General features: G+C 57.5%; 3 protein-coding genes across 22 annotated transcripts; all 3 read right to left on the bottom strand.

The window, feature by feature from the left end:
* Positions 1 to 8,205: 8,205 nt before the first annotated feature.
* MAP4K2 (mitogen-activated protein kinase kinase kinase kinase 2) lies at positions 8,206 to 20,415 on the bottom strand. 5 transcript variants are annotated; one of them, XM_007174290.2, is made up of 32 exons: positions 20,281 to 20,415; positions 20,100 to 20,157; positions 19,784 to 19,874; positions 19,633 to 19,697; positions 19,273 to 19,328; positions 18,907 to 18,954; positions 18,778 to 18,820; positions 18,305 to 18,377; positions 18,095 to 18,226; positions 17,957 to 18,019; positions 17,508 to 17,589; positions 17,309 to 17,416; positions 16,797 to 16,875; positions 16,619 to 16,677; positions 15,935 to 15,978; positions 15,814 to 15,852; positions 15,686 to 15,719; positions 15,454 to 15,559; positions 15,275 to 15,363; positions 15,157 to 15,198; positions 14,958 to 15,042; positions 14,784 to 14,863; positions 14,637 to 14,697; positions 14,431 to 14,548; positions 10,768 to 10,826; positions 10,585 to 10,688; positions 10,321 to 10,498; positions 9,497 to 9,565; positions 9,292 to 9,378; positions 8,975 to 9,045; positions 8,820 to 8,875; positions 8,206 to 8,716 (listed from the first exon to the last, which is right to left on the bottom strand). In XM_007174290.2, exons 1-32 carry the CDS (start codon positions 20,374 to 20,376, stop codon positions 8,629 to 8,631), a joined length of 2,463 nt encoding a protein of 820 aa, XP_007174352.2. In that variant the 5' UTR covers positions 20,377 to 20,415; the 3' UTR covers positions 8,206 to 8,628. The 5 variants fall into 5 exon arrangements, with proteins under 5 accessions (XP_007174352.2, XP_057409686.1, XP_057409689.1 ...); XM_057553703.1 differs by lacking the exon at positions 19,273 to 19,328 and having other exon boundaries at positions 18,752 to 18,820; XM_057553706.1 differs by lacking the exon at positions 19,273 to 19,328 and having other exon boundaries at positions 20,281 to 20,362.
* A 343-nt stretch (positions 20,416 to 20,758) lies between these two features.
* MEN1 (menin 1) lies at positions 20,759 to 27,138 on the bottom strand. Of its 3 annotated transcripts, none has more exons than XM_007174289.2 (10): positions 27,021 to 27,138; positions 26,162 to 26,622; positions 24,974 to 25,182; positions 24,656 to 24,784; positions 24,329 to 24,369; positions 24,166 to 24,253; positions 23,467 to 23,603; positions 22,910 to 23,045; positions 22,294 to 22,458; positions 20,759 to 22,069 (listed from the first exon to the last, which is right to left on the bottom strand). In XM_007174289.2, coding segments are annotated over exons 1-10 (1,851 nt in total). In that variant the 5' UTR covers positions 27,023 to 27,138; the 3' UTR covers positions 20,759 to 21,586. The 3 variants fall into 3 exon arrangements, with proteins under 3 accessions (XP_007174351.2, XP_057409854.1, XP_057409855.1); XM_057553871.1 differs by having other exon boundaries at positions 27,009 to 27,092; XM_057553872.1 differs by lacking the exon at positions 27,021 to 27,138 and adding an exon at positions 26,918 to 27,017.
* A 9,285-nt stretch (positions 27,139 to 36,423) lies between these two features.
* Positions 36,424 to 55,625, bottom strand: CDC42BPG (CDC42 binding protein kinase gamma). Of its 14 annotated transcripts, none has more exons than XM_057552524.1 (38): positions 55,389 to 55,625; positions 52,748 to 52,839; positions 52,582 to 52,665; positions 51,781 to 51,876; positions 51,320 to 51,468; positions 50,700 to 50,793; positions 50,247 to 50,447; positions 49,873 to 50,121; positions 49,337 to 49,416; positions 48,388 to 48,485; positions 48,212 to 48,292; positions 47,851 to 47,942; positions 47,570 to 47,749; positions 47,064 to 47,156; positions 46,802 to 46,926; positions 46,652 to 46,724; positions 46,354 to 46,460; positions 46,153 to 46,267; positions 45,791 to 45,939; positions 45,622 to 45,710; positions 45,257 to 45,309; positions 45,080 to 45,172; positions 44,927 to 44,986; positions 44,505 to 44,610; positions 44,058 to 44,191; positions 43,836 to 43,975; positions 43,658 to 43,739; positions 42,773 to 42,989; positions 41,738 to 41,800; positions 41,016 to 41,615; positions 39,897 to 39,994; positions 39,731 to 39,815; positions 39,506 to 39,626; positions 39,231 to 39,348; positions 38,953 to 39,076; positions 38,746 to 38,834; positions 37,625 to 37,749; positions 36,424 to 37,215 (listed from the first exon to the last, which is right to left on the bottom strand). In XM_057552524.1, exons 1-38 carry the CDS (start codon positions 55,546 to 55,548, stop codon positions 36,912 to 36,914), a joined length of 5,019 nt encoding a protein of 1,672 aa, XP_057408507.1. In that variant the 5' UTR covers positions 55,549 to 55,625; the 3' UTR covers positions 36,424 to 36,911. The 14 variants fall into 14 exon arrangements, with proteins under 14 accessions (XP_057408507.1, XP_057408509.1, XP_057408511.1 ...); XM_057552526.1 differs by having other exon boundaries at positions 38,746 to 38,831; XM_057552528.1 differs by having other exon boundaries at positions 41,121 to 41,615.
* Between the last annotated feature and the right edge of the window lie 5,207 nt (positions 55,626 to 60,832).

Genomic DNA, 60,832 nt, shown 5'->3' with positions numbered 1-60,832 from the left:
GCCTCAGCACTTGGCTTCACCTTCGACCCTCGGGTCCGACGCGGAAGCCCTTGGTGACGTCAATCCTCGATTCCCTTGGTAACCCGGAACCGAGGGACGGGGGAGGGGCTGGCGCGGTTGGGTAAACCAGATCCGTTGACAACTCAGGTAAAAGGGGACTTACTGTTTTTGAAAAAAATAAAAGTGGAAAAATCAAAAGCTATGAAATAGTCTTGTTGACGGATTAAGAACGATATCTGAGCCGATGGAGGTACACATACCTTACGTGGAAAGCAATATGAAGTTGTCAATTCCAAAATTAGTTAATTTTGGTTAGAATCCCAACGAGGTTGGGGTTGATTAAATCATCTTTAAGTCATATAAAATAACTGAAAATAGTGGGGAAACTTGTAAACGAGATTAAGGCGGAGCTTGCCTTTCTAGATAATACACAGTATAAAAGACAATAATGAAACAATGTGTTATTGTTGTAGGAAAAACAGATTAGTGCAACAGAATAGAGTCTGGAAATAGATTCCCTACAATACCTACCAAAAAGGTGGTATTTCAATTCAGTAAGGAAAAGATTTAGCTAGTAAATGGTATAGAGTCCTAAATCTAAACAATAAAACAGACACGATACAATTTAGGAGATTATCAGGGTCATCTAGGGGTAGAGACTTTATGAAGACAGGAAACTCAAAATATAAAGAAAAAATATACTTGATTACCAAAGAAAGTAAACCTATGATAGAAGTCAACAGACAATAATACATTAGGAAAATATACTTACCATACATATGATACAGAGCTAATATCTATAATATGCAAAGAAGTCTTGAAAACTAATTAGAAAAAAGACAAAAACAATAGAAAATGAGCAAACACTGAATAGGCAAGTCTCAGAAGAGCAAATCCGAACAGCCAAAAGAACATGAAAGGTACTAACAGCCCAAGAAGGGGAATGCAAATTAAGGTGATAATGAGAAATCTTTAAATAACAATCAAATAGAAAAAAAAAAAAAGTGCTAACACCTACTATGAATTCTTTTTTGGAAAGCATTCTGTTATCTGTTAAAATTGTACCCCTTGCAGGAAAAATTAAACCTTTCAATGTAGCAGTCCAAGTCCTGGGAATCTGCCCCAAAGCAAGGCATGTGATTATATAATGTAATGAGTTCAAAGTCTTCTACTGCATTTACTGCAGCCTTGTTTGTAATGGCAAGAACCTGGAAACGAAGTAGATTACCATCAATATGTGAATGGCTGAATAAACGAGATCACCCATAACTGGGATTAGTAGGCAGCCTTGGAAAGCAGTTAATCCACCAGGTTGGTGAACATATTAATGTAACAGGAGGGTGATGCATCCTGACTCCACGGGTCAGGGTGAAGCTCCTGGGCTCAGGACTCTTCCAGACCTTGCCACCCAACGCATGTCTTCATCTAGCTGTTCATTTAAAAGTAGCCTTTAAAATAAATTGGTAATCATAAATATTGCACTTTCCTGAGTTCTGTGTGTCATTCTAGCAAATCATTGAACCTGAAGGGGGGCTGTGGGAACCCCTGAATTTGTAGCCAAGTTAGACAGAAATGTGGGTAGCCTGGTGACCCGGGAATTGTGATTGAACTCCTTAACTTGTGGGGTCTTCCCCAACTCAGGTAATTCATGTCAGAAGTGAATTGCGGGGGACTTCCCTGGTGGTCCAGTGGTTAAGAATCCGCCTTCCACTGCAGGGGACATGGGTTCGATCCCTGGTCGGGGAACTAAGATCCCACATGCAGCAGGACAACTAAGCCCATGCACCGCAACTACTGAGCCCCCAGCCACAACTAAGACCTGACACAGCCAAAAATAAATAAATTAATTTTTTTTAAAAAAAGAATTGAATTGTAGGACATCCAGTTGGTATCAGAGAATTGGTGTCAGAACATAAAGAGTAAGAAGTTTCAGGATTTCCCTGGTGGTCCAGTGGTTAAGACTCTGCCCTTCCACCGCTGGGGACACTGGTTTGATCCCTGGTTGGGGAAGTAAGATCCTGCATGCTGCGGAGTGCAGCCAAAAAAAAAAAAAAAGGTTTTGACCCCTACCTACTAATCCCTGGCGTTTTCTATCTTTTAACTCTAATCTGATAGTTCAGAAACCCCAGGCCCCTGGCAAGATCGGGAGGTAGTATCATGCAGCTAGCTGAGCCTAGAGGGAGCAAATCCATGGCTGTTCACCACAACCAACCGCCCCCTCCACCCCGCGTCCAGCCTTTGGAGAGCCCCGTACATGATTCCATTGCCTGAATTAGGAATAATAATATCTACAATGGAGTGAGCACACATGATGCACCAAGTACTTTTAATAACTTTTTTCCTCTGGAAAACCATGTTTATTTACAACTCCCAATTAAAGGTAATTTGAACAAGGTGGGGGGGATGGGTATTGGAATTTGTGAGTTAGCTACAAATCAGAAATAATAGCAAAGTGTATATGTACAAATCACATATCTGGTAAAGGACTTTTATCCAGGGTCCCAAAACTCAACAATAAGAAACAACTCGTGGGCTTCCCTGGTGGCGCAGTGGTTAAGAATCCGCCTGCCAATGCAGGGGACACAGGCTTGAGCCCTGGTCTAGGAAGATCCCATATGCCACAGAGCAGCTAAGCCCGTGCGCCACAGCTACTGAACCTGTGCGCTAGAGCCTCCGAGCCACAACTACTGAGCCTGGGTGCCATAACTACTGAAACCCGCACGCCTGGAGCCCGTGCTCTGCAACAAGAGAAGCCACCGCAATGAGAAGCCCGCGCACCACAACAAAGAGTAGCCCCCGCACGCTGCAACTAGAGAAAGCCCGCGCACAGCAACGAAGACCCAACACAGCCAAAAATAAATAAATAAAATAATTTTTTAAAAAAGAAAAGAAACAACTTGTGTGGTGATGGAGGTGTCAACTAGTTGTAATCATTTCACAGTATATATGTGTATCAAATCATCACACTGTATACCTTAAACTTCCATGTTGTATGTCAATTATATCTCAATAAAGCTGGAAAAAAAATACCCTATTTTTTAAAAGCAAAAAATTTGAATCGACACTTTACCAAAGAACTCACTTTATTGTGCTTTGCTTTACTGCACTTTGCAGATTGTGTTTACAAATTGGAGGTTTGTAGCAACAGTGTCAAGCCAGTCTGTTGGTGCCATTTTTCCAACAGCGTTCGCTCCCTTTGTGTCTATCTGTCATATTTCGGTAGTTCTCACAATATTTCAAACACTCAACCAGCAAAAAGATACAACTCGCTGAAGGATCAGATGATGGTTAGCAATTTTTTTAACAATAAAGTATTTTTTAGTTAAGGTGTGTATACTTATTAAAGACATAATGCTATCGCACACTTAATAGACTATGGTATAGTGTAAACGTAACTTTCACATGCACTGGAAAACCAAAAAATTCACGGGACTCCCTTTATTGTGGTGGCCTGGAACAGAACCCGCAGTACCTCTGAGGTGTACCTGTAGATGGTAAATAAGCAAAGGAAAAGATGCTCCACATCATTAGTCATGAAGGAAATACAAATTAAAACCACTATGAAATACCACTACGTATGTGTTTGAGTGGCTAAAATTAAACAAGACTGACAATACCAAGTGTTCGCAAGGACTTGGAGGAGCTAGAACTCAACTACCCTGCCGGTGGGAATGCAAACTGGTACAACCACTTTGGAACACAGCTTGGTAGTTTCTTAAAAAGTGAAACAAGATTTAAAATAATATTTTTTTTTAATTAGAATTAAACAAAAAAGAAAAAAAGAGAAAAAAAAATGAAACAACACCTACCATATGACCCAGCCCTTCCACTAGAAAGCATTTACTCAAGAGAAATGAAAGTATATATCCACACAAAGACATGTACGTGAATGTTCATAGCAACTTTATTTGTAATAAATAGTCCAAAACTGGAAACAGCCCAAATGTGTATCAACAGGCAACTAGCTAAACAAACGGTGGTATATCCATATGATGGAATACTACTTGGCAATAAAAGGAATGACCATTAATACATGCAACAACATGGATGAACCTCAAAATAATGATGCTTAGTGAAAGAAGCCAAATAAAAAAAGGCATACATACAATATGATTCTATTTATATAAATTCTGAAAAATGCAAATTCATCTATAGTGACAGAAACAGATCAGTGGTTACTTTGGGATGGGGAGGCAAGGAGGAGCAGGAGGCCCTGATTAGAAAGAGGCAGAAGCTTTGGGGGTGATGGAAATGTTTATCTTGATTGCAATAATGGTTTCACTGGTGTATATGTGTGAAAGTCATCAAATAGTACATTTTTTTTTTTTACATTTTTAATATATGCAGTTCATTGTGTGCCAATTATACCTCAGTAAAGCTGTTTTAAAAGAAGCAACAGAAGAAAGCAGCTACAGAGGGACCTGCCCATAGTTTGTCACTGGAACATTGATTTCATTATCTCCACTTGATTTTATCATCTGGGAAAGGATTATGTTGCCTTTTTGGCTTTGTTTTTTAAGCCATTAGAGTTTTTTTGTTTTGTTTTTTAAATTTTTATTGATTTATTTATTTATTTCTGGCTGTGTTGGGTCTTCGTTTCTGTGCGAGGGCTTTCTCTAGTTGCGGCAAGTGGGGGCCACTCTTCATCGCGGTGCGCGGGCCTCTCACTATCACAGCCTCTCTTGTTGCGGAGCACAGGCTCCAGACGCGCAGGCTCAGTAGTTGTGGCTCACGGGCCTAGCTGCTCCGTGGCATGTGGGATCTTCCCAGACCAGGGCTCGAACCCATGTCCCCTGCATTGGCAGGCAGATTCTCAACCACTGCGCCACCAGGGAAGCCCGATTACAGTTTTTTTAAGTGCTTACTTTAAAATATCTAAACTTACGTTTTCTTACTTTTTTTTTTTTGGCTTTGCAGCGTGGCATGGGGGATCTTAGTTCCCAGATCAGGAAGTGAACCGGTGCCCCCTGCAGTGGAGGCACGGAGTCCTAACCACTGGACCACCAGGGAATTCCCTCACATAGTATTTGATACATACAAAAGGCTGTGTGAAACCTTATGTGCATTAGGAACTGAGCTATAAATCGAATGCTCGTGAACCCACCACCCAGCCTGAGAACCAAGGTATTACCAACACCTTTGCAAATTCCTGGGATCCTTCCTTACGCCATTCCCACTCCCCTCACAGGGGCCATCATGTGAATTTTGTGCTTTTTCTTCCCTTGATCTCCTAAGAGTTTTATCACATGTGCTTAAATCACCAAACAATAGATGGTTTAGTTTTGCTTATTTTTGCTATCACACTGTGTGTCATTTTATGCAATTTGCTGTTTTCACTCAGCATTACATCTCTATGATTCATCTGTGTCATTGCATTATGTGTACTACAATACTTCCAATCCTCCCTATACCCTGCAGATAGACAGGACATGGTCTACCTGGGGAAAACACAGCTCAGCAAGCTCACCCAGTCCAGGGGCCCAACTCTAGGGCCTCCTCTTCACAATATCATGCTCATTCCTTCACTCAGAAAGCATGATTGAGGGCCTTCTGTGCACCAGGCAGTGACCAGGCACTGGACATACTGCTGTGAGCACTGCCGATGCCCTGCTGTCTTGAAGCACACATTCTGGTTGTCACCTCTCACCTTGACCCTCACTTGACTCGGCTATGGGCCAGCTACCCGAACATCCTGGGGTGCCCTAGCCTCTTCCTCTTACCCACGGAATGGCTAACGGAGGCTGATCTGACCCATCCCAGAGGCTTCTGCCCAGGGACGGCAGTGTGACAGTAGCTGTCACAAGGACAAAGACAGCCAGCTCTGACCCAGCAAGGCCATTTCCAGGAATTTATCCTACGGGACACTTGAATACGTACACAGTGGCACTGGCATAAGAGTATTTATTGCTGCATCATTTGTAATAGCAAACTAGTAGAAACAACTGAAATTTCCATCAATAGGGACCTAACTACAGTTAATTCACATTAGTTATGGGAAACCCATACAGTGGAATACCACTAGCTATAAAAGAACAAAGTGGGAGGCACTGATCATGGAAAGCTCTCAAGGACAGATTTTTTTTTTGTTTTTTTTTTGGCCACTCACTCAGCTTGCGGGATCTTAGTATCCCAAGTAGGGATCGAACCCAGGCCCTGGGCAGTGAAAGCGTGGAGTCCTAACCACTGGACCGCCAGGGGATTCCCTCCAGGACAGATTTTAAAGGGCAAGATTAGAACAGTGTGTGGAATATATTACCGTGTATGTAAGAAACAGGGAAGACTAAAGCATACCATTGCTGCTTAAATATGCATAAGTACTTCCAGAAGGTTTATAAGAAACTGGGACCTGAATAGGAGACTTCTCATTGTATTTACTTTGTATTTTTTAAAAAATTGTGTACCTATGGCCAAGGACTACCTATTTAAAAACACACAGATAAAATAACAATTTTGGTCTTTCAGTGCATATTCCCTGGCTTCTTGGCCTTTCTTCAGCTGGTGGCCAGACTTTGCTGGCAGCAAATATTTTATCAGGGGCCCCTGCTTCTCCCAGGCACCCCTGCTTTGGCACATTACATTCTGACACCCCCCAACCCTCCTTTAGAGTGTTGGGGCAACCTGCCACAAGGTGGCACTGTCTGCCGCCTGCTGCTCCATGGGCTGAAAGTCCTCTCCCGGTACCTGGGGTCAAGGGTCAGGGGTCTCCGTCCAAGGAGCAGGAGCTCACCTCCCCACCCCCGGCACTCCTTAATCCTGCACCTCTGCTAAGAAATCTGGAAAAACGAAGTTAGGAATCATATCCCAGTCACCCCCTCCATCTGGCCCATCAAATGCGCCCCCCCTCCCCAGGCTGGTGCAGACAAACCTTCAGAACTTGGAAGGTGCCTCTTTCCCTCCTTTGGGTCTCAGGGAGAACACAGGCGTGCACGCCTGGTTCACAGGAGCTGTGTCTCTGCCCCCGATCTGACTCCCCATTTCAAAACCCTCCCTTGTCTCTAAGAGAGCAGTCAGAGCTCTGCTGAAGGGTGGAAAAGGGGACAATATGACAACCATGAGATCGCCCGGGGTCCCCTGCCAGGAGCACTGGGGACTGGCATGCCATCTACCCAGCACACACCCACTTATCATTTCATTCATTTATCAAGTATTTACCAACAGCCCACCAGGTGTAGAGTTCTTATTCAAACACTTGCCTTGAACATCAGAAGGGAGATGATCGGGCCAAACTGACCCTGGACCTTTGCTCAAGCTCCTCCCCCAGACTCAGGCCTTCCCACCCTCCGCAGCTCTGGTCCTGCCTGTGCAACTGACCCCTCCTTTAAGGCCAGCTGCCATCCTGCCTCCTTGGCCTCACCTGCCCAAAGGCTCTGGTCAAGAGCAGCCTGGTCGGTGCCTGGGGCCACAGGGGGCTCCCAGGCCTGGGGGTGTGGAGCCCGCTAAGAGGGAAATGTGGGAGAATGACGATGCAAAGCACAAGGCCAGCAACGGGTGGACGAATGTGCCCTCGAGATGCAGGCTCCAGCAAGGACAGCTCCCCTCACTGGGGGCTGGTCCACATCTTGGTAGGGACCCCTCTGGGAGCCCAGGGATGGGCACTGAAGAGACCCTCTGGGAATTCTTGTTCAATGGACACAGGCTAATCTTCCCAGAGTCTAGCGTGGTGAGCACACCCACGTTCAGGAATCCTGGCCTGACAGAGCAACTGATATCCAGGCAGCAGGTGGGAGGCCGGGAGGCAGCCCCAGGCCTGGGTGGGGGATGCAGGTCAGGGCAGGCTGTCTCCGAAGGCTGCAGCCTCTCCGGGGCTGGGTGGAGCAGCCCTTGGCGGGCCTCTCCACAGGCTACCTGGTGAGATCTCGTGTGGGACAGGGGTGCTCGGATGAGTCCCTCGTTTAGTGCCTCCCCCGGCCCCATCTGCATGACTCCTTGGCCACAAAAGAGACTTCACACTGCAAGGCTGAGGGCTCATCCTGAGCAAGGGAGCCCAGGAAGACACAGCGACCCTGAGATGCCACGGGGGGCCATGGCCTCCCCCTCACCTCTGCCTGGCTCCCCATGAGAGAGCCACCAGAACACTGGTGGCCTCCCTTCCATGTTATATCCACAGCACCTGGTGCTACAGAAAGAAAGGTGTGCTGGAGGGAGAGGTAGAGGGAGATGAGGCAGGTGGGCTCAGCTCCCCCCAAACCAGAGGAACCAGTGGAATAAAATCAAACCGGCTTTAATACCAATATAGTCTCTCTTTTAAATACCATGTTCCCCAGGACAGAGCACAGGGGCAGGCTCTTGGCAGGAAGAGTGGAAAGGATATGTGGAACCAAATGGAATGGATAGCCCCGGGCCCACCCCCAACCAGCCCAGGGCCCCTGCCAGGGGGCACTGGGGACTGGCTGCCCGCCGGGGAGGGGGAGGTGACAGCAGCTTCCTCTGGTCCAGTTATTGCAGAGGTGTGGGGTAGGCACCCCTACCCTCCCCAGCCCCCAAACTCTTCTCAGGATTTCTGCCCTTCAGACCAGCAGAGCCGGGGCCTGGGCTCCTCTGATCTGGGAGGGGCCCCTCTGCCTAAAAGAACTGCCGCTAAGGCCTGGGGCGGGCGGGGGATGCCCCTGGCCAGGCCGGCCCGCTGGCTCAGTAACTGTTCTGATGGCCCGTGAGAATGTAGAGGTTGCTGTGAGCCCCCGGCTTGCCGGTGGGAATGCTCTCAAGGATGATGTCTCTGGAGGGGAGAGAACCGGAGGTGAGCAAGGTGGGAAGACACTTGGGCACCTCCACCTGGCCTGGAGAGCGTCTGAAGGGGAGGCCGGGGCACCGTGTCCTACCTGTGGGCCCCAAGCACTCGGAAGATCCTTGTCTCGTCTGTGATCTCCTGGGTCACCTGGGAAGAAAAGGGGCACTGAGGCCACCCCAGCGGGTCCTCTCCTAAAAGGTGGGGACAACTGGGCGGGGAGCCACCAGGTTCCTGAGTCTCACTCACCTCATTAGTGTCCAGGCTGCGGCCTTGCATCCCGTGGCTCCAGAAGGCCAGCACACTGTCCTGCAGACACACTAGGAGGGGCCAGGCGGCCATCAGCCCTGCACCTGCCCTGGGGACACCGGCTCCCCCAGCTATGGCCTGGGCCCAGGTCTGGGCCACAGAGGTCCTCACAGACTGGGCCGCAGGTGAGCAGGACAGCTCTCCAGAGGGGCTGGGGGACCTGCCTCCTTGTCCCGCTGCCAGTCCCGGGCCCCTGGGCCACATCATGTGCCCCAGGCCAGGGATACTCCCGCCCCCGCCTCTGTCTGCTCACTCACCCACAGTCTCAATGGGGAAGTCAAAGGTCAGCACAGGCGCCAGCGTCGCCGTGGGCTCGCCCAGCAGGTTGACGATCCTCACGCAGCCTGCACAGGGGGCGGGCTGGTAGGCGGGGCGGGGTGGCTCCCTTCTGGGGAGACAGACCCACCTGGCCTCCCTCACCACCCGCTTCCAGCTCCCAGCCCTGATACCAGGGACACTCACGGTCAAAGCAGACTAGGACTGTGTCCCTGTCCACCTGGATCACCTGCTGGGCTGAGCCCGGAAGCCCCTCTGCAGGCAGAGAAGGGAGACACGGCCTGGCTGAGCCACCAGCCCCACTCTGGCCCCAAGAGGAAAAGCTGGAGGTGTGCATCAGCCAGCTTTCACCACAAGTGCATTGCACAACAGCCGGGTGGGGTCACGATGGCCAGTCTCACTGCACAGCAGGGGAACTGATGTTTGGCAGCAAAGTGACCCATCGCAAGGGGCAGGGCTGAGGCCCAGGGAGGCTTGGGAGGGCAGGGGCTCTGCAGTCAGGAGAGCCAGGCTTCATGACTCGGTCACTGTGTGACCTCGAATCTCTGGGCCTCAGTTTCTTCATCTGTAACCCAGGCACGACGATGCCTACCTTGCAGGGCCATTGTGAGGATCAAGAGTAAAATCCCATGAGACCCCTGGCTGGGGGTCTGGGCCACCGCAAGGACTTGGTCCAGGGCACCTTCCCCTTTCTTTACCCACTGCCACTCACTCCGCTCCCCTGAGCTGTCCCAACGCCCAGTGTCCTGCTTCCTTGCTCAGAATGGAGGCCTCTGGCACCCGCCTTCCCCAGCTTGGCTCTGTCCCTGCAGCCCCTGCAGGGTTGGTCAGGTTTTCTTAGCTGCTGAGCTGAAGAGAGGCTGGGAGCTTCGGGTCCCCAAGGCCTCCATGGCGCCGTAAGCTGTGAGGAACTTCTCCCTCTTCCTCTCCCTCTCTCTCTCTATATATCACATGCACATGCACACACTCACACACACACTCACATACAGCAGCCTGGCCCTCCAGCTCACCGGGTGGGAGGAGGACGTCCGGCGTCAGGCCAGCCTCCAGCGGCAGGACATGGAACAGGACGCGGCAGCCGGGCCCCTCAGGGCCCTCGGCCCCCACGCACACCTGCGGTAGCTCCTTCCCATCCAGCACCAGCGGCTCCAGCATCCTTGCTGGGCTGGGCAAGGGGCTGGAGAAGTTCTGGGGGCAGCAGGGGCGCTCAGGTCTCCATTTCTCCTCCCAGAAACCCTGCCACCCGCCTGGGGGTCCCCCCACCGGCCCCGCACCTTCAGCAGCAGGAACTTCTGCAGCGGCTCATACCACTGCAGCAGAAGCAGACTGGTGGGCAGCGCGGCCAGCAGGAAGGTGCTGCCTGTGTGGGGATTCCGCACTGCGAGAGAGGGGGTGGTGGGCCCGGGGCTGTGCCCACCCGCGCCCACCCGGCCCCGCCCACCTCGCCCAGCTCTTACCCACGCGACACTGCAGGCAGCCTTTGGTGTCAGGAATCTTGGTGGACAGGGCAAAGCGCCTGTGGGGTGGCAACCAGGGCAGGCGTCACGGGTGCCACCCTGGGCAAGGCCCCCTGCAGAGCCCTAAGGGGCGGGTACTAACACCTTCCCCGCCTCACAGGTGGCAGACCGAGGCTCAGAGAGGTCAAGCCCCTGGCCCGAGTATCCGAGGAGCCATGAAGCTGTGAATTGCGCAGGATGTGACGCGGTGCTCGCGGCTCCAGCACCCCCTATACAGCCTGGAGCGGGTACATCCCGTCCAGGGGTTTGGATCACAGAGCTACCTCTCACCGTGCGACTTGGGGCAGGGCACTGAACCTCTCCGGGCCTCGACTGCTTCACCTGCTTCACCTGCAGCTTCACCTGCAGTACCCTCGGGACTTAACCTCTCCGGGCCTCAGCTGCTTCACCTGCAGCCTGGGGATAACCGTGGTACCCCCCTCACAGGGTCGCAGTGAGGCCTAAATGAGTTAACTCAGGGGAGGAGCTTGCAGCAGAGCCTGCCACATCAGGTGCCCTCACAAAAGGCTAACTTTTCTCATCCCGTTATTATTACTTTCCCACCTATTTCCAGTCATCGAAAATACTTTTTAGGCAAAGGCAGGGTGTAAGTAAAGAAATAACTGAGAAAACGAGGGTGTGGGAGGGCGGCAAGCTAATGCAGCCTCCAGCTCCTCCGGCGGCCAGAGCACTCAGGGCCAGTCCCCACCCGACACGCTGCAAGTCACAGATGAGCAAGCCGGGCGGAGGAGATGAAGACTCACAAAACGGCAAACGCCCTGCCCTCTCGTGCTTCAGCTCAGGCTATTCCATGGGGTGGCCAGTGGGTGGCTCACCTTGGTGCCGAGGGAGAAGTGGGGTCCCTCATTTGGTTACTGGCTGTCCCCCAAACCCTCAGGGGACCTTCCAAACCTGTTTCCTCCCCTTGGGAACAGGGCTACATGTCAGCAGCCCTGCCACCTCCTCCCAGTGACCCAACCCTGTCTGCACCCTCTGCTGGGATGTGGGCCCCGCCAAGGAAGCCAGCACCTCTCTCTCCACCTCTGTCCTCACTCTTCTCTCTCTCCTTGTTCCTTCCACTCTCTTTCCCAGCTGGCCTTCAGATGGGACAGAGGCGGATATTTTTTGTTTTTTTTCCCAACAATTCGAGATCTCTGCTGTGATACTGTGATTTCCCAAACACACGCCCAAAGCTGCCTGTGACTTGGGCCTGTAATGGGCCTGTTTCCTGCAGGTCCTGGGCCAAAGCAGAGGTTGGCTTGGGACTGAGGTCAGGAAGTCCCAAGGCCACGGGGCTCCCGATGTGGTCCTCAAGCGAGCCCGCTGAATAATGGCCCTGGGCCCCTCATCTCCCCACGGCCCGGCCTCCCCCGCCCTCCCCACCGGCTTCCACCACCCACCTGGTCATGACGATGTCTAAGCCCACAGTCCACCTTCCCCCTCAGAACTCAGCGCCACCCCCCACCCCCCAGCCCCCGCCAAGGGCTGAGGTCCCACTTGCACATTTCAAACTCCATGTGACAACACTGAATTCTGCTCCACCCACAGCTGATGACAGCGCCATCCTTCCCATTGTCTAGGCCAAAACCTTGGAGTCATCCTTGACTCCTCTTTCTCTTCCATCCACCAACTGTCCGGAAATCCTGTTGGTTCAGCTTTCAAAATAAAACTGGACTCTGACCGCTTTTCCCCTCCTTCACGGCCTCCCTGGCCCAAGCTGCCATCACGTCCCACCTGACAGTGCCACAGCCTCCTGACGGGTCTCCGCGTCCGCCCGCGTCCCCTCCAGTCTCCTCCCAGCGCAGCAGCCAGAGTGACCCGTGAAAACCTCAGTCACGCCACTCCTCTGCAGTGGCCCTGAGGCTGCTCTGAGTCAGGAGCAAAGCCCTCACTGTGGCTACAGAGCCCTCGGAGGCCAGCTCCCTCTCACTCCATCCACCTGGACTCACGGGCCTCCCTGCTGTTCCTCATACAGGCAGGCCGGCTCCAGCCCCCCAGATACCCTCAGGACTTGCTCTATCAACCCCTCCGAGTCTTTGCTCAAAAAGCACCTTCTCAGCGAGGTCCTTCCTGACCACCCTGCTCTTCTCCACGGGGCACTTTCCTCTCTGTGTCACCACCGTATAGACTCCTTCTCATGTCCACTGTCGTCTGTCTCAACGGGAGAGTCTGGGGAATATGAGGGTCTCCAGTTCCCAGGTGTATCTCACGCCAAGGACACTGCCTGGCGCATGCTAGGTGCTGAATGGCTGAATGAGGGACTCTATTGCCCCATAAACGCACCACACAGTCTGCTCTCTGGGGGTCTCCCAGTCCCTCCCTTTCCCTCCAGCTCACTCTGATTAGTCCCCAAATCCTGTCAATCCCACTTCCTAAATATTGCTGGAGTCCGTCTAGTTCTCACACTGCCTGGGGTCACTACACCGGCCTCCTTTCCAGGCCCTCTCGTCAGCCTCCCCCTCCATTCATCCTTCCCACTGTCACCAGAGTGGCCAGCAGATGCTCCTGGTTCCATCTGCCCAGATAAGCCCCCCTCTCCTTCCCCCAGCTCCAGGAGAGGGCACGGGACGCAGGCCTGGGCCCTGGCTCCTCATCCCCTTCCACAGTGACTACCCCGGGGGTAGGCATGGACCTAAGCTAGGCCCTGGACTTTTGTGGGGATTACTTGGAAAACAGAGGTTCCAGTTCCACTGGGTTGTTAGCTAGTGGAACACTGGCCTGGACCTGCAGGTAGCCATCACTGGACAAGAAAGCCTGCGTGAGAATGAAGGTGACAAGAGGAAAATAGAGCCAGGAGATGCAGGAAGATGCCTGAAGATGCCATTTAAGCCTGGATCCAGCTGGGCATGCAGCTGACCCTACTCCTACACGAGCCGTTAAATTCCCTTTTGTCCTTAAGCCAGCGAGTTGAATCACCTGCAACAGGAAGAATCCTGACTGATGTACAGAGGGACCCTTCTAAGATGCTCCAGGTCCGCCGCCAGGCAGACAAAGCCCAGATCCTGGGCCTGGCGTCAACGGCAGGGCTCTGCCACCTGTGCAGCTTCCTCTTGGGCTGCTCCCCCTCCTAGCTCGGGCCAAACACCTTTTAACTCCCCCGATCGCCTATGAGAATTCACACTTGTTCCTCCCACTGCTAGAAGGCTGTTCCCTAACTCATCTGCCTGGAAGACCCCCAACACTCTGTCAAACTCCGCGAGCTCGCCTGGCCTCTCTGAGGCCTCCCCACCCCTTCCAGCTCTCCCTCTGGCGCACCTCAGTCCCAGGAGCTGACTGTCAAGAACTCATTTGATTTGTCATCCCTAAGCCCAGCCTAAGACCTGGCGCATAGTAGGTTCTCAGGAAACATTTGCCCCACAGCCTACCCACCGCAGCTCCCAGAGCTTGCCAGGCACGTTCACATGCCCTGTCTCCTTCCCTCCCAACAGGCCTGGGTGCAGGGGGAGGGGAGGCTACCAACTGTATTGACCTATGAGGAAACCAGGCCTCAGAGAGACCAAGTGACATGTCTCAGATCCCAACAGTCTCAGTACCAGGAAAGGCTGCATTCCAGCCCTGGCTCTGTCCCTTTGCCTCTCCCTCCTCCCTCCTCCCCGCAGGGCCAGGCTCCCCAGGGTCCCTGACCTGGGGATGATGCGTTGAGTGAGGCGATTGGTGGGGATGGAGAGGGGGACCTGTTGCTGTAGCCGCCGCTGCTCAAACAAGCCTGGGAGGTCGTGGGCCCAGATGTGCGTGGATTTCCCTGCGGAGGGATGGGACGGAGGGGAGAGGGGCTCAGAGAGTGTTGGTGGGTGGGGCGCTGGCCCTGCCCCCGCCTGCCCCAACTGTACCTGAGAGTGACAGCAGCACGTTGTTCACGCAGTAGAGCCAGGCGCAGCGGTGCGAAATCAGCTGGAGGCCACAGAGCCACAGATGGACAGGGGTCAGCACCCCAGACGCCCAAGGCCCTCGGCCCTCCCCCGCCAGCCGGGCCTCACCTTCTCCAGCGTATCCTCATGCAGTTCATGCAGGTTGAGGGTGTAGATGCCTTCCTCGGCCCCCACCACCAGGAACTGGTCTGCAGGTTTGGGTATGGGGTCAGAGGTCAGCCACGTCCCCTGGCCCAAGCTGGGGATTCCCAGGCTCCTGCTTCCTCCCTGCCCCTGGCCTACCCCGGGTGACAGGGTGAACCCAGGTGACAGCAGCGTGGATCCGCAGGGGGCAGCCATTGAAGACCTTGGAGAAGCAGGCACCCATCTGGAGAGGAGGCAAGAGGCTGATGAAGCACTAGGTGGGGGGGACGGGGCGGGGGAAGCCACAGGCGGTGGGGCAGCAGGCGGTGCGGAGGTGGAGCCATGCGCAAACACTTACGTGCACCTTGGGGGTCGGGGGGAGCCCATGGCAGGATGACCTCTGGGAAGGAAGAAAGGAGTCAGGGCCACAGCCCCAGCCTCCCATCTCCCCGACCCCCGCTACTGCACCGCCTCACCTCATGATCTTCCCGGTGCTTCATGGTGGCCCAGGCAGTGGAGAGCAGTGGGGGGCTGTCAGGGCCTGGGAGAGGTGGAGGTGCGGTTCCTGCAGGCACAGACTTGCCATGAATTCCGGTCCTGGACCACCCCCTACCTCCCAGGGCCCGCCTCCTGGTCCCCCGAGCCTGGGGCTCACCTGGGAGGCTGGATTGAAGGTCCTCAGCTGGAGGCTCAGTGGGGGACGGCTCCAAGAACGGGGCCCTCTTGATGGTTCCTATGGTGTCATCTGGGGAGTCCAGCTCCTGGCAGGAGGATCAGGGGACCCAGCCCAGCTGTTAGCAGGGGACCCTGTAACTTACCCCCACTCCAACTGCACCCGCTATCGCACTGCCCCCCATCCCCATCCCCCGCTCCCCTCCTCTCCGTACCTTGAGTTCCAAGGCTGGCCGGATGGTCAGGCTCCTGTCGGGGACAAATCAGAGGGAGACGAGGTGTGAGATGTGACTGGGTCCTGAGCCCAGCTGCCCCCCACCTGCTCCGGGCCCTGGCCCCTCACCTTTCCTCCAGGGCCTCCTGGACTGACTGCAGCAGGCTCCTGGGTAGGAGGGGAAGGGATCAGAGGTCAGCCTTTTCTCCTGCCGCCCCCCACCCCCGCAGCTTCCCTCCCCGTCACTCACGCGCTCAGCTCCTCCTTTCCCAGCAGCGTCCACTCCTCTTCCCACTGTGGGGAAACCAAGTCAGAAAGACCGGGAGGGAGGCAGAGAGACAGACAGGCAACATGAGAGAGTGCTGGAGAGATTGTGGGAGAGAGAGATGGCAGACAGACAGAGATGGAAAGTGAGATCGGTAACAAGCAAGAAGACTGTGAGAGAGACAACAAGAGGCAGAGAAAGTGTGAAAAAGGGCCAAACAGACAAACAACGAGAGAGATGGAGACAGAGAGACAGTGAGAGAGAAGGGCAGGCAGGGACTGAGATCGTGGGGGTGAAGAGAGATGCCGATAAGGAGAGACAGCGAGAGAGCAGAGATGGTGAGTCAGCCCACCCAGCAGTCACAGCGACCGAGGCAGAGAAGAACGTGCCGAAGGGGGCGGGGGCGTCCTCAGACGAGTGACAGGCCCACGTTTTAGAAAGGCGTGGTCACCCTGCCACCCCCAGCTGACTGTCCAAAACAACCTGCGCCAGGAAGGAGCCCCCAGGCTTCCGGGTCCCTGGGCGGACAGGCCTGCTTGGACAGCTCTCCCGGGGTCCGAGGGCCAGGCTGCTGCTGCTGCAAGGCTCCTGAGTTTGCGGTGCTCGGTCACCCGCACAGCTCCCCAGCCCAGCCCTGCGCCCCACCCTGCCACACCGCCAGCTCCTCACCGGCTCGTTCAGTGGGTCTGTTTCCTTCCTTCGTGGGGCGCCAAATTTCACCTGGTGAACTGGAGGGCCCAGATCCAGGGGTTAGGGGGCCAGAGCCTCAGGACTGACCCCGAAACTCACACCAAATCCACACGCACAGCCCCCCAATCCACACAGCCCCCCGCCAAAGCAGACTCACACTGGATCTCCGAGGGGGTTCTCTCGGCTGGGCCATGCTGCCCCCGGGAGTGAATGGTGTCGGGAAACATGTCGTAAGTCTACGAGAGAACACAGACAGTGGACACGTGTCCACGCCCACCTCACACCAGGTACTCCTTGAGCTGCTTTACACACACTGATGTGTTTGTTTTCACGAAAACGCCCTGAGATTATTGCGAGATTAAATGGCACCCTCGTTTCACAGATGAGAAAACCAGCACAGAGAGGCAAGTAACTCGCCAAAGATCACAGAGAAAGCAGAAGATGGCTTAACTAGGGTCACGGTCATGCTGGGCCAAGGGCAAGAACCTATCGCAGGGGGGCGACAAGGAGGCAAACCGGCTCAGGGAAGATTCCTAACGGGTGGGCTCGATCAGACTGAAGCTCCATGTGCTGGAAACATACAAGCTGAAGGGACCTTGACTTCTGTCATCTCTGCATGCCTTATGACCAGACCAGGCCAAGACCCAGTCCCCAGCTGCTCTCACTTACCTCCAGGTCACAGTCTTCTGGGGAGGGGGTTCCCAGGTGGGGGTCATTGGCCTTGTCCAACAGCTGTGTGAGGAGAGCCCGAGGCAACTGCTGGGTCGTAAAGGGGTGCTGGAGGATGGAGGGGGTGCAGGTTGGTCCCTGGCCTCCGGGCCCCTGCTTCTGAGCATCGAGCCCCCTGCCCCACCCCTCTACCTCCCACCTGCAGGAGCTTCTCTGCTGTTGGCCTCTTCTTGGGGTTCTTGGTCAAGGCAAGCTTGAGGAAGTGATGGAAATACTGGGTCCTAGTGGGTACAAGAGACCCCACCCGCAGGCCCAGGTTAGCCCTCAGGCAGGCCATCCTGCCACTGCTCCAGAGGAGTCTGCTGGGCCTGCCCAGGAAGGAGCCAGCCTGAGGCCGAGGGCAGCTGGCCTGAGCAACACTGCTATTGCGACCCGGCAGCGCCTCCGTCATCAACCATCTGCCCTTCTTCTTTGTCCACACTGGTCCCCAGCCCAGAAGCAGGGCCCAGGCCCCTCCTGCGGATGGTCTGTGGAGGCCCAGAGAGGGCAGGGCCCTTGAGGCTGCACCCCGGGGGGTGGCAGAAGGCTCCTCCGCCCCCATGGGGCTGGGCTGAAAAGGGGGCCCCAGCAAGGGATGTGGGCCCTCACCAGCGAGTCTTGTCTCTCAGCTTCGGCGGCTGGAAGCTGCTCTTTGACATCAGCATCAAGGCCCTATGGAGACCACAGGTCAGGGGTCGAGGGTCACAGGGCTCTTGGGGTCAGGCAAGGGGCAAGTATTCAACTGACCTCATGGGGTGCAGGTGGAAGAGAGGGGGCTGCAGCTCGCCCAGCTCGATGGCGGTGATGCCCAGGGCCCAGATGTCACACAGCTCATTGTAGCCACCTTTGCGCTCCACGGCGGCCACCTCCGGGGCCATCCTAGAGGCGGGGTCACAGATGAGACGGCCGGGTGCCCCACTGTGGCCCCCACCCCCTCAGCCAGAGGTGCAGCCTCACCAGTATGGAGTCCCAATGAAAGACCTCCTCTTCGCCACAGATGCCGTCAGCTCGCCTGACACCCCAAAGTCAGCTGCAGGGAGAAAGAGCTGCTCTCATCCAACCTCTGGCTGCCACTCCCCACCCACGTCCAGGGCTCAGGCTCAGGATGCACCTGGCAGGGCTCATAAAATAGGCAGCCCAGGTTCAGCCACAACTGCCACAGGCATAAGGCAAGGCCAGGTCCCCTCCTGGGAGGGGTCAAGCACCTTCCCTCCATGACCACGTGCCCAGTCCCATGTTAGACTCCCTACGGACCCAACCACATCCAACTTCTAACAGGAAGGGAGAACTGTTCCACTTTCTAAATGGGGAAACTGAGGCTCAAGTGGTAAAATGACTTGCTCAAGGACAAGCTGCACTTGAAAGTAGGCTCTAAGACTCCAGGAGCTCCCATAGAACCCTCACCCTGATTGTGTCCCCAGGGTACTGACCCAGCTTGACATCTCCCTGGAGGGTGAGGAGAAGGTTGGCTCCCTGTGGGAATGGAGGAGAGAGAATCCCGTCTGGTGCCCCCGAGAGCCTCCTCCTCCCTCCCACGATGCCCTTGGCCAGACCCCTACCTTGATGTCTCTGTGGATCTTCCCCTGAGAATGCAAGTGGTGCAGCCCCTGGGGACGAAGAGGAGCCCCTGAGAGCAGCTACCCAGTATATCCCACCTCTCCTGAACCCCCTCTCAGGACGGGGGCCCCCCACCCAAGCTGCTTCCTCCTCCCCTCTCCTCAAACAGGAAATGACTGAGCCAAAAGGGAAATGGGCTGCTTCCGGCAACACGGCTGGGGCCCCTTCCCCCCAGGACCCACAGCCCCTCAGGCACCTTTGCCTGAGCACTCCACCCACCCCACCCCCCAACACACACACTGGCCAGCTGGGCTCCCTGCCCTGCTCCAGGGGACTGGGGGTGTAAGTAGCCCTATGGGCCCAGCTACCTTCAGTGCCTCTCGGCAGACATAGGCAATCTGCCGTTCCTCCAGGGGCCCGGTGGCTGAAATGGGAGGGGTAAGGGCTGGCAGGGGGGTCTGGGGGGATATGTTGACCCTCCCAGGCTCCACTCTGTGTGGGGTAAGCAGCAGGAATTGCTGGTGAAAGGGGAGTTGGCCACATCCCCTCCCGACATAGGCTGGGATATACAGCCCAGAAAAGGATAGCATTTCTCTCAAGGTCACACAGCTAGTGAGAAGTGGAGAGGGGCCCAAATCCAGGGCCCCAGCTCTCCCCTCTTGCCCTGTGTTGCGGTGGGGATGGGAAGAAGGCTGTGACCCTCTGTGGCCTGGAGTCCTGGCCCTCACCGTGGTAAATCTCCTGCAGGGATCCCCCTCCGCAGAACTCCATGCAGATCCACAAGCGGTCATTCCTGGGGTGACACAGAGCTGGGGTGGGCACATGGCAGGGCCATATGGGGGCTGCCTGGGGGCAGGCAAGGGGATAAAGCAGCCTCACCTGAGGTAGCTGCCAATATAGGCCACCACATTGGGGTGGCGGCACTCACGCAGGATGGTGATTTCCTGCTGAAGGGAGCTGATGTCGTCCCCTGGGAAACACAGGGCATCATGAAGGGGGCCGCCTTAACTCAATGCCCCCATCTGCAAAATGGGCACAGAGTGCCTCCCCTCTCCAGGGCAGACAGGTGCCAGCGGACAGTACCTCCCGGGGCCTGCCTCTCAGGGGGTCTCGGAAATGTCAACTCTCACACCGCGCCCGCTCTGAGGCCCTCTGCCCTCCCTCCAGCGCTGAGGCCCTGGCTCCGGGTCCTCACCTGGGTCTAGCTTGACTATCTTGACCGCGGCCAGTTCGGACGTGACCGTGTCGCGGGCCTGCAGGGGCGGAGGGGGTGAAGCGAGATGAGGAGGGGCGGGGCTGGGGGCCGGATCCCGCAGCAGGGCGCGGAGCGCGTACCCTCCTCTCCTCTCTCCCGCCCGTCCCGCCGCCCGGCGCACCTTGTAGACGTCGCCATAGGTCCCGGCCCCCACGCGCTGCAGCAGCTCGAAGCGGTCCCGCGGATCCTGCAGCGACACATTCTGCAGCAGCGCCATGGCCCGGCGCCGGGCTGGCGCGAGCTGCGGAGCCGCGGAGCCGGCGCGGGGCGGCGCGGGGCGGGGCGGGGCGGGGTGGGACCGCCGAGGCGGGCGCCGGTGGCTCCGAGGCCGCGGGGGCGGGGCCGGGGCCCGGGGCGGGGCCAGGCCGGGGATGCCCCGCCGCCCGGCCGGGAGGAGGCGCCCGCGGGACCGGCCCTCGGCGGCTAGGGAAAGTCCCGAGCCCGGGACGAGCTGATGGTGCCGAGGCTCTTCTGCCAGCCACCGGTTCCTCGCGCTCTACAGGTGGGGAGCCCGAAGCCCGGAGGGCCGGAAGGCAGAGGAAAGAGGGGGAGCTCCACTCCCAAATTCCCAGATGAAACACGGACAAGTACTTTTTTTTTTTTTTTTTACAAAATGTATTCATCTTCCTTGGAACTGAAAAATAAATCTATGTACAAAACAGGAAGCGATCAGGCTCCCCTCACCCACTCGCAAACCCCTGCAGATTTCCTCCAGAGTCCCCCGAGACGGGATGGACCCCGGGGAGGTTCCCAGAGGTTCGGAAGAGAGGTCTGCTCTGATCTGGGGCCAGTTTGGTCAGGAAGCGGGTGGGGCTCAGGATTCGCACACGCCGGGAGCGGAGTTTCGTGTCCCGGACTCGCGACAGGGAAGGGAGGAAGCTAGGATTTCCAAGTTCTGAAAGCGTTACTTAGGTTCTTTGCGGTAGGGGGCTTGGATTCCCAAGGAATGGAATTTTGAAGTGCGGAAACGTACTCCTAGGGGCTGAGCGGGGTCCTTGGTTCCCGGGCTGTGGGTGGGACCTGCGCTCCTAGAGTTTAGGGTGAAACAGCCGTATGGGCTGGAAGCAACCCTGAGCCAACACTGGTTAGGCCGAAGGTTGGAGCCTCGGTTCTGAGATGGAGCCTGAGCTTCCCGTAGTTGGACCTTTAAAGATGGGTGAAGGACTCAGGGTAAGGTTTCAATTGGCCGGCTGGGATCCTGGGGGATGGGCTCTATATTCCAGTGACTGGGCAGAGCCCTCGATTCGGGCGCTGGGTAGTCTACTCTGGGAACCTGCAGCCTGAGTTCCGGGTAGGGGTGGGGCCTGGAGGCGGGGCCTAGGCCCCTAGGCCAGGGGCGGAGCCTGGGCTCGCTAGGGGGGCTGGGGTGGAGCCTCATCCTGATTGAGGGCGGGCTCCGAGTGGGCCGATACTGAGACCCGGGTACTTCAGAGGCCCTTGCGCTGCCGCTTGAGGAATGAAAGAGTGTAGTCACTAGGTGTAGACACCTTCTGCTTCTTCATCTGCACTTGTGACTGCGCCGTGAGCTGCAGCTTGATGGCGCTCGAATTGATCTTGGTGGCCACAAGCAGCTCCTTCATGCCCTTCATCTTCTCGCTCTGAAAAGTGAGCACCGGACCCTCCGGTGGCGGCGAGGCGGCGGGCGCCAGCGCCGGAGCCGCGCTGCCGCCTTCAGCGCCGCGGGCAGTGCTCGCGACGGTGCCTGGGGGCTTCCGGGGGGGTCCTGGCACCGCACCCTGGCCCGCGCCTGGGCCCTTGTCCAGCGCCGGCTTCTTAGGCGGCGGAGGCTCCTCAGGCTTGGATTCCCGCCGCGGGCCCCGCCGCCGGCCTTCTCGGGCTTCCTCGCCCCACGGCTCTTCTGCCTCGGCCGCCTCTGCCTCTCGGCTCACTATGCGTACCTTCTGCCGCACCTGGGCCGGATTTGTTGGGGGGGGGGGGCAAGCGGAGGAAGAGGTTGCAGGCCAGTGGGTGGAACCCCAAGACCCGGCCAAGACCATCCTGTCGTGGAGCCTCGGTCTCACCCGCACCCAAAGGGGATGGGCAGATCCCCTTCAGGGCTACAAAGGTTCTGACTCCACTGTAGCTGCTGTCACCACCTATCCTCCCCAGCCACCCTTGCACAGCTGTCCCTCACCTGTCCCTCAAAACGGCCTAGGGACTGCACAAGGAAGGTGGCCCAGCCCACGTGCAGCACGGGCGTGGGACTGCCCTCTTCCCATTTGCAGATGCCATCGTAGAATCGCAGCAGATGGGCGAAGCACTCTGGGTCCTGGAGGGCAGAACCCTGGCTCTGGGTGCCCTGGGAAAAGGGGAAAGGAGGGCACAGTTCAGACCCCATTACTCACCCCTCATCAGAGGGCACAGGCCAGACCTCTCGCCTGGACAAAGAGCCCTGGCTCTGGCAGATGTGAGCATAGATGGAGAGAATTCTTAGAACCGCCTTCCTTTTATAAAACCAGTCCTTAGCCAGGACTTGGGAGGAGGGAGGAACCATCCCTTACCTCCATTTCACCCCCTCAGCTGAATGAGTGACCCTGACAGAGAAAGAGAGGGGCTTCCACCCCATTTACCTCAACTCCTCAAACCCAAACCCAGGCCCTCAGCTACTGCATAAGAGAACACAGCTATCTGCCTGAGCTGGGCCACCTGTCTCGTGCCATCCCCAGTCCCATGCAGCAGTCCCACGTCCTGTGACTGGGAGCCCTGCTCAGGTGGGAAGGTGTACACAGGCTGGAGGTCCAGCCCTTCACCTGGGTCTGCTCCCCTGGCCGCTCCTCGCCGGCCTCCAACAGGCTGGCAGCCTCCTTCAGCAGGTTGGGGATGACATCATTGGCTACTTCAAAGAACTCCTTGTAGATCTCCTCGTCTTCACGGCAGTAGTTGTAGCTGTGAGAGCAGCAGGGCACTGTGGGGTCTCAGACATGGTGGGTACCCCCAGGGACCTGGCAGGGGATGGAGCCCCGGTTTCTTTTCCGGGGTCATCCAGGGACTGAGTGAACGGTTGAGGTCCTCACTCCAAAATGGTGGTGTCTGTCAGCCCAGAGCAAGAGTGAGGAGGGGGGTGGGGAATGCAGGTTCCACAGCTGGATGACAGTGGTTAGAAATTAGGAGGAGGGGAGGGAAGGAAAGGCGTGAAGCTCTCATCAGGGGTCCCTACCTCTTGGGTGACGGTGGCCTTGGCTGCCTGCTGACTGGATGGAGAGGGGATAGGGCTTGGGACCCAGGCCTCCCTCCTGGACGAGGGTGTTTGGAAATTGGGTGGAAGGGGAAGAAAGGCCAGGCTGGGGCCCCGTGGGGGGATCCTCACTCCTGGATGACAGTAGCCGTGTCGGCCCAGGCCTGCAGGGCTTCACGCACATTGCGGTTGCGACAATGGTAGCCAGCCAGGTACATGTATGGGTAGATGTGCTCATCCCGGTAGTAGGTCTTGGCTGAGGCAATGCCCTGGGGATAGAGCAGAGGGGCCTCAGGGAGACAGCGCCCAGCTGCCCCAGGTGGCACAAATGTCCCATTGGATCACACCCAGGAGGGGCAATAGGAAGATCCCAGAGAGTCTCATCTCCCACGTGACCTCACCCCGGGCCATCCTCTCTACCAGGTGTTCCTCCCTGGGTCTGTAGGTCTGCATTGGGCTGGCCTTCCAAGCCCAGCCCAATGTCCCTCCTACCCGCAGCCCCACCAAGTTAACACCCCCGCCTCAGTGCTCTCACAGTGTCTGACCTCCATTATACTCCAAGAAGGACAATGATAGGCAGTAGAAAAGGTAGGGCCGAGGGGACAAATCCGGGACCTACCACTCCCAGGCAGGGAACCCAGAACACTCCTCAGACAGCCCTGACTGCCCTGAATATGCAAACGGTAAATACAAAATGGGGACTGGATGGGCGGTACCCCCCAATACACACAAAGTTCTTCTCGCCTCACCTGCCCCCTCCCAGTCCCCAGATAGAAGGGAACCCCAGCCATCGTTGCACCTCCCTTCTGTACCCTCCTGAGATGTCCCCACCTTGTGGTAGAGGGTGAGTGGGTCCGGCCGGCCAGGGGTAGGCTCCAGCTCCTCCAGATCTGCCAGGTTCCCCAGCGCCATAGGGTACCTGGGAAAGGCTCATGAGTCCAAGCTGCCCCCCAGCCCACCCCGAAGCCCAGCCTGGCCACTTCCCTCTACTGACCTTTCCAGATGTCCCAGGTCATAGAGTAGCCAGAGCAGCTTCTAGGAGCCAAAGGAGAGAAGTGTGAGCTGGCGGGAGAGAGGGGGGTCCTCAGTCTACCAGGCAGATGGAGGTCCAGCACCAGTAGGGACCTCCCACCAGGTGGGAAAAGCCAGAATTCAGAACTAGCCCCTTATTGAAGTCAAAGCACTTTCATGTCTCAATTCTCCCCTCCCAAGAGCCCCAGGAAAGTCCAGGCCAGGAATGATTCACCCACATTACAGAAGGGGGAGCTGAAGCTCAGGAAGGGAAAGCGCCCAGGCCCAGGGTCCCACAGGCACCTCTCACCTGCTGCAGCTGCAGCAGCTCCAGGGAGTCAGTGTGCAGGTCAATGGAAGGGTTGATGGCGCACACCATAAATGCCACCTCCATCTTGCGGTCACAGCGCATGTATGATCCTTTCAGGTACAGCCAGCTCTTGGGAGAGGACAAGACCAGATGTCTCACGATGGCCTACCTGTGCCTGCTCTAGGGAATGACAGCCAGGAAGGGGACCCTCCCCTTCCTGACATATGTAGGTGGTGATAGGAAGAGGGGAGCATGGCCCAAGAAAGCAGAGCTCCTTGGGTGGCTTGGGCTAGGAGAGTATGGGGAGGGACGCAGTACCCGCTCAGCCACACCCGCGTTGACTGTCTGGCCTCTGCGGTCCTCGTTGCCCTTGCCATGCCAGGTGACCTCAGCTGTTTGTTCTCCATTGGGCCCAAACACTACCCAGGCATGGTCCTCAGACAAGGCCAGGTGGACATCCCGGAGACCCAGAGCCTGGCAGGCCCCCACCACGGCAAAGGCCACACCAGAGCTGTCCAGTTTGGTGCCTGTGGAAGGGAAAGTAATGAAAGAGGGTCCTCTGAGCTCTGGCCTGGGGGAAGGGACCAGGTAGTGGTGGGCCATGCACCCTCCCACACTCACCTCCAAGCCTGTGCTCAAACCTCAGGCACTCCTGCCCGTCTTCCCTCTATCCCTTTCCTCCTACGTGTCCAGAGACTCTCCCTCCCCCTTTACGTTCCCCATCCTCAACAGGAGACCTTGGATCTTTTGTAGTTCCACCCAGCTTTTGACCCTGTCTCTTCTTTTTCTCTGCAACTGTATTATATATTTCTGCTAATTAAAGAATTTCCTCGTTTTATTGTACCTATTAGGTTATAACCGGGGACGGCAAAAACAGGACACTAGCCAACACTCTTTTTACACACCCACTGGCAGACACTCCCAATTTCTCTCTGTATTCTTTTCCTGCTAAGCTCAGAAGCAGCCTCAGATTCCTTCTCAATATGGCACTCCAGGACCTGACTGCCAGTCAGCTGGGCTTGGATCAAAGTGGAAAGCTCTTTGCGAGCCCTGAGCCTTCAGTTTCTTGAGGTGAAGCCCTGGTCTGTTCACTTTCAAAACATGTTCATAGATATTTCATGGAATTGGCTCAAATGTAGCCCAATTTTGGCTCCTCACTCCCTAAATCTGCTGCTGCCCTCTGTGCCTCAGGCTGGGCTGCAGGACTCCTGTAGCTGCTCAATGGCAGGGAGGGAGGTGCTGAGGGGGCAGAGGGTGGGCTAATGGATTTGGAGTCAAGTGACTGGGGTCCAGTCCCAGCCTTGCCATTCTGTGTGACTTTAGAAGATCACTTTCCCTCTCTGGGCTTCAGTTTCCCTAGCTGCAAAGGGGGACATAACACTTGCCCCACCTCACAAGGCTTACAGGTCTCAAAAGGGCTCTGTAAACCACACAGTGTTGTGAAAAAGTGGGCCAAGGTTCACACGTGAGACGATTCTCGCCCCTTGCCACCTGTCGGGCTCCAACCTGTGATGAAGCTGAAGAGGGACTGGATGTGGGCCCGATCCTTGAAGTAGGAGCGGCTGAGGCTGTTCCAGATGACATCGGAGACCTTCTTTACCAGCTCGCGGCTGGAGACGCCCCCCTCTCGCGGGTAGAGAGACAGGTCGACGGCGCCGCGGATCTGGGCGGTGAAGCGGGCATAGAGCGCGGCGATGATGGACAGGTCGGCCACGGGGAAGTAGGTGAGGCCGCCAGGAGGGTCGGGCGCAGGGCTGGGCTGAAAAGTGAGCTCGGGCACGTTGGTGGGGATGACGCGGTTGACAGCTAGGAAGTGCTCCACGAAGCCCAGTACCAAGGATAGGAGCACCAGGTCCGGCTCCTCTCGGCCCAGCTCGGCAGCGAACAGGCGCACCACGTCGTCGATGGAGCGCAGCGGGAACAGCGTCTTCTGGGCGGCCTTCAGCCCCATGGCGGCGGGCCTCGGCCTGCGGGCAAGCGTGGGGAGGGAGGGTCGGGTGGGCACGGCCCAGGAGTCCCCCTCCCAGGCTCGACTAGCTTTCCACACCCCCCTACACACTCACAGACACAATCCCTTGTTTCCCCGCCCCTTCACGCTCCGCTCATCTGCTCCCCCTCTTTCGTCGAAGAGACCCCTCAGCCGAGGCTGCGGGGCCTTCTTGTCCCCCACAACCCCAGGAGCCCCGGCCCCGATGGGGGTGCGCCCCTACGACCCCACTGAGGACTCCCAATGGCCGCCCCGCCCCCTCTCTGCGCCCATACCCCCAGGGCCCTAGAGTCCGCCCGGAAGGCGCCCCTAGGCCAGGCCCCCCAAGTCCCAAGGAGAGTCCTGGCCTCGGTCCCCCGCGCCCACCTCCGCGCTTACATCCCACACAAGGCACAGCGGCGACCGCCGCCTGGAGCCTGCTGGGAAATGGAGTTCCGCCCCCTCGGACCGCACTGCCTGCCGGGAAGTGGAGTCCGGGGCCCGCCCTTGTCCCTGCCAAGTCTTGAAATGGTGGCTGGGCCGGCCAGTCCGCGGTGGCTTATGGGAGTGGTAGTTCCGCTGCTCTGGGTGCTGCAGAACCCAGAGGTAGATGAGGAGCGGAGGCAGCGCCACCTCCCTGAGGTCCTCAGGGATTGGTCATTCCATTTCACGCAGACCCAGGTAGGCAGAGGAACCGCAGTGCATTCTGGGAGTTGTAGTCCGGAGAGTGAGCAGGCATCCTCAGCACTTGCTGAGCTTCTGTAGGTTATCACGTGTCGGCAAGATGTGATGAAAACGGGTACTTTCAAACACTGCTGGAGTACTGTAAACGTATTCAGCCATTGTAGTTGGATATTTATCGGTATCCATTAACACGTAAATGTGCCTACTCTATGTCTAGTTTTCTGTCCATGAGAAAATCTAACACGTGTGCAAAGAGGAACATCTAAAGAACCATTGTAGTTATTTGTATACAAGAAGAGTAAAGTAGCTCTATGCATCCTAAAATGGATCTTCAGGGCAAATTGTAGAGGGGAAAAAGCTACAGAGCGATATGTATGATAGGGTAGTATTTATATTATCATTTTAAAACTTCAAAACAATACTAAATTTCTACAGAATCATTCATTCACTTATTCATTTAACAAACAGATTTTTGGTGCCCATAATGGGCCAAGCACTCAATCCCAGGCACTGGCTATGTAGCAGTGAATAAAAGAGATAAAATTCCTGCCCTACTTCACCTCTGTGGGTTTTTTCCAGAAAAACCCATAAGTCTAGCCTATTCATGAGAAAACATCCAGCGAACCCAAACTGAGGGACTTTCAGACTGCTCATACCTGACAGTTTCCCTCAAAAGTGTCAAGGTCATGAAAGACAAGGAAAGACTGAGAAACTGTTGCAGATTAGAAGACACTAAGGAGGCAGGACCACTAAATGCAACGTGGTGTTCTGGGTTGAATCCTGGACCAGAAAAAAAGGATATTAGTGGAAAAACTGGTGAATAGGGTGGCTGACTGTCCCAGCTTGCCCAAGTCTGAGGGGACTTCAGGGGAACGGGACTTTCAGTTTTAAAACTAAACCAGTCAAGTCTTGGGCAACTGTGAGCCCTACTTATGAAATTCAAATAAAACCTGTAGCTTCGTTTATAGTTTTCATCAGTAAGTTTTAATAAATGTACCATGTTGTGTAAGATGTTAACATTAGGGGAAATTGAGTGAGGGGTATATGGAAATGAGATCACCAAGGACTGAGTTCTAGGATACCCCTTCATGTAGAGGTTGGGAGACCAGGAGGAACCAGAAAAGGCTTCTGAGAGGGATCAGCCAGAGAGATAGGAGGAAAACCAGATGGACATCTGGTTTAGAAGACCAAGGCAGAGGGGTGATCAACAGTGCCGGGTGCTGCCCACAGGTCAGCAAGCTGAGCACCAAGGACTGACTGCATTTAGCTCTGTGAGAACCCCTGGTGACCACCTTAGGAGCAGTTTGAGACCAAAAGCCCAGAGTTCTTGGGCTCAAGAAAAATGAGAGGAAAGAAATTGGAGACAGTGATAATACACAACTCTTTCAGTGAGCTTTGCAGCAAAGGGAAGGAAAAAAATCAAGATGGCAGCTAGAGGGGGAAGAGGGTCAAAGGAAGTCATGGTGTTGTGGCTGTTGTTTAATAGGAGAGAATGCAGGACTGATGATCTTGAACGAGTAGAGAGGATGGGAGTTCCTGAGTGACAGGCTTGTACTTTGCTAGGAGCGTGAACACAGTCTAGCCATAATAATTGGAGAGAAGGGGACTTCCCTGGTGGTGCAGGGGTTAAGAATCCGCCTGCCAATACAGGGGACACAGGTTTGATCCCTAGTCCGGGAAGATCCCACATGCCGCGGAGCAACTAAGCCCGTGCACCACAACTACTGAGCCTGTGCTCTAGAGTCCACGAGCCACAACTACTGAGCCTGTGTGCCACAACTACTGAAGCCTGCGCGCGTAGAGCCTGTGCTCCACAACAAGAGAAGCCACTGCAATGAGGAGCCCGCGCCCCACGACGAAGAGTAGCCCCCGCTCGCAACAACTAGAGAAAGCCCGCGCGCAGCAACGAAGACATAACGCAGCCAAAAAAAAAAAAGTTTAAAAATAATAATAATAATTGGAGAGAAGGCAGAATACATGGGTACTTTTATTTTCTCAATGAAATACGAAGCCCAGTTGGTCTCCTTCCCAAATGCCACCTTCTCAATGAGGCTGACCCAGACCTGACCAGCCTACTTAAAATCACACTCTCCAACCCAAATTCCTCTTTCAGTCCCTCCACCCCACTCTACTTTTTTTTTTTTCTTTCTTTCTAAAGCATTAACACCTTCTAGAACAGGGATTCTCAACCTAGGCACTACTGACATTTGGGGCTGGATAATTCTTTGTAGTTGGGGGCTGTTTTGTGCCCTGTAGGATGCTTGGCAGCAACCCTGGCTTCCACCCCTTCTAGATGCCCCTCCCCCTGTTGTGACAATAGAAATGTCTCCGGACATTGCCAAATGTCCCTGGGGGGCAAAATTGCTCCCGGTTGAGAACCACTATTCCAGCATCTAATATAATTTACTTATTTGTCTATTATTTCTCTCCTACCATCAAAATATAAGCTCCACGAGGACAGGGAATGTGTCTGTTTTGTTCACTGACGTGTTCCGTGTGCCTAGAATAGTGTCCCGCACATAACTGATGTTCAACAATTATGTGCTGAATAAATGAACAAATACATTCATACAAAGGAGGGATTATAACAATTGACTGGAATTTAGGCTGTTTGAGGGAGGAACGTAAGGACATACGAGGGATGAGGGGCTGCAAAAGCGTGGCAAAATCAATGGATTGTAGGTTCCAATGGGGTCAAAAGTTTATTGGAGTTGGGGTGCTAAAGAGAGCTGAAAAGATAGGGGTGTTGGATAGAGAGTAGGATGCTTGGGATTGAGATTATAGGGAGACGGTTGCTGTCATTATTGGCAGGGAAAAGATTTAGGGGACTTCTGTGGCAGTCCAGTGGTTAGGATTCCACGCTTTCACTACCGAGGGCCAGGGTTCAATCCCTGGTTGGGGAACTAAAATCCCACAAGCCAGGCAGCTCGGCCAAAAATAAAGATTTAGATCAGTGCTTCCGGTAGAAACCTAACATGAGCTGCATATGTAATTTAAAAATTTCTAGTAGCTACATTAAAAAAAGTAAAAGATACAAGTGAGATTAATTTTAATAATATACATCCAAAACGTTATTTCAACTTGTAATCAATATAAAAATTATTAATGATAACATTTTTTCCCACACTAAGTCTTTGAAATCTGGTATGTATTTTTTTTTTTTTGGCTGTGTTGGGTCTTCGTTACTGCCCCAGGGCTTTCTCTAGTTGCAGGGGCTACTCTTCATTGCATTGCACAGGCTTCTTATTGAGGTGGCTTCTCTTGTTGGGGAGCATGGGCTCTAGGCGCGTGGGCTTCAGTAGTTGTGGCTTGCGGCCTCTAGAGTGCAGGCTCAGTAGTTGTGACGCATGGGCTTAGTTGCTCCTCGGCATGTGGGATCTTCCCAGACCAGGGATCGAACCCGTGTCCCCTGCATTGGCAGGCAGATTCTTAACCACTGCGCCACGAGGGAAGTCCCTGGTATGTGTTTTATACTCACAGTACATGCCAATTCAGACTAGTCACATTTCTTTTTTTTTTTTTTAGTTCCCTGACCGGTGATCGAACCTGTGCCCCCTGCAATGGAAGCGCAGAGTCTTAACCACTGGACCACCAAGGAAGTCCCCAGACTAGTCTCATTTCAAGTGCTCAGTGGCCACATGTGACCAGTGGCTCCCATATAGGACAGTGCAGCTCTCCAGTATAGCTATGGGAGTGAGTGACTGGGATGAGATGGAAGGCAAGATCATGGGAGAAGATGGGTTCAAGGAACTGAGAGGCCTGGCAGCTGGATCATCCACATGTATATCAAAGTCTCTAAGAATTAAAATAGGAATAGGATGGAGAGAGTGACAGCAAGCCAGGAGCCAGAATTATCAAGAAATGAGCCATGCATGGGTTAGGAGATATCTGAAGCAAAGTGGGTGGTATAAGCTAATAACTTGAGCTTAAACCCAAGTATTTGAAAGGAGGAGGGAGGAGGATGTCTATCAGTGGCCATGGGGGAGGACCCCTACCCCATCTCCAGGCCCAATGGTGGGAGGGGTGTAGAAAGCCTGTGGGACATGGGGCAGCGAGCAACAGTGATCCCAGGGAGGGCAAAGTTTCTGACAGAGCAGGAGGGTTAAGGACCATTTGCAGAAGGGGGCGAGGACACGGGAAATTTTGCTGAAGATGGACCATCAGCTCTAGAGCGCATGGTGAACAGCTACCAGGAGCTGAAGGTGGACATGGGATCAGCTAAAGGGATGGCCAGAGCCATGGAGAACCTAGAGGCTTCAGTCCCTGCGGTGAAACTGAGCAACAGGGACAAAGAGTAGGACCGGTTCTGATGGTCTTGAGGCAGGGGTAGGGTGGTGGGCCGGCTGTGAGTGTGAGAGCACGGAGAGCAGGGCTTCCTGCCAAGGGTAGGAAGGGTTCTGAGGCTCCAACTTGATTCCCATTGATGGAGGCAAGGAGGCTGGAGGAGGGTGGTCCCTCTTGATGCCTGCCAGTAACATGTATGGGCATATATGGAACACTGACATAACTTTATGAGAGGAGGGCAGGGATTCAAAATGGGAATTCAGCCTCTAATTTACCAAAAAAAAAAAAGTGTATTATTGTAATTAAAATTAATTTAAAATAGCATCTGCTATGTAATATCTTGACAAAAATATTAAATCTGACTTTAATGAGGAAACAATCAGGACAAATGCAAATTGCGGGTTATTCTACACTCTGCGCTTCCACTGCAGGAGAAGAGGGTTCGATCGCTGGTCAGGGCAGTAGGATCCCATGTGCTGTGTGGTACGGCCGAAAAAAAAAAAAAAGTTAATATCATGAAAGATGGCCCAAAAAGGTGGGAGGAGAAAGTTGTTGTAGATTAAAGGAGATTCAAGAGACACAAGAACCAAATGCAACATGTGATCTAGAATTGGATGCTCAATTTTTTTTTTTTAATGCTACAGAGAACATTTTTGACACAATTATATCAGAAACTGGGTGGCTTAAACAGAAATGTATCATTTCACAGTTCTGGAGGCTGGAAGTCCAAGATCAAAATGTCAGCAGGATTTGTTACTCCTGAGAGCTGTGAGAGAATCTATTCCAGGCTTCTCTCCTAGCTGCTAGTGGTTTGTTGGCAAATCTATGGCATTCCTTGGCTTGTAGAAGCATCACCCTGATCTCTGCCTTCATCCTCACAGGGTGTTCTCCGTGTGTGTGTGTGTGTGTGTGTGTCTCTGTGTCCAAATTTCCCCTTCTTTTTTTTTTTTTTCTCTTTTTTTCCCATAAATTTATTTATTTATTATTTATTTATTTATGGCTGCGTTGGGTCTTCGTTGCTGCACGCAGGCTCTAGTTGCGGCGAGTGGGGGCTGCTCTTCATTGCGGTGCGCGGGCTTCTCATTGCAGTGGCTCCTCTTGTTGCAGAGCACGGGCTCTAGGCACACAGGCTTGAGTAGTTGCAACATGTGGGCTCAGTAGTTGTGGCTCGCGGGCTCTAGAGCACAGGCTCAGTGGTTGTGGCGCACGGGCTTAGTTGCTCCGCGGCATGTGGGATCTTCCTGGACCAGGGCTCGAACCCGTGTCCCCTGCACTGGCAGGCGGATTCTTAACCACTGCGCCACCAGGGAAGCCCCAAATTTCCCCTTTTTTAAAGGACACCAGTCATATTGGACTAGGGCCCACCCTAATGACCTCATCTTAACTACTTACATCTGCAATGACTCTAGTTCCAAATAAGGTCACATATTGAGGTATTTGGGAATAGGACTTCATTTTTTAGGGGTCAAAATTCAACCCATAACAGATTGATACAGAGTATCAATATTAAATCTCTTGAGGGCTTCCCTGGTGGCGCAGTGGTTAAGAATCCGCCTGCCAATGCAGGGGACACGGGTTCGAGCCCTGGTCAGGGAAAATCCCACGTGCCGTGGAGCAACTAAACCCGTGCACCACAGCTACTGAGCCGGTGCTCTAGAGCCCGCGAGCCACAACTACTGAGCCCGTGCACCGCAACTGCTGAAGCCTGCGTGCCTAGAGCCTGGCTCCGCAACAAGAGAAGCCACCGCAGTGAGAAGCACATGCACCGCAATGAAGAGTAGCCCCCACTCGCCTCAACTAGAGAAAGCCCGAGAGCAGCAACGAAGACCCAACACAGCCAAAAATAAATAAATAAAATAAATAAATTTAAAAAAATATTAAATTGCTTGAGATAATAATAGTGACTTCTGGTGATTCCTTATTCTTTTTTTTCTTTTCTTTTTTTTCTTTTCTTTTTTTTTTGGGGCCGCGCCACACAGCTTGCAGGATCTTAGTTCCCCGGCCAGGGATTGAACCTGAGCCCTCGGCAGTGAAAGCACAGAGTCCTAACCACTGGACCTGCCAGGTCAAAAAAAAAAAAAAAAAAATGACATGGACTGCCAGGGAATTCTTGGTGGTTCCTTATACTTTTTTTTTTTTTTAATAAATTTATTTATTTATTTATTTTTGAAGGTGAGAGGGCCCCGAAATATGGGGTGGTTAGTTTTTGTTTGTTTGTTTTAATTTATTTATTACTTATTTTTGGCTGTGTTGGGTCTTCATTGCTGCACGTGGGCTTTCTCTAGTTGTGGTGAGCGGGGCTACTCTTCATTGTGGTGGCTTCTCTTGTTGAGGATCATGGGCTCTAGGCATGTGGGCTTCAGCAGTTGCAGCACATGGGCTCAGTAGTTGCGGCTCACAGGCTCTAGACTGCAGGCTCAGTAGTTACGGTGCACGGGCTTAGTTGCTCCACGGCATGATGGTTCCTTATTCTTAAGAGACGCCTGCAAAGTATTTAGGTGCAAAGTTCATGTTGTCTGCAACTTACTTTCAAATGTTAGCAAAATACATGCTATGTATACACGTTTTCATGGGTAAAGAAGTAGAGCAAAAGCAGCAAAATGTTAACAATGGTGAATCTAAGTGAAGAGTGTAGGGAGTTCATATTCTTTTTTTTTTTTAATATTTATTTATTTGGCTGTACCAGGTCTTAGTTGCGGCACGCAGGGTCTTTTAGTTGCGGCATGCAGGCTCTTAGTTGCGGCATGTGGGATCTAGTTCCCTGACCAGGGATTGAACCCGGGCCCCCTGCATTGGGAGCGCAGAGTCTTAACCACTGGACCACTAGGGAATTCCCAGGGCGTTCATATTCTTTCAATCTTTCTGTAGGTTTGAAATTTGTCAACATAAAACTTCGGGAGAAAAAAAATTTTTTTAAGGTAAAACTGTGAAAATCTTTTGGCTAAATTATTGAGGGGTGCCAGGGAAACAGCCATTTCTCCAATTTGGTGAGGATGGCTGGAGTCCCTAGCTTGTAAGAGGCCTCAGTGTCCCTGCCCTGGGCCCTCTCTTTGGGCTTCTGCATCTCCATAGGCAAACATTTCCTGAGTGAGCTGAAGGCATTTTACACTCATTGTCTCGCCAAAGTCTCACCAGAACCTCCCATGAGATGGATGTTATGATCCCCACTTACAGATGGGGAAACTGAGGCTTAGAGAGGTCAGGTAACTTGCCCATGACAGCAGAACTAGACTGGAATCAAGGCTGCACTCCTAACCAGGCCCTGGAATTTCACAGGCACCCTCCAATCCCCATCTCTAACCAGGCTCCTTTCCCTACCTTTAGGGCCCTCCACGAGTCTTAGGGCACAGCCTGCCCTGATCCCAGCACGCAGCCCTTATCCTCCTGCCTCACCCAGCCCAGCCTCAACGCCTGGGTCCTGCCCAGTCATGGACACCCCAGATTAGAACAAGTGAGACCCCTCCCAGACCTCCCCTCCCCCTACTCCTCTCAGCAGTCTCACCTGGGTGGGGCAGCAGGATGTGCTCTTCAAATCCACTTCCTCCCGTCTCCACCCTGCTCTGGACCCCAAAGGCTGCCCTCTAGACCTGCAGAAACTCAGCTCTAGGGGGCCTCTGGCTGCTGCTTGGGTTTGGACAAAAGGAAGCAGGAGATGGGAGGGAGGGAGTAGAGTGAGGTGGAGGAATTAATTTCCTGGGCTGCCTTCCTGCTTGGCCATGGCCAAGTGCTTCTACTGAGAGCCATAGCTCCCGCAGGGTAACACCTGCCTTTTCCTGCCTGGCTCCCGCAGAGTAACACCTGCCTTCTCCTGCCCGGCTGACCCGGGGGTGATACCAGCTCCTCACTGCTGTTGGGGCTCAGGGCGCCGCCACTCCTTGGTGGGTTCCCCTGATGCTGCCCACACTTCTGTAAACCGTCCCTTCGCTTTTTTTTTTTAAATTAATTAATTAATTAATTTTTTGGCTGAGTTTGGTCTTCGTTGCTGCATACAGGCTTTCTCTAGTTGTGGCGAGCGGGGGCTACTCTTTGTTGCAGTGTGCGGGCTTCTCATTGCGGTGGCTTCTCTTGTTGTGGAGCATGGGCTCTAGGCGTGCAGGCTTCAGTAGTTGTGGCTCGCGGGCTCTAGAGCGCAGGCTCAGTAGTTGTGGCGCAGGAGCTTAGTTGCTCCGCGGCATGTGGTATCTTCCTGGACCAGGGCTCGAACCTGTGTCCCCTGCATTGGCAGGCGGATTCTTAACCACGGTGCCACCAGGGAAGTCCCGTCCCTTCGCTTGTAAACTCTCCTCACTTACCCCCATGTGAACATCATCCGATTTGTGAAAATACAGGAAGACAACCTGGTCTTTAGCTGTCTCTGATGCCCCCACTCCTCCCTCCATTTTCTAAACCCCAGGAAGACAGATCCAGGCGGGGAGGCCAGCAGCTTACAAAGTTGTCTTTATTGGTTTCTTACTGCCTCACAGAGTGTCAGGGTCTATCCCTCCCGGGAATATGGCATTTGAGGAGATAAATACTTATTTTGCTCCCTACTCATCAGTAGGGGGAGGTTTAATAAAAATAGTAATATAATAACAATAATAATGACTGTGATCAATAATAAAATGCCCCTATGATCCCCTAATACACAGGTGGTTGAAGCTTTGAGAAAAAGGACCCCCCGCCTTTCTGCGAAGGGCCAGAGTGTGCCTGGAAACCCGTAGGGTGCCCATCTCCCACCAAGTAGCCCTTATAAATACCCCCCAATCCCATCCCTGGCTCGGAGTTATCTTCCTCCTGGACAGATTAGATGACAATGTCAGTTGGCTCGCGGAGCCCCTCCCTCTTCCCACCCCCACCGACTCCCCCCCCAGACAGAAGGCGCCTGCGCGTGTGCTCTCCCAGCTCCCTCTCCCTCCACCCCTCTCCTCTGGCCTCTCTCTTCTCCATCGCTCCTCCTTTACTCTTCTCTCCTCCTCTGGATGGCTTTCACCTCCTTCCAATCACTATCCCCTCCTCTTGCACTTCCTTTCCTCCCCCTTGCCTCTCTCACCTCCTTCACCGACATCCTTTCTCTCCTTCTCTACCTCTTTCTCTGGATTAGAGCCTGTCTTTCCTGCCCTGACCCTGAGCAGAGACTGGGATATGCCCCAACTCAACCTCCTTGAGGGTTAGACAGTCCACAGCCAAGACCCCAGACTGCTCCCAGGAACCCGGCCCCTCTCTGTCCCTCTTCTGGACTCTTGCGCACAGCACTCCTGGGGCTTGGCCCTGGAAGTGAGAGCTTTGGCAAAATCACCCCTGGACACTGGCGCAGAGGGGCCCCCAGGGCAGAAGGGGGCCATCCTATTCCCCATGGCTAGCACAGGCTGGGATGGGAGCAGAGCGAAAGGCGGGATGAGGGCTGGGAGTCAGATCCCCCTCCCCCCCTGGCCCTGTCCTAGCAACCCAGGCCATGGCTGCCCAGCCCAGGCCCTCCCTGAGTCCAAATTTCCACACGTCCCGGACCAGCCGGAATATGGCGTTCCTCAAGCTCTTTGCTTCCTCACATCTCTCGGTCCTGGGATTGGGGGTTGGGCCCCGCTGGAGGGTGTCAAGGGGAGCTCTCAGATTCAGGGGCCGGGGGGAGGCTCCGGGGCCGTTCTGAAACCTGGAGTGGAAACAGAAAGAAGTCAGGGTAGAAAGAGGAAGGCAGGGGACTTTCCTGGTGCACAGTGGTTACGACTCCGCCTGCCAATGCAGGGGACACGGGTTCGAGCCCTGGTCCGGGAAGATCCTACATGCCGCGGAGCAACTAAGCCCATGCACCACAACTACTGAGCCTGCAAGCCACAACTACTGAAGCCCGCGCGCCTAGAGCCCGTGCTCCGCAACAAGAGAAGCCACCGCAGTGAGAAGCCCGCCCACCACAACGAAGAGTAGCCCCCGCTCGCCACAACTAGAGAAAGCCTGTGCGCAGCAACGAACACCCAATGCAGCCGAAAATAAATAAATAAATAAATAAATTTATTAAAAAAAAAAAAAAAAGAAAGAAGGAGGAAGCAGGACTCTTCCCTCACCACGTCAGCGCCTCCCAGAGGCTTCCCCAGGACACATCCCTTGCTGCGGCAGGGCCATCGGAGGAGGTCAGATGTGAGGTGGGGTAGGGGTACGTGAGAAGAGTCTGAGGAAATCCTACTGAACTCTGGAGCCCAAACCAAAGCCCCTTTGTTCATTCACTCCATTCTACATTCAATCAACAAATAGGCTTTACTCCAGGCAGAAGACAAACTTGACCCCCACAATCAAGGAACCCAGACGAAAATCACAGCACAGCAGGACCAACAGTTAGGAGGTGGAGGGAGGAGGGCGCCAAAGGTGGCATCAGCCCCAGGGCGGCAGTGACCACGTGACCAGGCAGCCAAGTGGTCTCTGGAGAAGGTGACAGTGGTGCAGAGCCTTGAAGATGGCCTGGGCCTTAATCAGGTGGACGACAGGAAAGGGCATTTCAAGAGAAGCAGGGGAGACAGCAGGGGTAAGGGCCTGGAGGTGGGAAAGAACATGGTGGTCCCAGGGCTCTGAGTGGCTTGGTGTGGCTGCAGCGGGGGCGGCAGTTGGAGATGCGGCTGGAGGGGGAGTGGGAGCCTTCCCAAAGCCTTAGATCTTCCTGGTCCCCAGCCAGAGTGGACTGCTCCCTCCTCTGACCTCTCACCCACAGGAACTCCTAGAGCGGGAAATCCCTGGCAGTCCAGTGGCTAGGACTCTGCACTCTCACTGCTGAGGGCCCGGGTTCAATCTCTAGTCAGGGAACTAAGATCCCGCAAGCCATGTGGCGTGGCCAAAAAAAAAATCCAAGAGCTCCCCTGTTGTGGTGCTCTCCCCTTGTGCCAGGTACCTCCTACAGGTCTCATGACAATAACCTCATTTTACAGGTGAGACAAGCTCAGGGAGGCTGGGCACCTCGCCCGGGGCCACACTGCTGGGACAGTCAGAGCCAAGACAGTCAGACCTAGGCTGACCTGCCTCCAGGCCCCTGCTGGGACCCACTAAAGGGCGAGACAGGGGAGAGTCAGCATCTCTTAGCATCCAAGGCAGGGATGGGCTCAGCTTGTTCTCTGGCCTCAGGTCCCAGCGCAGGGCCCAGCACGAAACAGAAATGCCTGCCTTTGAATGGGGAAAGGGAAAGCCCCCACTGGCTCACCTGTATCAGGGAGGCCACGGGGCTCAGAGATCTCTGGGGGCAGGACACCGACTCGCTGGACAGAGACGTCCAAGGCTTCCTCTTCACTGCTCCAGGAGCAAGATAAGCAAGGGGACAAAAATCCAGGATCAGGTCTGAAGGGTCCAAAAGGGATGGAAACATGGGGGAGGGACGCAGAGGTCGTGGAGGCTGTGAGGCTGTCCTTACTGTGGTCCGCGTCTCCAGCGAGGCCGTCACTGCCCATGGAAGCTGGGCGCCGCGAGGCCTCGGAGAAGCTGTGGGGCCGCTGCGGGCCAGAGCTGCGGGCACCTCGGCCCTTCTCTTCCGGAGCCTGTTGGGGACAGTGTGGAAGGCTGGAACCAGGTCAAATGAACTGCATACGGCCTGGACGCCCTGAGGTCCCGGGTCCCAGGTAAGCAGAGGCCGGTGATTGGCTCAGCCTCACCAGGGAGGCTTGGGATTGGCTCCAGAGGACTCACACTCACCGGGGGCAGGTCCCTGGCGCTGGGCCTTCCGTCTGCAGGGCCCACGTGCACCAGGTGGTTGAAGTTGGTGGGCGTTGAGATGAGCTTGGAGCGCACAAAAGGGTCCTTCAGCATCTCCCTACAGGGGGAAGGGGTGAAAGGAGGAAGGCTGCTAAGGTGACACCTCCCCGCCCTCTCCGGGACAGGACGGGACAGGACGGGACGGGGAGGCTCGTGCTTCGCCCCGCCCCCAAGAGTAGGAGGTCCCGCCCAGCCACCGCACCATGCACGCGCACCTGCGCTGCTGCTGCAGCTGCTCCTCCGACACGCGGAAGAAGAAGCGGCGCTTGCTCTTGGTGCGGAACAGCTGGCGCCGGCTGTTGTCGGTGAGGTTGGGGATGTCGAACTCGTCCGTATCTGCAGGAGAAGCAGAAAGCTGGGCGGTGCTCACAAGATCCCACGGCGCCAGTCAACTGGTGCTCAGGGTCACACCCCTTCCTCCCACCCCCACTCTCCCTCACCTGCCAGCGGGTTCCTGAGGTAGGTCAGGCGGACCTTCTCGGTGCCAAAGAGGAACAGGGAGCCCTCTGGGTTCAGGGGTCGCACCTGAGGCAGCAGGCACAGAGGTCACGCCATACTACCCGACCGCACCCGAGTCCAGCCCCAGGGATCTGAGCAGGCCCTCACCTTCTTGAGTGGCACCGTCTGGACCCATTCTGCTCTCCTCACATCAAACACATCGATGGCGTTCTCGCTAAACACTGTCAGGTAGGGGGCTGCGTAACCTGTAGAGTGGGAGACTGTGCTGTGCAGCCCCAGGCAAGTGAGGCACCTCTCTGGGCTTGTTTCCCCCTCCCTATCACAGGGAACACCCTGTGCACTGTCATAGCACCGTAACTTCCACGCCCCACCAAAGGTCCTTCTTCTCCCAGTTGCCCCACCCAACCTCCATAGCAAGTCAGAGATAACAATCAGGGAGCACTCACTCTAAGCCATGTCAGGCCTAGTTCTAACCATGTTGCATATTTTTTCTCCTTTAATTCTCAAACAACTCCAGGCAGGTAGTATTATTGCCCCTAACTTACAGATGAGGGAATGGAAACCCCAGAGCTAAGTCTCACTCCGTGGTGAGTGAGAGCTGGGAATTGGCCCCCAGCAGTCTGGACCCAACCCACAGGCCTCACCCGGGACGGGCGATTGTTCATGAAAGGAGCGCTGTCCCTCTCTTCCAGGCTGTAGCCCATCACACCAGCTACCTGTGGACATTTGAGACTCCCCTGCTGCCCTGTCCATTCATTCATTCATTCCTCCAAACATTCATAGCCTCTGGGGTGCGCTTGCCTGGGCTGGGTGCTGGATGTGATGAAGAATTGCAGGCCCCCCACACACAAAAGGTGCAGAGAGCCAGGGCAGAGGTCTGAACAGAGGTGGGGCAGCAAAAAGGAGCAAAGGACCGATTGTGGGGGGGAGGGAGGGAGCGTGAAAGCTGTAACGATAATGACAGCAATCATGGGGGTCATTTCTGGAGGGCCTACCAGCTCTAGGCCCTGAGCTGCCACTGGGGCTGGACTCGGTTAACAGTTTGCCAGGTACGAAAAGGAGAGTACTTCAGGCAGGGGAAGAGCATGAGCGTAGGCATGGGAGGAAGATCCCGTGCAAGCCACCGAGGGTGTGGTCGGGCAGGAGGACACACGCTGGCCTCCAAATCCAAGCTCAGGAGTTTGGGCAGGGCCCTGTCTTCCTCCAACGTGTGGGCTACACTGCAGGTGTCGGGCCCCACCCAGCCTGGCCCTCCAAAGGCCTCACCCCAACCCGTGGGCACTGCTGGCCACAGCAGCTCTTGGATGCGAGACTTGCGGCCGGCGCTGTCCACATAGACCCCGGCGGTGGTGAAGAGCAGCAGGAACTCACTGAGACTGAGCTCCACGGCGCCCAGGGCCTCACCCAGGCCCCCGCGGGATGGGAGCAGCTCCTCAGGCACCAGACTGGCTCCCAGCACTAAGGGCGCAGCCTCGTTGAGCAGCGGGTAGAGGGTGAAGGCGCCAGCCGCGCCCACGCACAGCCGGTCACCCAGCAGCCCCAGGCTCTGCACAGGTGCTGGTGCCTGCAGCTCGCGGATGCGGCGCTGCCAGGGCCCCGGGCCTGGACCCAGTTGGTAGCAGAGCACCTGGCGCTTGACTGCGACACAGAGCACGGGGGTGCGGGCCTGCAGGATGCGCCCGGCTGCCAGGGCCTGGCAGCCTCGAGACTCGGGGATCTTGGCACCTGATGCCTCCACATTCTCCAGCTCGGCCAGGGCAAAGAGGCGCACGCTGGGGCCGCGGCCGCACAACACGACCAGAAGGCCCGCGGTGGGGCTCACAGCCAGCCGCTGCACCCGCCGGCACTCACCCACCTGGAAGATGTCTGTGGGGTTGGCGAGGGAGAGTGTCACCGGCAGGTCGGTGAGGAGCAGCCCGGTGCCCAGCCTCCTCTGTCCCCTGGGGCTGACGCGCACCCCGCCCGCCCTGGCCCAGCCTGGTAGGTACCGTTGCTGTGCAGGTGGATCACAAAGAGCCCCTCCTCAGTGCCCAGAGCAAGCCGTTTCTGGTCTGGTGGAGGGAGGGAGGGAGAGGGTCAGGGGTCCAAAGGCCCACCCATCCAGAGGCAGGAGACTGGGCAGTTTGCCTGCCCTTGCTAAGCTTCGGTTTCTCCTGAGGACACTGCCCCTGCATCACTGGACTCTTCTGTCCCAGAGTCTGGTCTGGCTCTAACAGGGAAGGGCCACGGGGACAGGAGTCAGGGTGAGAGGCCCCCCACCCCGAGCTGTGGGATTTGGGGTAAGTCACGTCACCTCTCGGAGCCTTGGTTTCCCCTTATGTAAAACGGGGATAATAGTGGCAACCTTTCTCACACAGCTGCTGTGAGGCTGTGAAGAGATGAAGCAGTGCAGGGTGAGTGTTAAGCTCACAGCAATCCCTGCTCGATAAATGCCCTTGTCCCCCGGCTCCAGACTGACACAGGGGACCTGGAGGATGCGGGCAGTGGCTCCTGTAGCTCCCGTCCTGAGGGATGGCAGGGAGAGGTCCCAGCCCGCCGGGGCAGGGCCAGCTCAGGGCCTGGCTGCTGGGGGAGGCCAGGGAGCCTCCCCTCCTGTTCCCCAGCTGTCCGACACGGAGGCCCCGCTGTGCACCAGGCTCCTGGCTGAACACAGCAGCCCCGCAGGAGACAGTGTGAGGCTCCCCCATGGTCACCTGGCTGCTGGTAAGAGTCAGGAGCGGAACCCTCCTTTATCTCTTCCTAAAGCCTCTGCTCTTTTTGCTCACTTGAGATTCTTTGAGAAAAAGCAGAGAGGAGGGCGCAGAAAAATGGAGCGGCAGACGCCAGGCTCCCAACCCTCAGCCCAGGTCCCTCACCGCACACACAGCCGTGTCCAGAGGAGGGGCGAGGAGGACACGTGTGCAGGAGGGTCCACAGCTCAGGGCTGCAGGGACTGGGCAGTGACAGCGGCCCTAGTGACCGTGGCAGGCCGGGACTCCTCCCCCGAGCCTGCCTGGGCGGCGCCCCCTCTGTGTGAGGCTCACCGATGATGGCGGCGCAGAGCGCGTGGGGCAGCAGCGGCAGCCCGTTGTCGTAGGCCTCCTTGAGCGTGTACACCGGCCGGGGCCTGGGCCGTGCGTCCAGCAGCAGCTGCTGCAGCTCGCCCAGCACCTGCAGCCAGCGCTCCCGCTCGCCCTCGCTCTCCGCCAACAGCAGCACGGTGCACGTGGCAGGCGGCACCGTCAGCTGGGAGGCCGTCACCTGCGGGCGGGGACTCAGGCTGGAGGGCAGAGGGCCAAGAGCCAGCCGTCCTTCCTCCCGTCCCTCTCTCCATCGGCTGATGCTTATTAGCACCGGCATCGGCTTGCCCAGGGCACTACTAGGTGCTGTCTTGCAGCAGGTGATAAGCCAGGTGAGGTGGTCAGACAAGCATGGGGATGACTCCAGAGCCCTGGGACCAGTGCCATCGGAGGAGAAGGATGGGGCATTGTGGGACCACAGGGTGGGGCCCCCCACCCAGGCTAAGCAGTGAAAGACGACTTCCCAGAGGAAGAGACATTTCTGCTGGAGCCTTGGGGATGAGTGGAGTAACCCGGAGTGCTGGAGGTGGCGGAGGGGCAGGGAGCTGGTAGGGTCGGAGATGTGGGGCCTCAAGGCTACGGTTAGGAGCATCCTGAGGGCGATGGGGAGCCGCAGAAGGGTCCTAAACGCGGCAGGACACAACCAGCTTCATATACGGAAAACTGCACTGCAGGATGAAGTGTAGCTACACGGACCAGAGCGGAAGACACTGTAGCCGTCCATGTGGAGGCGAGGGGGGCGGGAGGAAGGGGGCAACCATGGAGATGGAGAAAAGTGGCTGCAGTGGGGACAACACAGAGGCAGACAGAGGTCTGGTCCATCACCCCACCCCCCCACCCCGAACTCACCCTAAAGATGCGGGGCAGGTCCTTGGATTGGGCGTGGATAACATCCGAGGCCAGGACAGGGGTGGCTGAGAACTGCGGGTCCCTGGGAGGTTCATGGAGCCGGTCAGAGGTCGCACGGCCCCGGCTGCCCCCTTGACCCACACTTGACCCCTGCCCCAAACTACCGCCTGGCACCCACCTCAGATCCAGTGCCTGCAGGAGGGCCCCGCTGGCCGGGCTGAGCCTCGGGTCTGGGGCATCAAAGAAGAGCAGGCGCGAGTCACTGAGGGCAGCAAACACTCGCTGCCAGCCCCGCCGGACACCCGAGGGCCGTGGCACCTGGGGGGAAAGCAGGCGTGGGAGGGCCTGCCAGGGCCCAGCCACCCACGCCCATCTTCCCCCTCCCCCAGTGCTGGCTCACCGACAAGAAGCCCTCGTAGGCGGTGCCCGTGCCCGTTTCAGGGTGCACTCCCAGGGCCGTGTGGAGGAGGTCAGGGGGCACGGGGCAGGGTGGGGCCTGTGGGGCACAAGTCGAGTGACAGAAGTAGCCGCAAGCTGTGGGGAAAGGGGGAGCCGACGGGTGGTATGAGGTGGGGTGCGGGCAGCCCGGACCCGGGACCCTGGGCCCTCCTAGCCCCAGCTCCCCTCGGGCCGTGGTGACCCCTGAGCTGGCACCGATTCCCCATAAAGTGAGAAAAGAAAAAGAAAACGGAGCAGTGGGAAATGCTGACCGGGAGGCGCCAGTGGCCTGGCCTGAAACTGCCTGGGTGTGGCAGGCTCGGGGCCACTTCCGTTCCCCCCACCTAGGGGCTGTGGCTGGCGCGTGGGAGGCTGGTGTGCAGGGGGGTGGAGTGGGTGAGGGTCTCACCGTCACAGCCCAGGCCCTGGCGGCCCAGGCCCAGCATCAGCGAGGTGCAGCGGAGACACTTGGTGGGGGATGGGAAGCTCCGGGGGCGCAGCGTGTGTGAGCCAGGCTGGGGAGGGGGACATGCCCATTACTCATGCCTGATCGCGGCCTCCGAGGGCCTCGCACTCCCCGCCCCGGCCGCACTCCCCCCCAACCCCACCACCCCAGCCACCCTGAGGTTCGCACAAGACCAGGGAATGAGCCAGGTGGCAGTGTGAACTCTGAGCCCCAGCGAGTCTGTGGTCGTACTCAAAACTTATTGCCGCCACCGCCAGCCCCACTGCAGTCTGCCAGCCAGGACGCACGTGGGGGGAACCCAAGCGGGTCCTTGGAAACCTGGCAGAATGGCTTGGTGCCCCCGCTCCGCCCCGCCGGGCACTGACCTTTGCAGGAGGACCTTCTGCAGGGGGTGTGGTAGCAGCAGGCGTTCTGGGGAACACAGTCTGCAGGGGAGGGCGAGCAAACAGGTGAGCCGTGCACAGGCAGAGGGTGGGGGCCCAGCCTCCCCCAACTGCGGGTCTCCTATCGGTCCTCACCCCCAGGCGCAGGCTGCGGCGGCCCTCTGGCCTCAGCTCGGGCTCCAGCCCAGGCTTCAGGGCCTCTCCTGAGACGTCCTTGGTGGAATCCTTCTGGGGAATGGGATGGGGGCAGAGTCAAGGTCCCTGTGTCCTCCCCTGGGACTCTGCCCCAGCCAGCCCCGCACCCGTTCTTACCTCTGAGCTCCGGAAGGACAGGAAGGGAATCAGGGAGTTTGAGGGCTTGGTGTCTGCAAACAGAGGGCACAGGTCACTGGGACCAGGGACTCCACCCTAACACTTGTCCCTGAGGAAACCAGGGGCCAGGGCGGGGACCTCAGTTTCCACCTCAGTAAAATGGGGAAATGACCACAGGCCGGGAAGGGTTGGGGGGCTGGCATACAGCAGGTGCTCAGTAAGTGCTAGCTAACAGATAGCGGGTTAGGCAGCAGAGTCTGGAACAAACTCTTGTCTCCACAGCCCGGCCAGGTTGTCGTGGGACTCCCTTGGTGACCTGGAGCAGAGGACTTGCTCTAGGACAAGGCACGCAGACGGCCACTCACCCCCCGGCCCATGGGCCCGCAGCTCCTCCCGGAGGGTAGCCAGCTCCTGCTGCAGGCCCTGGTTCTGCCTCTCGACCTCCTGCAGACAGCTGGGGAGAACCAGGCAAGAGCTCGCCACAGGCCTCTGCATGGGTCCTGGGCCCCTCGCAGTGCCTGCCCGTGGTCTCACCTCTCAGCCCGCAGCTGGGCCTCCTGCACCTGCGTCAGCTGCTCCTGCAGGCCCTGCTTGGCCCGTATCTCGGCCTCAAGTGCTGACTGCAGCTCCAGCCTGGCCGACGCCTCCATCTTCTGCAGCCGCCGTGCCTTCCACTGGTGATCCTGGTGGCCAGGGGCAATCAACGTAAGATGCCCCGAGGGCCTGGCTACCTCAGAGGCCCTCTCCCGCCGCACCACCTGGCCAGGCTCAAAGCCCCAGCTCTGCCCCTGACCCGGTGTGAGTTTAGGCAAGTCCCTGATCTTCCGTGAGCTAGTGTCCCTACCTGTGGAGTGCAGCTCCTGGCACCCCTCCCCCTGGGTGTCCCCGGTGCTCACCAGCGGCCGGGCAGGGAGAGTCTGGGTGCCCACGTTCCGCAAGGACTCCAGCTCCTCGGCCATCTTGGTGGCCAGCGCCTGCAGGTAGCCTCTTGACACCTTCTCGTCATTCACCCTGATTGGGAAGGGGGCTCAGGGTCAGGGGCCGCGCCCTCAGCCCTGCCTGGGCCCCGCCCCCGCCCCGAGCCCCGGGGCCCCCACCAGCTGAGGATGTCCGCGATCTGGGCCTCCCAGTTGCTCTCGGTCTCCCGCTGCTCGCCCTCCAGTCTCTGCTTGCTCTGCTGCTCCCGCTCCAGCTCCTCCACCAGCTGGGGGTCAGGTGGGAAGGAGGGCTCAGCCCCCAGGGGCCCCAGCACCCCTGAGGCCCACCCGTGTCCACCCTCGCTCGCCCACTATGGCCGGCCCGCGGCCCTGGCAGCCCTGCCCGCCCGCCCTGCCGGCCCCCCGCCTCTGTCCCACCACCGGCCTGTCTCTCCGGCCCTCTGCCCGCCCTGCTCACCCGCTGCTGCTCGCGGCTCAGCTGCTGGTTCTCCTCCTGCAGCTGCCGCAGAGCTGCCTCCTTCCCACTCGGCCTGCGGGGGAGGAGGACGACTCCGTGACGCCCAGCTCGGGCCCTCGCCCTGTCCCCTGCCCCAGCTGCCCAGCTCACCCGTGGCCGCGGGCCTGCTCCAGCTGCACACGCAGGGCAGCTACCTCCTGCCTCAGCTGTGCTTCCTGAGGCCTGCTGCCCTCAGGCGATCCTGTGCCGTTGGTCTCAGAGGCGGTGTGGATGGTCTGCAGGACATGGAGAGGGCTCAGGGCAGGGGCCCAAGGAGCCATGGCCCACCCTACCCCTGGGGCCTGGCCCTGAGGACCCTGAGTGGGGTCAGGCCAAGAGAAGTGCCACTTGGCAGGGGGTAAGGCCCCACCACCTTGATCTGGGGAGGCTCCTTCTCCAGGCTTCGTTCCTGCTGTCTCTGGAGCTGCGTCACCTCCTGGCTCAGGGTGGCCACCTGGGCCTGCAGCTGGGATGGGGTGCAGAGGCAGCCAGTGCTGACCTTGTCCACCCCAACTCTTTTTTTTTTTTTTTTTTTGGCCGCTCCTTGCGGAATGTGGGATCTTAGTTCCCCGACCAGGGATCAAACCCGCGCCCCCTGCAGTGGAAGCGCAGAGTCTTAACCACTGGACCGCCAGGGATGTCCCTGTCCACCCCAACTCTTGGCCTTGCTCCAGGCTCTCGGGCTCTGCCGGCTGCAGCAGGAGTGGAGGCATTGGACCCTTGCCCACCCTACCTGTTCCCTCGCTCAGGCCTTGGCCAGCCACAGAGAGGGTGCAAAGGCACTTGGTGTTCCCGGCACCCCGAACCGAGCTCCCCAGCCACACCAGAGGTCCTGGGGGCAGGGCCCTGTTGCTGTCCCCACCCACGCCCATCACTCACCTCCCTCTGGGCATCCCAGGCTTCCTCCAGCTGGGAGTTCAGGGCCTGGGTCTCACTGGCCATGGCCACCTCTCTCTCCTGGGCCTCCTGCAGCTTCTGGAGCAGCTCCTCCTGCCACCCCTGGGCCCTGCACAGCTCCTGCTCCTGCGCCCGCAGCCCTGCCCGAGCCTCGACCAGCTCCTGGGGTCCAGGTGGGGGTGGGGAGGGCAAGGCCTGGAGTCAGGGCACGGACCTCCTTAGCATCGAACTCTGGGTCACTCACCCACCTCACCAAGCCCTACCTGGAGGAGCTGGTCTCTCTCCTGCCGCAGGTCACTGTCCCGGCCTGAGCTACCAGCTGGGCGCCCGTCCACCTTGCTGTCCCTCAGCGTCTCTGCCAGGAATTGTCACTGAGACCCGCACACACTGAGAGCCCAGCCTCAGCCAGGAATTCTATGTGCAGTATCTCACGGAACCCTCACCCCAGCTTGGCCCATTTTCTACATGCAGACTCAAGAGAGTTTAAGATACTTCCCTAAGATCACACAGCACGTACAGAGCAGGGGCAGGACTGGAACTCAGGTTGGACTCAGGTGTGCTGGGAAAACAGCTCAGCCCCCAAGGTGAGGGTAGAGGGGAAAGAGACGGGGTACCGGGGGGTACCTGACAGCCTGTCCTGCAGAGTCTGCACTTCCTTCCGTAGCTGCTCCAGCTCCCGATGGTCTGAGGGGGTCTGCAGAGCCTCTGCAGTGGGGGGCACCCACAGGTGAGGAGCTCGTCCTGCAGCGGCAGCCCCCGGGGCAGACCCACCCTGCCCAGCCCAGCCGGCTCCCCCGTACCTTGGAGCTTCCGGCTCAGCTCCACCTTCTCCTGCTCCAAACAGCGGAGCTTCCGCTCCAGGGCAGCCAACTGCTCAGAACTGCTCTCAGGGCCCAGACTGGGGAGAGCAGGGCAACAAGAGTTGGCAGAGAACCACCCTCCAGCCTCCTCCATTTTTCTGCATCCAAACATGCATTCACCTAAGAAACACCCACTATGCACCAGCTCTGTACCCAAGTCTGGGCTCTGTGTGGGGAAGAAAAACAATCAAGACCAGACCCTGCCCTTAGGAGGCCTCAGGCTGTTAGTGTGGGCAGCAGCCCAGAGCAGTGGTTCCAGGGTCCCCGGGCCCTGGTTCAAGCCCCAGCCCTGGCCCTTACAAGCTGTGTGACCTTGAACATATCAGAATCTCAGTTTTCTCACAGGAAAATGCAGGTGATGCTAGGGGCTCTTCCAAGGGCCGTCGAGAGGACTCAGTGATAAGGGCCCAGGGGACCCCACGCCCAGCACATAGTGAGCGCTCCACGAGTGAGGGTCAGACGCATCCACATCTGCTTACACTTTGCAACTCCCACTCCCCCAGGACCTCGCTGCAGTCTCAGACCAGCCCCACAAATGGAACTGGGCTGAGAGCATCCTGCCCATTTTATAGGGGTACAAAGTGAGGCTCGGGGAGCAGTACTAGGCCTCTGGCTCTGAGTCCAGTACTCGCCCAGCCAGCCGTGGAGGGTCCTGTGAGGGCCAAATGCTGGGGCAGGACCCATAGGAGGCATAGCCCCACCAGGACCTTGAGGGCATGGGGGGGTTGTCCGGCTGAGGGCTCAGAGCACACTTCCCGAGCACCTGTCTCATGCGGATACCAGGTGGGCCATTCAGTTACTTTCCCAGGGTCCTGATGGGCTATGCTCCTGGTGTTCTCCAGGCCAGCAGACCCCAGCTTCCCACCAGGTGTGTGAGGACTAGACTCACCTGCCTGAGGTATAGGTGAAACCCAGGAATGGCAGGTGGTGGCCTAAGAAGGTCCCGTGGGAGGGTGGCGGCAGGGTCCCCTGCAGGAGGAGAAGGAGAGGTACAGCTCTGTACCTGTAACAGGTACAGCTCCAGGTGGAGGCTCGAGACCCAGGAGACCCCCTGGGACTGAGTGCTGACCTCCTCCTGCTCAGGTGGGAACCTAGAGGGATAACACAGCCCCCCCCCCCAAAAAGACTACAACTCCCATAAGTCTTTGAGGTTCTGGCCTCCCAGGTGCTGCTGGGAATTTTCTTTCTTATATGATTTCTAATTAACAGGATGACACCTGTGATCAAAGGACCTTAACTTGGCACAACCCACCTCAGTGCAGGTGAACCAGCCCAGGTGAACCATAACTCCCATGAGTCTCTGGGGTCTGAAGGCCTCATCCCCAGCCCAGTAACTGCTTTGGGAAACTTCGCGGTGCGGGGGAGGGTCCCACAGCCACTGAGATTCAAGGCAGTTTCCCCACTGCTGTGGGCCCCTCCACTCACTGGATGGTTGAGGGTGTCGTCATCCACGTCGAAGTTGGAGGTGTCCATGGGCCCGCGAACCTCGGGGATGTAGGGGGCAGTGCTCGTCGCCAGCCGCTCCCAGTCCACACCTTCGAAGAAGGGGTGGTTCCGGAAGTCGTCCAGCCCTCCGTGGCCCAGACGCTCCTCCTGGCGGCACAGCAGCTGGCGGATCAGGTCTTGGGCACTGGCCGGCACATCGGGCACATCTGGGGGGAACTGCAGGTGGTCCTGCAGGCCCGGGGGAGGGGTGCAGATGAGTGTCCAGAATCCCACCCTTGCCTCCGGTCATCTCCAACCTCGCAGACTCAGGAGTCCCGCTGCCTTCCCAGAACCCCAGGGCCTGGTGGCCAGACCTCATGGTTCATGATCTTGCCGTAGGTTTCCACCAGGGATTCAGCGTAGAAGGGCGTCTCCCCAAAGAGCAGCTCGTAGGCACAGACCCCCAGGGACCACCAGTCACACTGTGGGCCGTAGTGGCCCCTGCCCTCCTCCATGGCCTGCAGGATCTCAGGGGAGATGTAGTCGGGCGTCCCCACTGCCACTGACGAATCCACCTGTGGGTGGTGGGGTTGATGACGCCATGGCCATGGCCTCAGGCTCGGCCCCTCACCACGGCCTCGGGTCTGGGCCTAGCACCCCAACTCCCTAGGGCTTGGCTGGCCCGGTGCCCCCACCTGGGCCCCAGGCCTAGCCCCTCCTTCCCCTGGGAGTCTGATGCCACCTGCACTAGGCCTGATGCCTTGCGTTCCCCTGGGAGTTCTCCCAGCCAGGTCTCCTCTGTCCCCATCTAGGGCGGGGTCCCTTACCATGCCACTGTTGTTGAGCCGTAGGCAGGAGCCAAAGTCGGCCAAGCGGATGTGCCCGTTCATGTCCAGCAGGACATTGTCCGGCTTGACGTCCCTGGGGGAGGACAGGGAGAGTGAGGGGCTTGATCTGTGCATGTGGATGTGCATTTAGGCACATGCCTGGGTGTGCGAATGTGTGTATGTTCGCACATGTTCCTGCATCCACATGTGAGCAGTGTGTGTGCCCACGTGTGGGAGGGGGGGAAGGATGATGGCCAGGCCTCCTGGCTCCCAAGAAGGAAGGTGGTTAAGTTGGGGAGAGGAACCCATAAGGACGACCCTTGGAGGCAGCTGAGTGTACCGTGGGGGACACAGGAGTCAGACTCCCCCAGTGCAACCCACGGCTCGGCCACCCACTGGCTGAGTCACCGTGAGGCAGGTGCTTACCTGTGCTAAGCCCTGACTACCTCATCTGGAAAATGGAATGATAGCAGCTCCCATCACACAAAGTTTTGGGTGTGAGAATTCAAAGGTTCTGTGCACACGAAGCACCCAGCACAGGGCTTGGCACTTATGTGGTCAGCTTCCCCCAGAGCTGTCAACAGGGACTGAAAGTGCAGCAGGGGCTTTGGGGACCCCACCTGTGGACGTAGCCCAGCTGATGCAGCGAGTGGATGGCCAGCACCATCTCGGCCAGGTAGAACTGGGCCATCTCGGGCGGGAGACGGTCCTCAAAGCGGCTCAGCAGAGTGAGGAGGTCCCCTCCAGCGTAGTAGTCCATCACTAGGTACTAGAAGATGGTGGGCAGGGGGCAAGAATCAGATGGCGGGGGGGGCACCTGCCCCAGGGACCCATCTCCCACCCGCCTCACAGGGGTCCCACAGGGCTCTGGGAAGGCAAGGTTGTGTCTCCCAGCAGCTCTGGGGCAGCCAGCTCCCAGCCAAAGCTCAGGCAGGAGGCTCTAGGCCTGAGCTGGTGGGGAGTGGAAGCCTTTCGGTCCCAGTAGGAGGGTCTCTCTTTTCCTGGATCAGTGCTTCTGGCCCCCAAAAGCCCTCTCCTTTGTCCCCAGATAACCCCCTCCAGCTTTGCTGAGCATCCTCACCAGGTACTCCTCATCCTGGAAGGCGTAATGCAGAGCGGTCACCCAGCGGCTGTCCCCCTTCACCAGAACGTCCCGCTCCTCCCGGAAACAGGCCGTCTGCGACAGTTTTGGGGCACAGGGGGTAAGGGAGGGGGGTGGGATCGGAGCCCAGGAACCCCACCTTGCCAGCTCAGGGGATGGAGGAAGATTCAGTAAGTCTAGGAATGTGGATCAAGGTCACCTGTGTGAGCCTGAGCCCGTGCTTTATGGCTCTGGGCCTCAGTGTTATCATAAAGAAAATGGGGGGACTTCCCTGGTGGCACAGTGGCTAAGAATCCACCTGCCTATGCAGGGCACACGGGTTCGAGCCCTGGTCCGGGAAGATCCCACATGCCGTGGAGCAACTAAGCCCATGCGTCACAACTACTGAGCCTGTGCTCCGGAGCCCGCGAGCCACAACTACTGAAGCCCGCGTACCACAACTACTGAAGCCCACACGCCTAGAGCCCGTGCTCCACAACGAGAGAAGCCACCAAAACGAGAAGCCCGCGCACCACAACGAAGAGTAGCCCCTGTTCGCCGCAACTAGAGAAAGCCCACGCGCAGCAACGAAGACCCAACGCGGCCAAAAAAAAAAAAAAAAAAGGGAAGAAAATGGGAACAACTCTGCTTGTTCTAAAGGCTTATTGTGTGGAAGGGATAGGAGGAATACGCGCTGCTGGGGGTGGATCCTCTTCCTGTTCGGCAGCCATGCCCGGCCGCTTCCCCTGCAGGTCCCGGAGGCCTGTAGCCACCCAGAGTTCCCCCAGACGCAACACTGACCTCGGCCCTCTTGAGCATCTCCCACTTGTGCAACATTTTCATGGCAAAAATCTGGCCACTGTCCCTCTGCCTCACCACAGCGACCTGAGGCCACAGAGAGCACTGGGATCAGTCCAGCCTGGGTGCAAACGCCCTCCTACCCCCCACCCCAAGGCCCTTTGCTCACCTCCCCGAAGGCCCCTCGGCCGATCACCTTCAAGATCTCAAAGTCATCTCTCTGCAGCTGCAGCTCTTTCACCTTTGCTATGAAGGGGCTGACTGAGGGCACACAAAGTGGGGCTCAGAGAGCCTGCAGGGAGGCTCTCTCTCACCTGCAGCTCCCACAAGGCCAGGGCAGGGATGACCTCCCCAGGGATGGCCTCTGGCCAAGAGGTTGACAGGCGCTGCAGCCCATTCAGCCATGATCAGGAAGCATGGAAGGTGGGGTCCTGGCTTGGCTGACTACCTGGCCCCCCGGAATCCATGGTTCCCTGGACCCCTGTCCCCAGATTCCAGGTGGCCTCTATCCCAGGGGCTGATGGGATTTGTAGTTCTCCCCAGCCTGGGGGCTGACCATGGCTGGCCAGGTCACCCTGGAATGATGGGGATACCATTCCCACCCCCAGCTCACAGTTCTTGGCCCTTTGGCAGGACCAGGCCAGGGCCTGTCTTGGGAAACTGGACCGGCAACATTCCTTGTCCCCAGAGAGGCTTCTCTGCCACTGAGGAGCTGTGGGTCCCTCTGTAGGCACAGAGGTACCTGGCTGGAGTGAGGCCTGGGGCGGCCCCGGAGGATAGGTAGGGCACGGTTCTACGGGGCTCTGGGCGGGCAGGCTCTGTGCTCCCCGTGTGGGGCCTCCTCAGGCCGGAGGCACAGTGAGGTCTGCCCAGGTTCTCACAAGACTCAAAAACAGGGCCAAAACGCCTTTCCCTGGCGCCCGACGCTGGCACCTGAGGGTGTGAGCGCTCAGGATCTCCTCCAGGCCTGACCAGCCCTATGACTCTGAGCCCTGCCTCGCTCTCTGGACCTGCATCTGGCCACGAACCTCCTCCTTAGAGTCCCTGACACTCCCAGGAGGGACATGTCCAGCCACTCCCCGGCCCTTCCAGGCCTGGAGGAGCCCCAGGCCTCTGGGAGGGAATTGGGGCCTGGAAACTTAGGGAGGTGAGGGGGCGCAGCAGGGGTTGGGGGCAGCTACAGTCTGGCTCCTTGCCTCAGTTTCCCCCTGCCAGCAGGTAAACTCCCTGCCAGCTGGGCAGGTCTGTGGTTGGGACAGAGAGCTGCTCCACAGGTTTATCAGGCAGAACCCCCCCAGCATGGGTGGTGTGGAAACCTCGTTACAGAAATTAATTGTCTTTTTCCTGGGTCCATGTGTGCGGCTGGGGAGGAGCAGCTGCAGGTCTGCAAGGGGGAACCTGAGGTGAGGGTGGCTACCCATCAGCCAGACAGGGGCCAAAGCCTGGGGCCCATAGCCGGGAGGACCCAGGCCCCCAGGACAGGCTGCCCAGTCCCCTTGCCTTGCTGCAGGCATGGGGGCTCTGGGCAGGAGCAGGGACAAGTTGGGGCAGGAGCAGAGTGAGTCACTGCTCTGTGAGTTACCTGGGGAGATGTCAACAGACAGGCCCCCACGCTGGGGTCCAGGGCAGAGGTGCCAGAGGCAGGCAGGGAGGAGCACACGTGTGTGTGGGCATCACAGGGGGTGATGACAACATAGTCAGACACACACACATAAGGTGCAGGAGTACCGGGGAGACAGGTGGGCAGCAGAGGCAGGGGCCCTCCGACTGCCCTCACCCTAGAGGAAAGGGCTGGCACTGGACCCAACTCACTGGCATGTCTCACAGGCCCCTAACCGTGCCAGGTTGGGCCTCGTGCCTGCCCAGATCTCAGGAGTGCCAGGAATGCTAGTCGCCCACTGGGCAAACACTCGCCTCACCCCGCCCTCCAAGCCAGGCCCCCATGGCCTTCCCCCATGGCCTGGCCGGGCGTGACCAGGGAGCCCTGGGGGTGGCACCAGTGCCCACACTGGATTCAGGGTCATCCCGGGCCAGCCACTCCCAGTGACTCAGATGAGTCAACGCCAGGAAGGGGTGCAGACCCACCTCCATCCAGCCCCCTTCCCCAGCCCTGGGGAGCAGCCCTCAGGAGGCCTGGCCAGCCGCTTGCGCACAAAGGGTCTGAGGTTGGTTCCTGTGTCCAGTCTTGGGTGGTCTGGTGTGCAGGGAAATGGAAGTGTGGGGTGGGGTGGGCGGCGGATGCCTGCAAGTGTGCACTACCTATGGATCTGTGAGTGGAAGCAGACAAGTGTGTATCAGATCCAGCATGGGTGCGGGGGTCGGCAGGGTTCCCTGGGTCTCTCCAGGAGTTGCACGTGAGTGTCTCAGTGTGTCTGTGGAATGTGGGAGCCAGAGAAAGCATGTGTGTCAGTGGCTCACATGCACAGGGGTCTCCGTGTGAGAGGCTGTGTTCTCACGGGTCATGAGGTGACTCTGTGTGGAGCGTGTACTGTGTACATGTGTCTGGGGTCTACACCTGGGGCCAAGTTTCTGTGTGTCTGAGATGTGTGTGGTGCACACGTGCCAGGTTCTGGGAGTGGGAACAAGTGTGTGTGTGAATCTGAATGAGGGTAAAGTGTGCAGGTGACTGAGAGGGCCGGAGTCTGGTGGCACGTATCAGGGCCAGTGCGGGTCGTCTGGGAGCGGGGGGGGGGAACCTGTGGGAGTGAGGCTCCCCGCGGGAGGGTCTGTGGGCGTGGAGCACGGAGGGAGAGGCTCCTGGCGTGGTGTCCCTCGGGCCACCCCCCCACGGTCCCTCCCGGGCCACTCACCCCAGTTCAGGAACTGCGCCACGTTGCGCTCCCGCCGCAGGGGGGCGCTGCTGAGCTCTTGGTGCAGCCCCAGCAGCAGATCCAGGAGGCCGTCGAGCCCCGGGCCGCCGCCGGCCTCGCCCCGCGCCAGCCGCTCCAGCGCGCGCAACCGCCGCTCCATGGCTGTGGCCGGAGCCCTGAGCCCGGGCTAGAGTCGAGCCGCCCGCATGCCCGCCCGTCGGTCCGTCCGTCTGTCGGTCCGCGCGTCCTCCCCCCACCCTCCCGCCCTCCCCGCTGTCACCTTCTTTCGGAGCCGCCTGCGCGCCCTCACCTGGGCGCCGCGCCCCACCCTCCGCCCCGCCCCCCGACGGACGGGCAGGTGTGCGCCGGCCAATGGGAGACGCGACTGGAGGTGAAGGTGGGAGGGCGGAGGCGCGCGGGGGCGGGCCCAACTCCCGGCCAGGAAGTGGGGGGGCGGGCCCCGAAGAGTAACTCCTGGGCGGGGCGGAGCAAGGAAGGCGGGGTGGGGTGGGGAGGGGGAGAGGGGGTAGGGTGGGGGAGGGGGAGGAGAGGCGGGGGAGGGGTGTCCCATCGCGGCCCGGACGGGCGCACTTATCCTCTCGCGGCCCCAGGCCCAGGCCCACCATGGCCCTCGCCTGCCCCTATCCTAGGTGGGGGATGCGCAGGGCACTGCAGCTTCCCTCGCCCCCCTGGAGCAGGGGCAGCTTCTCCCTCAGCGCGGGGAGAGGGGCTGGGGACTCCCGCGGCCCCGGAGCCGGATGGGAGTTGTAGTCCGCTCCCTCCCCGGGATGCCGGCCTCTCGGCACCCCCTCCAAAAAACTGGCTAGTTTCTGATTTAATGTTGTTTGCATCGTTACAGCCGACCTGGGAGACCGGTAGGTGAGGCAGGGATGGTTACACCCATTTGGCAGATGGACACACTGAGGCTTGGGAAGGACGAAGGTGAATTGAGGCGCTGAGGGTGAGGAAGCCTCGCAGCTAGACCCTGGAGTGGGGCGGGGCTGGTAATGTCACCACAGGCTTTTTAAGCCTGGGAGGCCCGCCTGGAACGTGAGGGCCAAGGAGAGGTCGAGGCTGGGCTGGAGGAGGTGGGAGAGGGGAGGGACTGACTCTGTCCAGTAATATTTCTGACTTCTGTCCAGCTGTCTTCAGCTGGGCTGGACCAGACGCCATGGGGCTGTGGGGCTGTCCAAGAGGAGGGACCAAAGGGTGGGGCATTTTAGTGGCTTCAGACAACAAATTCTTCCATTAAAAAATCTCTTTGGAGATTTGCCTCCTGCCTCAGATGGGGACCTTCTTGAGTCCGTACAGGGTTAATTTGCCAGTGTTGAGGGGGGAGGCGCTCTATGAAGTTCTGAGGAGCTGAACTGAGCATCCCTAGCAGCACACTGGGGGCTTCCCCCAGGGTCTCCCATTTGATCTCCTCAGAGACCTGCGCTGTGGCAGCACCCAAGGTCTGTGCAATGGGCTGTCTCACCCAAGTCAGTCAGGTGGCGGGAGGGGAGCCAGGATTCAAACCCAAATCTGAGGATGCTGTCATTGCCTCTGTGTCTCCTGGCAGGGGGTGAGGGACAAGGGTCGGGATGGTGTGTTGAGCCCTCCCGGCTCTCACCTGAAGCGTTCTAGGCCCTCCTTAAGGGGGCGGGGCAGGGAAAGGGCCCACAGGAAGGGTTCCCACCCTCCGCAGCCACAGGAGGGCGCCAGAGACCAGAGGAGGGCCAGGTGCTCAGGACAGGACCAAGTTCCATTTCCTGGGGAGCAAAAGGTAGGGAGAGGGTCCAGGGTGGAAGATGGGCCATTCCTCCTCTGCCCCTCTTGGACACCCTGATCCCCCGCCTCCACCCTACCATGTCCCCCAGGATCAGCAGTCAAGGGCCAACTGGTGAGGCCTCTGGGTCCCAGCTCACTCCCTGTGTGACCTTTAGCCTCTCTGAATGCCAAGTTCTCAAACAAGTCCATCATCCCCTGGCCTTTCAGACTCTGTCCCCACATAGTACAGCAGAGGGAAAACGGAGCCCCAGACAGCAAAAACTGTGTCCTGCTGGGGTCTTCATGGGGCGGAGCTGGGACTGGCCCTCGGCACTCCATGCCCATCTGGTACATGATTCTATTTGGTCCTGTATTCGTTTTTTGTCACATCCTTGTTCCAAGCCTCAGTTTCCTTGTCTATAAAAGGGGGTCGGGTCAGACTCCCTACCCATTGCTTTGCAGTTGTAAGGCCAGAATGCCCCTCAAGACTCATTCTGTTCCAGCCTCGACAAGCAGCCAGTCCTCCCCTGCTGTCAGAAACAGCTCCGGCACTTGGGCCTGCTTTGCTGAGCAGATCTGTTCTCTGATCCCGTGTGTGGGGCCCTGGACCAGCGGGTGGGTGCTCCAGGGATGAGTGAGTCTGAGCAGGAGACCTCCACCATCCCCTTCTTCCCACCGCGTCCTTATTCACACTCCTCTGGTCACTGGTCACTGCTTCCTGGAGGGTCACCTCCTCCATAACCTCTCTCCCCTCTGAGCCCCTTTGGCATTGAGGTACTGGCACTAGCTCTCACCCAGCCCTGAGGGCAGCAGACTTGCATTCCTACGTGCCTCTTAGCATTTCAAAGTGAATGCAGATCTGTTATCTTCACAAGGGCCCTGCCAGAAGGAGGAAGTTATTATTTCCCTCCCTTATTAACAGATTAATACCTTGAGGATGGGGAGGTGGGAGGTGGGTGGTGGGTAGTGCCGGCCTCAAGCTCCTTACCCAGGTTCCAGGCCTAGGCCAGTGCCTGGCAGCAGAAGGGCAGCGTGTGGCATCTGGACTCTGGGGACAGGGGACAGGGGAAGGCCAGACTGTGGTGGACTTGATGTATGTAGGCTTCGGAGGAGGGTCTTAGATGGTGAGAAAAGGGAACTGTCAGTTTAATGACCCAGGCCTGGCAGAAGGGAAGGACGGTTCAGATGAGGGGGGACCCCAAAGAGGAGGAAGGTGAGAGCCCAGGGGAAAGCAGGGAACCCAGGTTTTCTGACCCCCATAGCATATGCCTGTGGGTCTGGGAGGGGCCCAGACACAAGGCAGGCTCCAGGGTCTGTCACATCCGCACCCACATCTTAGGCCTCCAGACCCTGGTCTGTGGCTCCCCTTTCCCAAAGGTCAAGGTTCAGCCCGGGTGGCTGAGGATGAGCCTCTCCCAGCCCTGCCTCGCGAAGCTGCTCTCAGCATATAGTCCCGCAGGGCTAACTAGAATGGCAGGCCGCCCCTGACCTTGGCCACACCAGAAGTGCAGCGCCCCACTCCTGGCCCAGGAGCCAGAGAACAAGGAGAAGCGGCTGTGGGATCCTACAGCCCTGCCTACTGTTGAGTGACTTCTGTCTCTCTGGGTCTCTGTCTCTGTACGCAATAGAGAACTGCCCCAGCTTAGGAGTGGGCAGCAAATGGTACAGGGAGCGGCCTGCAGTAGTGGCTGGAGCTTGTCTCTCTAGGAGGAGCACGTGGTTGGAGGGTCGGGAGCTCATGTAGAGTTGCACTGCTGCTCAGGCCTCCAGGTTTGACTGAAATGTGTGTATTCCCTGGCGGTCCAGTGGGTAGCACTCTGCACTTTCACTGCCGAGGGCACGGGTTCAGTCCCTGGTCAGGGAATGAAGATCCCACGAGCCGCGAAGAGAGGCAAAAAAAAAGTGTGTCTGCTGGGGTGGCTTGCGGGAAGGGGCTGATGCAGACGGTAGGGTTGAGGGTCCCCACTCCCCACGCTAGTCCTTGGCAGCCCCCCACGCCCACTCCCCGCTCACCCCAGCACACCAAGGATGTGTCCTTTGAAAGGTCCACACTCCAAATGGGTGGACATATGGTGATTTCATCATCCTGGCTTTTCTTCCAAAAACCTTCTCTGTGCTGCTCCAACACACCATAGGGGTTCCCAGGCTCCACGGCCACAGCGGCTGCAGCCCCATGTGGTTTTATAATTATCAATCCCTCTGGGAGCACAGGAAGCCAGGCCCAAGCCCCCTCGGCCACCACCCCTCTGGCCCTTGGGCGCCACCAAGTCTGCAAGTTGCTTTAGGGAAGGGTGGGTCCCGCCTGCTTTGTTCTGGGAGTTGGGTGGGGAGCTGGGCTCCCTGCACCGACCCTCACCCCCACCCTGATCGGCCTCCCCGAGGTGCTCAGGAAAGGTGGCCACTCAAGTCGGGCATCCATGGGCCCTTCCTCTGGGAAGCAGGGGTCACTGTCTGCATCGGACACCTGAGGGGAGAGGAGAGGACAGCTGAGCCCCAGCAAGTGGCAGAGCTGGGATTCGAACTCCTGCCTGTCTGCCCTGAGGTGCTGCTTTGAATGCTGAGGGGCAGGACTGATGGGTGGGCTTCCTAACCTTGCCACAGCCTGGTGGCCTTGGGCAAGTCCTCTGACCAGCCCACGTGAGATAATAAGAGGGCACTGGGTGGGAGTCACGATTAACCCTTTGTTTATCAAAGAGCAGAAGAAATGTTTATTGCTCTCACCTGGAACCTCCAGGTGTAAAACAGAGCTGCTGTGCGGGGCCCGGAGGCAGCGGGTGCCCCCCTCCCGCCCCGTGTCTCCTGGGCCCTGGGATCTGAGGGCCCTGGGGCTCGCAGACTTGGTGGCGCCCAAGGGCCAGAGGGGTGGGCAGACTGCCCCAAAGGTCTCTGATGCCAGGAGCGCTGGCAGCCGGGTGGAGCCCTGTCCTGACCCCAGACCAGCCTCTGAAGAGGGGGCCTTTCACCCAGGGCCCTGGCCAGTTGGGAGCTGGGGAGGAGGCAAGGGGTGCGGGCTGGTCCCCGGGAGGGTGGTCACACCTTAGTGCACCCCACTGGCCCTCCTGAACCCCCTTACGGCCGGGAGAGGACTCCGCCTCAGACTGTAAAACCCCAACCAGGCCACGAGCTCCGGGGCTGCACGGGGTGGGGGGAGGGGGCAGATGCCTGCCCTCGGCCCCTCTTCCAGCCTCAGACCAGCAGTCATGGGCAGCCTTAGGGGGTTCACCGCCCCCTGCCACCCCACGCTGGGACGTGCGGGGGTGGGGGGACCGGAAGCACGGTCCTGTGTTCTCTTTGTGTTCTAACAGCTTCAACAAGCATCTCCCTGTCTCGAGTGACCCTGGAAATAGAGGGGCTGCCCCAAGCTTTCAGGGCCCCGGGCTGGAGTGACGGCATTTAAGCTTCAAGGTGCGTTTCTCAAACCTGAGTCTACAGCTGCAGACTTTGGGGGACGAAGTGAGCCATCAGCTTTGTTTTTCCTTTGAAAGGGTATTTTCCATTAGAAACACAGCGGAGTGCCCCATCTGGGGTTGAGCTGACCCAGGTTTGAATCTCCTCCCGCTACACTCGCTCTTCAAGCTCTCCTGAGTCTTAGGTTCTTGGCTGTGACATGGAGAGAACGCTGACCTCCTGGGTCACGAGGATCAGGGTGAACCATGTGAGTGGTGCCGGGAGGGTGGGGAGCCTCTGCGGCCATC

Source organism: Balaenoptera acutorostrata, chromosome 9 (genome assembly GCF_949987535.1).
Source record: "Balaenoptera acutorostrata chromosome 9, mBalAcu1.1, whole genome shotgun sequence".
Taxonomy (NCBI): domain Eukaryota; kingdom Metazoa; phylum Chordata; class Mammalia; order Artiodactyla; family Balaenopteridae; genus Balaenoptera; species Balaenoptera acutorostrata.
This window is presented reverse-complemented; position numbering and strand designations above follow the sequence as displayed.

Excerpts from the sequence above, each read along its gene's own strand:
- MAP4K2 (XM_007174290.2), bottom strand. The coding sequence starts at position 20,376 with ATGGCGCTGCTGCAGAATGTGTCGCTGCAGGATCCGCGGGACCGCTTC. Across the intron at positions 17,590-17,956 it reads CTGAGAGACAAGACTCGCTG|GACCCAGTATTTCCATCACT; the intron begins GTGAGGGCCCAC and ends TGTACCCACTAG. Across the intron at positions 10,499-10,584 it reads AGAAGTTCCTGCTGCTGAAG|AACTTCTCCAGCCCCTTGCC; the intron begins GTGCGGGGCCGG and ends TGCTGCCCCCAG.
- MEN1 (XM_007174289.2), bottom strand. Across the intron at positions 24,785-24,973 it reads ACGCGGGTGTGGCTGAGCGG|AGCTGGCTGTACCTGAAAGG; the intron begins GTACTGCGTCCC and ends TCCTCTCCCAAG. Across the intron at positions 23,604-24,165 it reads CACTCACCCTCTACCACAAG|GGCATTGCCTCAGCCAAGAC; the intron begins GTGGGGACATCT and ends CTCTATCCCCAG.
- CDC42BPG (XM_057552524.1), bottom strand. The coding sequence starts at position 55,548 with ATGGAGCGGCGGTTGCGCGCGCTGGAGCGGCTGGCGCGGGGCGAGGCC. Across the intron at positions 50,122-50,246 it reads GCAAGATCATGAACCATGAG|GACCACCTGCAGTTCCCCCC; the intron begins GTCTGGCCACCA and ends CCGGGCCTGCAG. Across the intron at positions 44,611-44,926 it reads CAGAAGGTCCTCCTGCAAAG|CCTGGCTCACACACGCTGCG; the intron begins GTCAGTGCCCGG and ends CCCCCTCCCCAG.